This window comes from Pinus tabuliformis, chromosome 5_2, assembly GCF_031772625.1.
Source record: "Pinus tabuliformis cultivar Carrire ecotype Pingquan chromosome 5_2, CPIR1, whole genome shotgun sequence".
Taxonomy (NCBI): domain Eukaryota; kingdom Viridiplantae; phylum Streptophyta; class Pinopsida; order Pinales; family Pinaceae; genus Pinus; species Pinus tabuliformis.
The window spans coordinates 318,655,619-318,727,707 of record NC_142306.1 but is presented as its reverse complement, the minus strand read 5'-3'; positions in this window follow the sequence as shown (position 1 = coordinate 318,727,707).

The following is a 72,089-nucleotide window of genomic DNA, read 5'->3' as shown; positions in this document are numbered from 1 at the left end:
GTCTCTTCTCTACTGCGCTGAAATGGGTCTCTCTCTCTCACACATGTGAAGCCGGAAGCTGTTGAATTTGAAGCTGCAACTGCAGAAGTAAAGATTGACTTGCGTGGCCTAGAAGATCTCCTCTTGGAACTGCGTTGTAGGTTCATCTGAACCTCCTTTGAAAGCCACAACTTTTGATGGTGGAATGAAGTCAATCCGACGAACGGTTTGCAAGATATCGACTGCCCTAGTTTGAAGCCGGAAACTGCTGAAACTGAAGCTGCAACTGTAGAAGTAAAGATTGACTTGCGTGGCCTAGAAGATCTCCTCATCTGAACTGCGCTGTAGGTTCATCTGAACCTCCTCTGGAAGCCGAAACTTTTGGTGGTGGAATGAAGTCAATCCGACGGTCGGTTTGTGAGATATCGTCTGCCCTAGTTTGATAATGAAGCCGCTAATGCTGATGCTGTTGATCTAGGGTTTGCTACTGCTGATATGAATCAGATTTATTGTACTATTTCTCTCTGTTGAATTATTGAAGATAAAAGAAGATTTGATCAAAGGGTTTCCCCACACATTGTGGGGTTTGTCCCTGGCTAGCCGCCACATCTTGTGTCTCTTGTCTTGGCTTGTTTTCTGTCGATCGTTTAATGTTCTATCTGCACTTTACTTTATGTACATGTGATTGCTAATCGGTGGAATATAATAAGAAAAAGAAGTAAACTGTTATAAGCATAGAACATACCATAAATTAACATGGTATCAGAGCTGAGGTGAAGACAAAGCCCGAGCAAGAGCAAGAGCAATCATCGAAGAGAAGATTGGCAAGGCTATCCTAAAAGAACTATGGGGTCCTCAACACTCTTTCCTGCCGAAGATAAGCTCCGTGAGAAAGCTGACTATCATGGATGGAAGATGTCTATCGATCTATCCCTTGAAGATCAAGGAGTGCTGGACCATGTAAGAGGCAATATTGTTGAGCCTTCATCAAATGCATCTGCTGCTGCCTGGAACAAATGGAAAAATGGAGAAGTCAAAACAAAGAAGATCATCCGGGACTCTATCGACAAGCGCTTGGTGGCCTACATCTCTGATCTAGACACCTCCAAGGAAATCTACGACAGACTGGTGAGTTTATTTAAAGTTAATGATGCAAATCAAGTTTTGTTTCTTAGAAATAAGTTGAGGGAAATCAAGAAGGGTAAAGATGAAAGTATGCAAGCATACTTCTTAAGAATCATCGAGATCAAGAACGATCTCCTATCTATTGGGGAAACTATTACTGACAGAGAAATGGCACTCACAACTCTTGGAGGATTACCATATGAATGGTATGTGTTCAGGACTACTTTTTTGAACTATAATGTAATTCCTGGTTTCGAGGAATTAATGGCTAGATGCATTCAAGAAGAAACAAGGGAAGAAGTGCAAGAAATGCCCATGCCTAAAGGTCCTCCTGCTGCCTTTTATTCTCATGCAAAGAAAAGAAATAATTTCGGGACTAAATCAAAAGGAAAGGCTGGACCTAAGGCTAGAAGAAAATGACGATGTTACATTTGCGATAAAGCAAGTCACTATGTATGAGATCATGAGCATCATGATGAATGAGATCATGGACATAAAGGGCAACATGAGATCATGGACATATAGGATAGCATGATGATGATGCACACTAGTTTGAGCAGCATTATGATGGATAAAATCATGGACATGGGCAGCATGATGATAATCATGATTAGAGAAGCATGGTACAGTATGCAGTGGTGCAACTCGAAATCCCTCTGATGGCAATCAAAGGAATGACAAATTCAACAACAAAGGTAAGAGGAGAGCTGGGAATCAAGGAAGAGGACAAGCATTCAAGAAGGCTAGAAATTCTAGGATGTATTAAATGCACCTGACCTCAAAAGGAACCTAGTGTCCATCTTGGCAATGGAAGACAGAGGCTACAAGGTAACCTTCAGCAATGGCAAGATATGTATATGGAAAAATAATGTTAAAGATGCCTTTACTCTTGGGTTTAGTGTTGATTCATTATATCAGGTCGATGGAAGTCCGCTAGGTGTCATGTCTTGTGACACAACTCTTTAGTCCGAACTTTGGCATCGGAGGTTTGCCTACCTTCATTACAAAGCTCTACCCGATGTAAGACAAATGGTAACAGGGATGCCCGAATTCCAAGTAGAGAAAGAAGGTGTATGTTTGGGATGTGCCAAAAGAAAGCTCAAAAGGGGACCATTCCCCTCAAGCCAAAGCAAGACCTCTGATATATTACAATTGGTTTACTCAGGCATACCTGAGGTTGGCATTAAGAGGGAGACTACTACACCACATACTCCTGAGCAAAATGGTGTGGTGGGAAGGAAGAACCACACGATGATGGAAGCTGTCTGGGCCATGCTACATGATCAAAGACTTCAAAAGTTTCTATGGGCTGAAGCTGCAAACACTGCCGTATATGTACAAAATCGATGCCCTCATCAAGCATTGGGTTCCAAGACTCCTGAAGAAAAATTCACCGGTAAGAAACCTGATGTTTCTCCTTTTAAAATTTTTGGAAGCCTTGTATACTTTCATGTGCCGAAAGAGAAAATAAATAAATTGGGAGCATCTGGAAAGAAGGGAATTTTTGTGGGCTATGGTGAAAATTCTAAAGGCTATAGAATCTATGTAGCTGGTCAAAGGGAAGTCATAATTAGTCATGATGTCACCTTTGACGAAGATATGGCTCTCAGCAAGGTGATCAATCTGCTGACTTTGAGTAGCTCTCAAGAAGCCGACATCAGGGAACTGAAAGAAAAGGATGATGAATCAATGCCTGATGTAGAAGAACCCATGGATCCGATTGATCCTCATCCACATGAGCCTTCCTCTTCTAGGAAGAGGCCTTCATGGCTTAGGGGGATACTTGATGATGCTGAAGGACATGCTACACCCTGAGGAACCTTCCATCAAAGTAAGAAACTTAACAGGTATCAGGGATACCTGACCATCATGAGCACGATCATACAAAATGAGCCTTCATCATTCTCAGATGCCGTCAAGCATCAAGTATGGAAGGATGCTATGACCGAAGAATATGAGTCTATCATAAAGAATGATGTTTGGGAAGTAGTTCCCAGACCCCAGGACAAGACTGTTGTTACTTCCAAATGGCTTTACAAGATAAAGCATGCAGCAGATGGAAGCACGGAAAAGTATAAGGCTCGTTTTGTTGCTCGAGGTTTCTCCCAAAAGGAAGGTATAGACTATGATGAGATATTTGCACCTGTTGCCAAATATACGACCATCCGCTCGATCATAGCCCTTGCCGCTTCACAAGGATGGAACCTACATCAGATGGATGTCAAGACTGCGTTCTTGCATGGCTCGATCAAAGAAGAGGTCTACGTGGAGCAACCCGAAGGATTTGAGATTTATGATCGAAAATCTCATGCATGCAGGTTGAAGAAAGCTCTCTATGGGCTGAAGCAAGCACCCCTAGCATGGTATGAGAGGATCGATAACTACTTGATGAAGCTGGGATTCACTGGAGTGAAGCCGATCCTAACCTTTACTTTAAGGTTGAAGATGACAAGCCTCTCATACTGGTGTTCGATGTGGATGACCTCTTTCTAACAGGTGCATACCCTCTCATTCACAAATGTAAGAGGGAGTTGGCTTTTGAATTTGAAATGAAGGACCAAGGAATTGAAGTATGGCAGAAGCCAAGGGAAAATTTCCTATCTCAAGGAAAATATGTGGTAAAGATATTGGAAAAAAGCCTGTGACTATCTCGAGGATCTTAACCTTTAGAAGTTATATGGTAGTGATGTCGGACCAGACTTGGGAAATGCCTCTGAGTTTCAAAAACTCATTCGCATTGATGTTCTTGGTGAACCTCCGTCCGAACATATGTTTTGCAGTTAGCATTGTGAGCTCATATTTGGTTGAGCCTCACTGGATTGATGCCAAGAATCTTCTGAGATATCTTCGTGGTACAATGGGTTAAGATACACTGCCGGAGATGTAAGACTACTTGGATATACTGATGCTGATTGGGCAGGCAATGTGGTGGACCGTAAGAGCACTTCCGGGTGTTGTTTCTCCTTGGGATCTGCTTCAATATCCTGGATGAGCAGGAAACAAAAGTCGGTGGCTTTGAGCACCGCCGAAGCAAAGTATATTGCTGCTAGCATGGCTTCTTGTGAGGCAGTTTGGTTGCGAAAGCTCTTCAGTGAGTTGTTTGGATTCACATTGGATACCACTGTGATTCTCTGTAACAACTAGAGGTGGGATTCGATTATTGAGGAATCCCGTATTCGTCAATTGCTCCAGCAGATAGACATCATCTGGGATATGGTAAGTCAATGAGCAAGGAAGCTCCATCACATTAAGATGATGTACAGGTTGATACACCTTGTCAAAGCCCCGAGGAAAGATCTAATCTGTGATTTTCCCAAACGACTTGGAGTCGGCAAGAAACCCTTGTACAAGGGTCCTGCATGTTGCATACATTGAGCTCTGGGAGCTTTGAGGGCTTGCGGTTCCTACTGGAGCAACATATGACCACAGGGTGACTCACCCTCCCTTGGTGGTGCACACTGGAACAAGATGATTCGCTCTCTTGTGGGACAAGATGATTCGCTCTCTTGTGGAACAGGATGATTCGCTCTCCTGTGTAGCAGGATGATTAGTTCTCCTGTGAGGCCTGGATTGGTGTGTTCTCCATGGCAGCCTGGATTGATGTGTTCTCCATGGCGATTGTAGCAGGTTTGATGTGTTCTCCTGTGAGGCCTGGATTGATGTGTTCTCCATGGCAATTGTAGCAGGATTGATGTGTTCTCCTATGAGGACAGGATTGATTAGTTCTCCTGTCGAGGCATCCTACCCATGCAGTCTGGGACTCATGGGAAGTACCTCTCATCTGATCAATGAGCAGGGAAATGAAGTTAGGGACCATAGTAGTACCGATGGACGCATCATTGTATCTACCGTACTCCCTACGCTAGGATGACCTCCATTGATCTGGGATCAATGATACTGGTCTGGGACCAGTGGTAGGAGTTGTACCATACTATGACGCTGACTTCGGGTCGGTTGAGACTGGTCTGGGACCAGTGGTACATACTCTAAGACTGACTTTGAGTCAGTGGAGGATGATATTGGTCTGGGACCATTGGAGTTGTACTCACTATGACGCTGACTTTGGGTTGGTTGAGACTGGTCTGGGACCAGTGGTACATACTCTCAGACTGACTTTGAGTCAGTATGATACATCCTTGATCATTTCTGCTTCTTCAGAATTCGGACAAAAGCAGAGCAGAACAGAACAATGCAAGAGCAGAGCAGAACAGAGCAAAACAGTACAGATCAGTGCATGCAGATCAAGACAAAGCAGAACAGGCAGAATAGAGCAGAGTAGGGCAAGGGTCAGGCTGTACAGGGCAGTGCATTTGATGGATGAATAGTAACGACCGATAGACAGATTGCAGATGAAGTTCTCCATGGTTGAGAGGGAGTGTTAAAATTGGAAACCAAGGCAAAACTTCATGTGGGTCATCTTATTCATGGCTGATAATATTTTTATTAGATTCCTCTCATCGAGAGGTGTAGGATTGATATAAAGATCATCCGATTCCGATAAGTATTCATGGAGATATGAATTTATTTTGATTATGGAATTATTATCAAGTCGACCTACAACTCATGTAGGCTCAGAAGCCCAACTGTCACATCTTTTCACCCACCAACGTTGTGTATAAATATAAGAGGAATTTTCCCTCATTTGGACTCACTCATCTCATCACATCTCTCTATCTCTACTGTGCAGATATGAGTCTCTTCTCTACTGCGCTGAAATGGGTCTCTCTCTCTCACACATGTGAAATTGGAAGCTGTTGAATTTGAAGCTGCAACTGCAGAAGTAAAGATTGACTTGTGTGGCCTAGAATATCTCCACTTTGGAACTGCGTTGTAGGTTCATCTGAACCTCCTTTGAAAGCCACAACTTTTGGTGGTGGAATGAAGTCAATCCGACGAACGGTTTGCAAGATATCGACTGCCCTAGTTTGAAGCCGGAAACTGCTGAAACTGAAGCTGCAACTGCAGAAGTAAAGATTGACTTGCGTGGCCTAGAAGATCTCCTCATCTGAACTGCGCTGTAGGTTCATCTGAACCTTCTCTGGAAGCCGAAACTTTTGGTGGTGGAATGAAGTCAATCCGACGGTCGGTTTGTGAGATATCGTCTGCCCTAGTTTGATAATGAAGCCGCTAATGCTGATGCTGTTGATCTAGGGTTTGCTAATGTTGATATGAATCAGATTTATTGTACTATTTCTCTCTGCTGAATTATTGAAGATAAAAGAAGATTTGATCAAAGGGTTTCCCCACACATTGTGGGGTTTATCCTTGGCTAGCCGCCACATCTTGTGTCTCTTGTCTTGGCTTGTTTTCTGTCGATCGTTTAATGTTCTATCTGCACTTTACTTTATGTACATGTGATTGCTAATCGGTGGAATATAATAAGAAAAAGAAGTAAACTGTTATAAGCATAGAACATACCATAAATTAACAGTGAGACATTACAATTTGTTTGAAACAATAATCTTGCCAACTGGTACCATTGTTCACAAAAACTTTAAATCAATCATCTAATAAAAAAAATATTATGTTATTGATTATTTATTGGAGCTAAAATCACAACTTGTTTGAAACTTTATTCCAAAAATTAGTATCATTGTAAACAAAAACTTTAAACCAAAGCTCAAGTTTTCGTAATGCCCCTTTTTAGATTTAAAATTACAATATTTTTAAAATCATAACTTAAAAATTCAACACTATTAAAAAAAAAATACAGAACTACAAAAACAATAAATTAGAAAATAAATAAAAAGATATGATAAAAAACCTTAAATTAGAGGAAAAAATAAAAAACAACAATTTATAGAATTAAAAAGAAATAAATAAAGAAAGAAAGAAGAAGTTGCCCAATCTCATACCTCCTTGTTGACAGTGCTGGAAATCTGTCAACCAATGGGGTCTCTCCAATGTGAAGTCTTAATTAGATGTTACACCATTTGGAATAGGAGCCCCATCCGGAGTATCGACCCGACTGCCATATATTCTCATAGGTTTGCCTTGGTTTTAGCAGTCAACAAGAGAGAGGAATGCATGCGCGCCTTCGAAAAGCAAGTGTGCCTGGTGAGTGTTTGGTTGTAGGTGTGTCAAGGTTCTTCTATTGCGGAGGGGAAAAGAAGGTGAGCCTCTAAGAGAGGTAATAGTACCACTGTGGTAGAAACACACAAATACAAGAGATGTCCGTCTAACATCCAATAGAATAGTCCATGTTATCACCCCAAGAAACTCTCCTAGGTTGTATCTTAGAGATGCTCGGGAACATTACAAACTCAACAAAAAATGTTGGAAATAGGTGGATGAATGGAAGGAATGATGCATATTCAAGCCAGATAACCACTTCTACTATGCTTAACTCTAGACATGGGTGAACACCCCCAGACTACAAGGCTTTAGACCACCAATTACTCACAGTTTGAGGATTAAGTGAACATGGAGAATACTGACCACACCAGCAGATGCACAAGACCATGTGATGGCCGGCTGCAATCAGTAAAGAAGTCTGCAAATCTATTTCCTAATGCATAGATAGGATGACAACTCTCTGGCACTAAGTAAACAGAAACCTGCATAGCACATTCAATGATACATACTAGATTCTAACACAGAGGTGGGATGACAACCCTTCTAATGCTAAATATCAAGAGCACATGAACAAATGCATAACAGGCACAACCTAGAACATAGTAGAAATGGAAAGTGAGCAATTAACAGCAAAAGAAGCTTGTATTAGCTGAAAATGAAGACCAGACGCTGCAAGTATCTCAGTAGTTACAGTCTTCAGAAGTTGAACCTTACATCAAAACTACAACCATCAACCCTGATTACATCTGTGTTTTGGGTATATATAGAGTTTGTTTATAAAGATGTTCTGTTGTTTTAGGCGTGGAGGGGTCATAATTGACCACCAACCGTTTTAACTGTCTGATGGAGTCTTTGGTAAAATGTGCTTGCTACAATAAATGAATTTGATGTTCTCTGATGCTTTGTTGTCCTTCTCGAACATGTGGACTGTAGTATGGATGCATTTCCATAACTGCTAAGTCCATTTAACTGCTCGACGCTGGTCCTTTCTTTCTCGGCCATATGTCCTTGAATGCAGTTGTTGAAGAGTAATTGTGCCAATTACAGGTAGTTGGCCAACTTCGTCCTTTCTGTAGTATGGAATGGTTATGGACGTGGACAGTCGGGACGGACGGAGGAAGAAAATTGGCTGTTGGATCCAGTGCATGGACGATAGAGATCTCTTGGCGGGAGGAATCGAACGAAAACGGGAAGCGGACGATCGTGAACCGTTGGATCTGGACGCGGCGGATCCGACAGTGATCGGGCAGGAAAGATGTGCAGAGGTTAACCAACGGGGACGAGCGGACGGGTGGTAAGCGGTATTCCTTGCACCGCTTTCAGAGGTGGGTGGTAATCGTACAGGGGCGCGCGATCACAATTAGGGGATGACACGTGGCGGACGGGATAGGGGTAAAACCACTTTTCTCGCGAGTTAACGAGTGGGCAGCTAGCAAGAGCGGGAGGAGCTATCAATGTTGGATTGAATGGATGGATGGCGGAGAACATGCACGGGGAAAACTACACAACATAGCAAATACACTATTGGAGGCGCAAACCGGAGTTGAAACTTTATACACGGGAGCAGTGAGTCATATCGGGTCCGGCGCCTAATATCGCATCGGCGAAAGTCAAGGGGTGTTGCCTTATAGCGATTTGCAGATAGCGATGAGACCGTGGACCCGATAGAGGAATTAACCATATTTAAGACTTTATCGCATCGGCGGAAGTCAGGGGCATAGCCTTATACACTTGTGCATGCGATTTGCCGATTGCGATGAGGAATGAAAGCGCTGAGGTTATATGGTAGGGTCTTATGGAGGTTTTGTGCTTTGCAATTAAGGACTGGGCGCTAAAGGGGGGATTTGTTGGGTTTCAAAGGGTTTAAACGGGGAATGAAGAGGTTTAAGGAGGAAAAACAGAGATAGCGGGGCTATGGAGCATAAGGAAAATGAGGGAGAAGGAGGAAAATATTGTTGCGATCTGCCCTTTTTGCATAAACACATGGCCGAGCTGATATTTGGTTCTCCAAACATTGAAGTATGTAGCAAAGCTAACACTGGCTCCTTCTAGGAATGAGATCCTCCCTGTGAGTCTCAAGAACTGCAGACCAATGCCTTCATACAAAACAAGCTTAAAAATATTGCCTAGTATTCCTTTGGGCATGGAGTCAAATTAAGTCTACACTAAAACCTACAAAAGAAAATGCTTACAATTTGTTACACAAAATATTGTCACCATGACTTTCTGTAGTTAGTATGAGTCTATCATCACCCATACTGTCCTCCTTTGCAAGTCTCAAACCTCAACTCTTCATGTCAAGCTTTAAAAATGAGAGAAAGTCTTTGAAAATCTATAAACCTCTGGTTCCGCACTTTCTCTTACCATTACCTGCGGTCCCGCACCCCTTGGTCATGTTACCTGCGGACCTGCCCGCTCTGTCTCTAAAAGAGTGGGTGCGGACCCATGTGAAAGTAAAAAAGGCGCAAGTTTATTCCTAAAAACTCACTTTGGGTTAATTCTGGACGTTTCTAGAAGGAATCTTGACGTGGTTGGTTCGCTCCTAGGTGGTTCATGCATCCCATAACTAAAGGAGCTAACTCCTTGATAAGAGGAGCTTATCCCTTTGAAGGTGGACCTAGTAACTTCCCTCCTTTGCACTATAAAATGAGGCATTGGGCTAGTTGCTAGAGAGGTTGAAAGCTGAACATTTTTGAGGGTAAATGCTGTTGGAATTGAGACTCTCTAGTTAAGATTGAGAGGAGAGATTACATACTTTTTGGCTTCATTGGGAAGAGAGTGAAACTTGTCAAATTAGAGGAGATTCTTGCTGGACCCTGGGAGGAGCTTGTACAACATCAAGGCACCAAGGTTGTAAAGTTCTTCTTTGGTTAAAGTTAATATAATCAGATTCATTTTTATCAATAAATTGTCTTCTATGGTTTATTTCATGAATTCCTTGATCATCATGATAAATATGGATTATTATATTGGCTTTTCAGGTGTTATTTGATATGTGTGCCTGTTTGTGTTTGCAGATTCTTTACAAAGGAGCTCATTTGGATCAACGGAGTGTGGCTTCCACAAACTAGCACTGGACCCGAGGTAGGCCTAAAACACCTATTAACCCACAGAGCGGTACCGCACCTAGTTGTATTGGGAGCCTGCAGACCCTGTCAAAATTTTGAAAAACTTAAAATTTTCTCATTCAGTCAGCTTAGGATTTGTTTATATGTTTTAGCCTTTGCCCAGATCTGCACGTGTCTTGTCAGAAACTTTTCATAGGTTAATTCCATTGGCATTTAGGTTTTAGGTGAATTTCTAGAAGCTTTGTGTGCCTGGCTTGATTTTTGTTTGGTCTTTGTAGTAACTCAGAGCTTAAAAGCCTTAGAAACTTCAGATCACCCAGGTTTTTGTTGGTCTTCTTATGAGTTTGACCGATTTGTAAAATCTGCCTTTGTTGAGGAATACATCTTGTTTTTCTCTTTGCGAAGCTTCGAAAGAACTTGTTTTGAAAGTTTTGGATTTCATTTTTAAAAAAAGAAAACAAAAGCTGGTTGTTTTTTGATTAATTTGTGATTTTGGACAAATTAGTCCTTAGTTTGCTAATAACTAAGTAAAACATCATTGAAAAGAAATCTTGTAAGATTTTACTTCAATTAGTTTTTTAAAATTTATAGATCTCAAGATTAGATTTTCCAATAATTTTGAGTGTTTTATAAAAATAAAAAAAAAATTTGAAAAAGTTTGTTTTTGTAGTATTTGAGTGTTTGAAAAGAAAGGAAAATTTTCGTAAGCATAACTAGTTGTCTCGTTTTTGAGTTTATTGGAAAAGACAAAAAGTTCTTCTTTTCATTTAATTGTTAAGGAAATATTTGTTTTTATAAGCATTTGCATTCTCAACTCTTTCTTTAGCTAGAAGTTCATTGAAGAAAAATGATTGTTTATCATCTTAAGTGTATTTTTAGTGTTTTGGAGTCGAGTCTTCACACCATAAAGTTTCATCTCCGCACCTTTTGACTTAAGAAAAAACCAATAAAAATAACGCTTAAAGTAAAATCTATCTAGCAATCTTTTTATTTCTAGGGCTCTTTATCACCAACATAGCTTAGGCTAGTATCTTGGAGTAGGGAGTAATTAACTCTCCAAGATAGTAAAACAAACAAGTAGCTGTATCTTGTAGTAGGAGATAAATTTCAATTGTTACATCTATGCTCTGGGAAGCTCCTCTTAAAGGAGTCAAGCACGAGATCGTGTCCGAACCAGTGGGGTAATCAATCCTTCTTCATTGGGAACGAGACAAGATATACATGTATTAAAAATGGTAAACCTCGGATTAACCGTTATCGAGGAGCCTGGGGTCACTTGTTGGTAAACCTTGGATTATGTCAAGAAGCCTTCAAGGGGATTGAGCTTGCTACTCTGCCCTTGCGTGTGTATCGGATCACAAACTGTTCCCCAGGTATATTTGTTTCCGTTGGTAACCATAGTGACCATATTCTATAGGATTCTTTCCTAAGGTGACGGTGGAGGGAAGATCCCACTGTACCTGGAGCAGATGTCGGCTAGACTCACTTGGATTTTCTGGGGGGTTCTCTTCACTTGAGACGGTTTAGTGGAGAAACTTGTGCCAGTCTATTCTTAAGAAGGTTGCCGGGGTAACTGTTCCAACCACCATTTCTGTATTGAATTCTGCGACGTTGGATCTCATCACCAACTAGTGTTTTCGGTACGGAAAGTTACTGTTTGTGTGTGGTTTGACCTCCTAGATTCTTTAGGCGTATGATTCAAAATTGTTTGGTTCTTTAGACACTTTAGGTGGTTTTCATTGAGATTTTTCTTTGTTTGCGTGTGAAGTAATTAAAATATTTAATCGTGGCTGAATTACCAAGGAAGTCCCGTAGACTTCGGGGCCAACCTCTTGAGTTTTCATCAAGGCAACTTGAAGAGTTACGAGCCCTTGTAACTCCTAGTGACAGTAGAGTTGGGTCACCTGAAGAAGGAGAGTCTTCTTTAGTTGTACATCCTAATTATCAAGTGCAAGCACCAGAGTATATTATTAAACCTGTTTCATTTTTCGAAGTTACTGGTAGTTTTTCTTCTACTAGTGAATTAGCCGAGGAACCTGAAATATCTGAACCTGAAACTGAACTTGCTGCTATTCCAACATCAGGGTTTTCCTCTCCAACTTCTAGTGGTCCTGGTTCACCCAGGGTACAAAGAGTCATTACCCAAAATCTTCCTTCTGGACTTATTGCTATTGAAGAACTTGTTACTCCGGAAGAAGGTATACCTATCCCTGAAAATCAACCAGCTATAGAACTTAGGGAGCATGAATCGATCTTTTATAGTCCACCTAGGAGGGATGCTTGGTATCTTTCATTGACCAATTTTTTGGAAAACCCGGGACTAAGTTTTTCACCACCTCGCATTTCTTTTCATCCAACACCTAGGGGTTATTATCCTCCTTTGAATATGTCGAGATAGTCATCCATGTTTTCTCAATCTCCAGAAATATTTTTATATGGCGGTCCTTCTGTTCCCTCTAGGTATCAGTCACTTATTGGTACTTTTTCGGGAGCATCTCCTCAACCTGTTGAACAATGGTTATTAATTGGTAATAACGGAACTAAACCGTTGAGTGTAGAAGATATTCTTATGATGTCAAGTACCATTCCAAATCCGCAACCTCAAGGTGGCCAGTTACCGCCTGGGGGGCAACCTCAAGGTCCTCAATTATCGCCTGGGGGGCAATCTCAAGGTACCCAATTACCGTCTGGGGGGAAACCTCAAGGACAGTACATACCTAGGAAGACCTGTCACCATATTTTCTTTACATAGATGCTGAAGGGAGCGATAGTTTAAGTGACCAAATCGCTCATGCCAAAGTTTGCTCACTTCATCATTATGAGCAACAAATACTGAGGGAAGATTGGATGACCCAAAGTTGTGAAACTTATACAACCTTGTGGAATCATCAGCAAGACCAGTAGCTAGAATCTGTTTAGGATCTTTTAGATCCTTGATTACAACATCATGAGGTGAAAATTCAACAATTTTACCTTCACCTGAATGAGTTATCTGATAGACAGATAGAAGGTTGCAGGATAAGGTTGGAACACATAATACATCATTAAACTGACCATTGTCTAGATGAACAGTTCCAGTCCCTACAACATTAAGAGATCTATCATCACCAACATATATATTTTTGGTGTTACAATCATTTAAAGAAGAAAACATGGCTTGGTTTTTGGCCATGTGATAAGAGGCTCCAGAATCAATGAGCCACTCATGAGAATGAGAAGAAGAAGAAGATACATTTAATGCATAACCAGACTGAGATGATTGACAACGACATGCAGAAAGTGCCATTCCGGAAGTTGAAGTTGAAGTAGGCTCCACATGGATGTTATGTTTCTTCATTGCGGCTTCCAAGGCTTCCATCTTCTTAAAGCATTTAGATTCTAAGTGGCCATCTCGGTTACAAAAGTTACAATGTCTATCAGTCTTCTTCCATTTGTTTTTATTGGTCTTATCATTTTGCTGAAATGATCTTTCATTTTGAGGCTGAGTTGATTTAGGACCATTCTTTTGAGGATATGACTTTTTAGGATTCTTTGAATTTGGTTGCTGCTGGGCGGCTAACGCTTTCGTGGAAGAGTTTCCAAGGTGTAAGAGTTTTTCTTGTTCTCTTATTAAGGAATCACAAAAGGAGTCAAAGGAAGGGGCCTTGTAGTCTTTTCCTTGACAAATGAAAGCTTCCCTTGTAGAATGGAAAGTGGAAACAAATACAGAGTAGGCTGGTCCCAACTTAGTAAGGATGGAATAAATAAGGTTACCATCTTCTTTCTTAACTTTAACACCTTCCAAGAGATATCTAAGGGTCTTGAATTTGGACAAGAAATCTTCAATGCAAGAAAAATTATTAGGATCCAAAGTAAGCAACTCATTTTCAAGTTGATGGGCTCTAATTTCATTTTTAATCCCAAAAACTTTAGCGAGTTTTTCTAATGCTTCATGAGGAGTCTCAAGTTCTGCAATGTGGAATCTAAGATCAGGAGAAATAGACATCCCTATCAAACCACGTGCTTGATCTTGTCTATTTTCCCATTTTGCAGCCTTGTCTTCATCTTTTGGTTTCTTCTCTTGGTCTGTGGCTATTCTGAAGAGACCTTTACTTCTAAGTAAATCTTCCATGTAGGCTACCCATTGGAAGTAGTTAGTGCTGTCAAGAATGACTTGGCATGGACTTTCCATTATTTTTTTTTTAAAAACACTGAAGCTGAAGATGCTGAAAGTAAGTGTTCCAATGGATAGATCTCGAAAAAATAGGCGGTTTTAAAAAAAACGGCTCTGAAAAAGGCTTCCGGATGAAGAAGTTATGGCTTTTTGAAAAAAAATTGTTGACGTTGCCGGCAAAGTGCGCGAATGTGCGGGAATGAAAAAATCCGCCCCCACAAAATGGAGACTTGAACCCAAGACTTCTACTCTCTTAAAATAGCTTTGAACCAATTGATCTATACAAAAAATTTGAGAGAGAGAGAGAGGGGGGTGGGGGGGCCTTGGTTTGCGTGCTTGCCTTGAGAAAGCTCTTTTTCCCTACAAAACACAAAACACAAAACCCAACACGAATATGCAAAGAAAAGCGAACCTTGCGGCTCGAAGTTAGCTTTTCCGAGATCACACTAAGGTGCAGGGAAAAGAGCATACGCATGAGAAAAATCCTTCCTTTCTGTTTCTGATTTGCCCAGATCGCACAGAGTCGCAGGGCAAAGAGCATACGCAGAAATGAAAGGTATAGATCCGGTTAAAAAAAAGGCTAAATAAACCGAAACCGAAATAAGCAGAGAGAAAATAACAGTAAACTGCAAAAAACACTGTATACCTCCCGATCTGAAAAATGACGCAGCTAGGGCTACCGGAAACCTTTTCGCGTGAAACGAAAGGGGTTCCTCACTGGAACAGATGCTTCGAACGCAACAGAGCAGTCCTCTCGGCCCGAAAGCAGTCAGAAACAGCAGATCTAGGAAACGACAGCCGCATGCAGTTCTACCGGCTTCAGATTTGGATCACCACCGGACGCGGCCCTCAAATAGCTCTGATACTATGTAGGAATTTACAGGGTAAGTTCCTCAGAAAGAATACCAAAAGGACACCGCTCACAACCAGATCACAGATCAATACACCAGTATTTTTGACGTGGTTAAAACCCTCAAAGAGGGAAAGAGTCCACGGCCTGTCCCAACGTGGGTACTACAGGCAATTTATTAATCAAAGAATGAAAATTTACATAAGCTTCTCTCATGCACGGATTACCCGAACAATGACCCTCCATGCGCTTTAAATAGAACTCATGGACCAATCGGGTGTCAAGCCACGGATCAAGTGTCGGTAATACCAAGGTGAGAGTGAACCGTCGGATCACTACATATCGTGACCGTCGGATTGTAAGTTACAAAATGTACAACGGTAAAGAAAGACACTTTACCTAACTCTATACCTAACTCTATACTAGACCAAGTTGAACTTAACTATATCCTATGTGTCGGAATATCCTAACACCTCAAGGTCAACCCCAAACTCAGTATGTACCTCAAGGTCAACCCTAGTACCAATATGTACCTCAAGGTCAACCCCAGTATCAGTACGTGCCTCAAAGTTATCAACCTCAAGGTTAGTACCCAACCCAAGGTTTCCAACTACCTTCAGGTCAATCATTTGTCCAAGGAACTGGAAATGTACTTTTGAATTATCAATCCTACCTCAACCCAGTTATGGTCCCCAATATGCTCAACCTTCTATGGGTCCATACCCCGGAATGAACTTAGTGTGGGATCCATCTCAATCTCAACAAATCTTGCAACCGAATGTGCAGTTGTCATCTCAATCTGGAAAACCCTTGGTTTCTGGTTCAACCCAGCAACTTGTCCAGCCTACTATTCAAACTTCTGCACCTTCTGTAGTTTCTCAGCCTGGGCCTAGTTTGCCTCGAACTCCGCCTCAAACAACTACTGCAACATCTGTTCCATCTACCCCACCTACTTTTGGAGTATCGACAACTCCGGTTTCTACTGTTCCTGCATCAATTCCTCAAGCATCTTTACCTCAGTCTGGACCCACAATTCAAACTTTGGTTCAAATTCCTATAAGAAAACCTGGTCCAAGTACGGTTGTCACAAGTCAACCTCAATTTACTTATCAACCGTACCAGGGACAATACCAATTCGGTCCTGCTGTGCAGAACCCAGTCTATCAGTATCAACTGTACCCTGGATATACTTATCAACAACCTCAACAACCCTAGTACGGTCCGGTTAATCCTGGTTTTCCGGGAGGATATAATATCCCAAATGCAATTCCAATTCCTAGTTATCCTAGATATCCTCCTCCTGGGGCTGGTCTCATGACTCAGGGTTTCAGGGACCCTAATCATAAGTTACCGTTCAGTGAAACTTTGGACTTGCCTGAATTGTCGCGCCTTACGAACGATCCAATTAATTATCTTCCGTTTTGGCCGCCAATGCCGAATAAGTTGCCCAGTGACATTCCAAATTTTGAAGGTAAATCAGGAGAGGATCCGTTGAACCATGTGGTGACTTATCACCTCTGGTGTGCATCTAACTCCATTTCAGATGATTCAATTCGTTTACGGCTTTTTCAACGCACTCTAATTGGTCTTGCGGCCAAGTGGTACATTGAGTTACCGCGAGCCACTTTTTATAATTTTAGTCAGCTAGCTACTTCATTTTTAACTCATTTTCAGTTGCCTATCAGATATGAAAATGGCACAGAATTATTAACTTCATTAAAACAGTCAACGTCCACTTACATTTCAGATCACATTCATGAATGGAGACGTCGACGACGTTTAGTGAAAGTTTTTATCCCGGATCAAATCTTAGCAGAATGGTTTGTCAAATCTTTATTACCTAAAATCACTGAGGATGTAGCTAAGGCAGGAGTCGTTACTGAAGAGCAAGTAATTTCTCAATCTCAGTACCTTGACCTCGTTTATACGCAGTCGGGTACGTTACACGAGAAAATCCCCGATCTTCCTAAACAAAATCAAATAACTGCAGCTCCTTCAGGGTCTCATGCGGCTGATGGTGTGATTGGTACAATTAATACCAAAAGTAAGAAGAAATCTTCCAAGAATTCTTCTCATATCATAACTTTACTAGATTCCGTGACAGGAGATTATTCCGCGGAAATTTCTGCCGATATTCATGTTGTAGAGTCATCTACAGCCAAATCAAAATCCGGCGGTAAAAAGAAAGGGAAGAAGAAAAATAAAACAAATAAAAATTCGAAAGAGAAACCAGGAAAAATGGAATCTACTGATAGAAACGCAAACCTCGTTATCCTTGTCTCATTTGTGACGAAGAGCATTTTACAAGAGACTGCCCTCATCGCGCCGAGGTTGCGAAAATCGTCAAAGGTTCTCAAACGCCCGCTGTTTTGAAGGATCCTTTTCCTAGTCAAGACAATAAGATGATAGGTTCTTTCTCAAATGCCTTAGAAGAACCCATAATGATGATGTCTCATGTTAGGATTGCGACACGATCGCAATCCACTTCAACTTCAACTTCAACTCTCGGTTCCGATCCACTATAGATCGAGAAACCTAACTCAGAGTTAGTAATCAAATTGCTCGCCAAGGGTATACTTCGAAAGTCAGCTTTCAATCCACATGCGAGAGCTACTCAGAACTATAACATTGTTGAAGATTTGGCTATTTCACCTTCAGCAATGTCGGCTTTGGAGGTGCTGCAATCATGTCCAGCACAGTGTAAATTACTATTGTCAGCTATAGGAGCTGTTGATATTCAGAACTCGAACCTTATAATTTTCGATCTAGAAAATAGTACACCTCACTTACCTCATCAAATGGCTTTCCAGACTCCAGTGTTAGTAAAAAACAGACCTTGCTATAGGACTATGATTGATGAGGGAGCCTCAACGTGTATTATGTCGATCCAGTGTTGGAGATCGCTTGGTTCTCCTACACTTAATCAATCCCCGACGATTCTAAAGGATTTTTATGGCTGTGGGTTCCATTCTTTTGGCATTCTACAGGATTTACCTATAGGGGTTGAAGGCAAAACTGTTAATCTAGATGTGGAGGTGGTTGATGCCCCTCTAGATTACAACATTCTCTTGGGTCGTAGTTGGTCTTACGCTATGGCTGCTGTTGTTTCATCAATCTTTCGGCTTATAAAGTTTCATCATAATGGAAAGATCGTAACTATAGACCAGCTAACTTACTTTTCATTCGACCCAGCCTCTTCTGAAAGTATCCAGCATGTCGGCAAAACAACTATCCCTTATAAGGATGTTGGAGTAGGACTAGTTAAAGATTCTGGTTTACTAGGAACTTTTTCCTTTCCTCCTCCCAACGTATCGCCTTCTACTGCAACCATTCATATGATTTCATCAGACACTATCATTTATGATGATCCTTGGATCGTACCTTCCGTATCTGAGATAGATTCATTTGGTGATGCTATGCCTTTGAGTCCATATGAAATTGCGTATCAAGCCATATAGTTGTTTTCTGACCCTTATTCAACCGAAATTGACTTAATGAATGTGGTCCATGAAGAATCACTTTCAATATCAGACTCAGATTCAACAATGTTTCCGAACTTGTTCACACTGATGAGCAAATTCGTGAAATCTTGTCTGTTGATGATTTACCATGGGAAGATCTTTATCATAGATATTCGTGTTTACCTAAGATTGATCGTTTTGAAAATGATTTTTCATCTATTTTTACGACTGATTATGTCAAGGAACCTCAGAATTCATTGAAAAATCCTGATTCTGAGTTAAATTTGGGAAATATTTCTCGAACTATTTCTATTGACATTTCGGTCAAGCCTGGAATTGTTGAAAACATTCATATAGGTGCCTCTTGTACAGAAGATGAAATTCAAACATATAAGGCCCTATTTCAAGAATTTCGCGACGTGTTTGCCTGGTCATATGAGGAAATGCTAGGAATTGACCCAACAATTGTTGTTCATGAAATCAAAACTTACTCGGATGCTAAACCCGTCCGGCAACGTTTGCGTCAGATCCACCTGCGAAAAGCTGCTGCTATTAAAGCAGAAGTTGAGAAATTACTTAAAGCAGGTTTCATTTATCCAACTCCATTAACCTGCTCATTCACCTATTTCAATGATTTACCTGCTCATTCGTTACATCGAGCCGATCATCTCATTCATTTACGAGCGATCTTTATGAGGTGTAGGCATTATCGAATTAGGTTGAATCCACATAAGTGTGTTTTTTGTATAGAAACGGGTCGGTTACTGGGATTTGTTGTTTCGAAAGCCGACATTCGTGTCAATCCCTCGAAGGTTGAAGCTATTGTCAAATTGACTCCTCCTTCGACTCTTCTCCAACTCCAAAGTTTGCAAGGGAAAGCAAACTTTTTACGTCGATTCATTCCTAACTACACCGAGAAAACAAAGGGTTTTACCCGGTTGTTGAAACATAATACTCCATTCTTTTGTGATGAGATAGCTAACAAATCTTTTGATGCACTAAAACACGCGTTGACCCATGCACCGTTATTGCATCCTCCCAACTACAACCAGGAATACTTCTTATATCTCGCCGCCTCACATTCCACCATCGGAATGGTGTTAGTTCAGGAAGATGAATTCGATAGTGAACATGTGATTTATTACCTTAGTCGCACTTTGAATCCAACTGAGCTAAAATATTCACATGTGGAGAAATTGGCCCTGGCAGCTGTTCAAGCTGTCCAATGTTTTCGTCATTACATTTTACTACGCAAAACTATTGTAATTTCCGATTGCAACCCTATGATCTATATTTTGACCAAACAATTGCTAGGGGGCAAGTATTCCAAATGGATTGTGATCCTGCAGGAATTTGACTTGGAATTTGAAAAATCTAAGTCAAAGAAATCTTTAGTTTTTGCGGAGTTAATGTGTGACTTCCCGCGTGCTGATACTGAAACTGTGGCGGAAGAGCCCATTGCGGACGAATCCTTGTTTCTAATCAACACTCTTGATCCATGGTATGGGGATATCATAGTTTATCTCCAAACCCAATCCTTTCGGCCTGAAATTTCAAGATCTCAGCGTCGGAAAATATGATTCCAGTCCCAACAATTCAAAATTATTGGAGATACACTTTATCGTCGTGGGGCAGACTCTGTTTTCCGACGTTGTTTAACTTATGAGGAAGCTGAAAGGGTTCTAAATGACTGTCACTCTGGAGCGTGTGGGGGTCATATGTCTGGGTTTGCCACAACCCAAAAGATATTGCGCGTTGGATATTTCTGGCCGTCTTTGTTTAAAGATTGTATTAACATGGTCCGAAAATTCCACAACTGCCAAAATTTTGATTGAAAGATGCGCACTCCACCTGCTCCTCTCCACCCTATAATTAATGTCAGTCCTTTTGCGAAATGGGGTATCGATTTTATTACATGTAACCCTCACTCGGCCGGGGGGCATGCGTATATCATCCTTGCGGTAGATTATTTTACCAAGTGGGCCGAGGCGATGCCTACATTTTTGGCAGACGGAAAAATTGCTGCGATTTTCATTTTCAATCATATAATTGCTAGGTTCGGTGTTCCACAAGTGATTATCACTGATCATGGGCGTCATTTTTGAAATATTATGATGACTGAACTAACAAACCAACTTGGCCTGCGTCACGATAGTTCAACTCCATATTGTCCACAGGCTAATGGTCTGGTTGAAGCCATCAACAAAGTTCTAGTCATCATGATCCGACGAATCATTGGGATTCATAGGTCAAATTGGCATAACATGCTATTTTTAGCGCTTTGGGCGTATCGAAGCTCAGTAAAAACATCAACTGGTTTCACTCCTTTCCAACTAGTTTACGGTTTGGAAGCTGTGTTACCAATTGAATGCGAAATCCCGTCATTGCAAATGGCCATAGAATTACTTCCAACCACTTCCGAAGAGGAGAAACGTTTGTTGTACTTGGCTCAGCTAGATGAGAATCGACGTGATGCTGCACTAGCAATTGAAACTCATGCCAAATGTATTAAAGCTCAGTATGATCGAAAAGTTACGCCTCGTAATTTTTTGGAAGGAGACCTAGTCTTACTGTACGATCAAGCAAATGATAAATTAGGTGTTGGAAAATTCGTACCCATGTGGCATGGTCCTTATGTTGTTAAGCGAAAGCTGGAAAAAGGGGCCTATGAATTAGTAGACTTTGACGGGGGTCTCTTTAGGTAAGCCCAGAAATGGTTTTTATCTGAAGAGATATTATGCTTAAATCTGGGTGTGGAGTTTTTAGTTAGGTTAGTTTTCTTTCTAGCTGGTGTGTTTTAGATTAAAAAGTGTGCTTAGCTTAGAGAGTGTTTTTGTCATTATTCCTGCTTATCTTGATTTTACTCTTGATATTGTAGATGTCGACGTCTCTCTAAACATACATTGGTTTTGCTGATGGTGCTTGTCGTAATACACGGAACATTTCTTCCGCAGCTTGGGTTATCTATTCGCCCTCTGATGAGTTGGTATCTATGCATGGGGTAAGCCTCGGTCAAACAACAAACAACATTGCAGAGTATAGTGCAGTGATTGAGTTATTATCTGAATCCATCTCATTTGGGACTCAGAGTTTGATTGTGAGGTTAGATTCTGAACTCGTTGTATTGCGGCTTAATAGAGTTTATGCGATTAGAAATCCAGTGTTATTGAGATTATTTTTGAGAGTTTGTATCTTGGAACGTGAATTTGACTATATTGAATATCAACATATTCCAAGATATTTAAATACATTAGCAGATGCAATTGCTTCTTGAATGTTAAGTAGACATTTGCAATAATCAAACAAGTAAATTTAAAAACATTCCATAACATGTTTTACAAGATAGCCGGTAATAGTAATATAGCATAGCATAGAAGTGTGTCAAATATACATCGTCTTCGATCATAGGTTGAAAAACACCTTATGATCAGCAAAATGATAGTACAAAAAGCAAAAATGTCATGAGTCTACAACAGGCGATCATCCTATCACTGGTGATGATAACGATAAGAAACCACTGTACGGGCGACCCTACAAAGGAACCTCCTGAAAGGTCCTGGGACTCCAATCACATAACGCTCTAGCCTAAGAGGAATGTCATCTATGCTAGTCTCTGGAATGTCTGCTGTCAAACGCTCTAGATGGTTTTCCAATTCGGCCAAGGTCTCTATAGATTCGTCCCGTGGGGCTGGTACTGCTGCAGTTGGCTATTTCCTCTCATAGGGCCAGAGAATGCCTGGTTGCCGTGGACCTACATATGCATTTGAAACTTTTTACTATCAATTTTGGGACGATTTAAAAACAAAAAAAAATTAAATTAGAAAATGTTGAAAATGATTTTACCTGAGTCATCCCATTGCTCTCCTGGTGGAAGAGCCATGTCTGGGTCACCACGATAATCCATACCAGCATAAAGAAAATCTTGAATAGCAAAAACTTGGTTCTCCAACCAATGAAAATACTCAGGAGGAAATCGAACAACCTCTGAACCCTCCTCAGGATGACGGGCCATAACTGCAACCCAACGCATCAGTTTGGGCTCTCGGGGAAGTCCAGCTCCAACGGAAAGATGTTGTGGGACCAACATTGGGACCCTCTCTAGACCAAAGCTCACAACCAAGAAAGCATATCCCAAGTTTTTCAGTTGTCCGTTCTTTGCTCTAGTCAGTTGGACTTTTACATTAGCCAACACAGCGTCGCACCAGTTGAAGATGGTGCCCTGAAAGCAGTATACTGTCATCCGCATTTGGGATCCAGTGGCCATATGTAGTGTTGCGCTTCCACAGAGTCTGGTGACAGTAAATGCAATCACTTTGAGTTTAGGATGGGAGATGGTTTTGATATCAATCCCTTTGTCCTTGGTTTGGTCGTTACAAAACTCTAGCCGGAGGCTATCGACAGACTGGCCACCTGGCCTAGCCCCGAATAGAGTCAATTGTTCACCTCTCTTAGGCAAACCAGTCAAAAAGTAAATGTCTTCTGGCTCCATTTCGAGCTGGTGGCCACCAATAAAGAAACACTGGTCCTGTACATTCCACCTGTCTACCAGCCACTGCAAAAAGTCCACTTGGGCCCTCATGCCAGGTATGGCCCAGAATTTGAATAAACCGCATGCCTTCAATGCATCAATCGAAGGTTGATGATTAATCGTGGCGAGGTCCACATCCTCGTGCTCCCGTTCCCGCCAGTCAAGCATGGTGTATACCCTACATTCAATAAAAAGGCAGATTAGAATATTTAAATCAAAGTTTTTGGGCGGAATTTGAAAAATTTAAGTTTGAAAACCTATGCTGCGGGGACCGCACCCTCTATGTTAGAGACAGTGCGTAGGTCCGCACTCTGGCTATACAGCAGGTGTGGGCCCCTGACTTTTTTCTGCATGCGAAAAAGTCGGGGTCCGCAGGTTTCGCATGCTGCGCCTGCGGACCCCCGCGCGCGGTCTTTTAACCTAAATATTTCCTAAAAATCAAAATAAAACCCTAAAAACAAATTTCAAACGGATGAAATGCAAGAGTAAGATGATGTGGATTACCTGGAGGTGACGGTGTTCGATTCCAACGGACATATTTTCCACAATCTTCACAGGAAATTTCTTACCAAAAGCTCTCTTTTCTCACTCTGAAGTCAAACGGTAAAAATGAATTTACAAAAGCCCTTTTTATAAGATTTTTTGAATAAATGAATTTTTAATTTGTTTATTTTTCACTTTAAAGAGGTAACTTTTGAAGCATTTTTATTTATTTTAAACAGGTATGAGTAATGTTTGAGTTTTTGTGCAGGATAATAGATTTTTCAGGCAAAATTGATCATTTTTCGACAAAAAACATTAGAGTCACCTTTAAACTCTTTTCTGACTCCTAAAATATGAAAAGATTGCCGAGTTTTTCTTTTTAAGCTCGTTAAAACGGAATTAAAAAGACGGTCCACTTACAACCCTTTTTTGACCGTAAAAACATGAAAAGATTGCCAGATTTTTGTCATTTCAAATTCGATATTGGTTATAAAACGACGTGTCATTGATCGCTTTTTTTACTTTTTTCGGATCAGAGGCACTAATTATGAAAATTACTCCTTGATCTTAATGGTCAAGCGGTTCTCTCAAGTATTATTTTATACTTTTTCAGGCTTGGGAGACACAAATTTACGAAAAAGGACAACCATGGAGTTTTCTTAAGTTTTTTCAGACTCCCTAAAATTGAAAAACGTCGAGTTTCTCCTATACTGGACTCGTTAAAATTTAACAGTAAAGGATCTGTTCAATTACAAACAGGAACGAACCACTCCTTCTTAGGGTTTGAATTTAAACTAAGTTGGACTCATCCGAAGGATGAGCTTATAATCAAGCAAATGTTATCCTCCTCAAGCTTGTCAAAAATAAAGAGGTACTTGCCAGAAATGGTGGGGGAAAAGAGAGAAAAATGAACCTGTTTGTCATACTTTTTGTCTCAGAAAAACATTTAACCACTCTTGAACACGACACTTTTTGTTCACCTGGGTTGGGAAATCCTTTGCCTAACAATTAATCAAACCATATTGAAAGTCTTCCGCCGGTTTCTAGGTATTAGCTTTGGGTCAATTGTCACCAAACCATCTGCAGTGTCGTTATGTGTTCAAGAGGTCAGTGTAAATAAACCATTCATCTGCAAAATATCTGTCATCTATCTTGACCATCCCTGAGTCAGTCCTTGCAACTATATTTCTTCAAACTTGATCTATGGTTTTGTGTTGTGGGCTTGCCTACGACGGATCACTTTCTATCGACTTCAGCTCATTATCTAGAAAGATAATCTAGAAATCGTCAGTACCTTGGGATCTGCATGCCTCAATGGCAGGTTTCTCGCCTTCGACGATAGGTTGCATCATTGGCCTTCGATCAAAGGATTTTGTGACATGTTCGACATCAACACATCTATTCACATTTCATGGATTGTACTGAGTACTTTGAGAGCCATTGACATTAATGGTGGTTTCTCTCACACTTGTTAACAATGTACATCATTAACTGGTAATCAAGTGGTTTCTGCCATGTTCGACTTCGACACATTCATTCACATGGATAGAATCGTACTATTTTGGGAAGTAGAAATCAAGACCTTGGATCTAGTTTCCACCATTCAGGCTGCGAGGAATTTTGTATTCATTATACAGTGGACTATTCATAAACAGATGGCTGCACCCATACTGTGTCTACATGTGTCTATACTTGTGATGCATTGCAAGATCATTCTTATATCAAAGCAGTTTAGTTAGTTTTCTAGTCAGTTTTGATCTGAGTATAGGAATGCCTACCTCAGCGATGATATGTTCTCATATATATATTTTGTATTGAATGTTTTTACAGGTTCCAACCAGGCTTTCCACAAGATGATCCTCGAAATGATAAAGTTTTTCACTCTTCTTAGATGATAAATGAAATCCTCATCTACTACAGACTTCGCACTTTAGGGGGCAATCTGTTACACAAAATATTGTCACCATGACTTTCTGCATTCAGTATGAGTCTATCACCACCCATACTCTCCTCCTTTGCAAGTCTCAAACCTTAGCTCTTCATGTCAAGCTTTAAAAATGAGAGAAAGTCTTTGAAAATATATAAACCTCTGGTTCCGCACTTTCTCTTACCATTACCTGCGGTCCCGCACCCCTTGGTCATGTTACCTGCGGACCTGCCCGCTTTGTCTCTAAAGGAGTGGGTGCGGACCCCTGTGAAAGTCAAAAAGGCGCAAGTTTATTCTTAAAAAATCACTTTGGGTTAATTCTGGATGTTTCTAGAAGAAATCTTGACGTGGTTGGTTCGCTCCTAGGTGGTTCATGCATCCCATATCTAAAGGAGCTAACCTCTTGATAAGATGAGCTTATCCCTTTGAAGGTGGACCTAATAACTTCCCTCCTTTGCACTATAAAATGAGGCATTGGGCTAGTTGCTAGAGAGGTTGAAAGATGAACATTTTTGAGGGTAAATGCTGTTGGAATTGAGACTCCCTAGTTAAGCTTGAGAGGAGAGATTACATACTTTTTGGCTTCATTGGGAAGAGAGTGAAACTTGTCAAAATAGAGGAGATTCTTGCTGGACCCTGGGAGGAGCTTGTACATCATCAAGGCACCAAGGTTGTAAAGTTCTTCTTTGATTAAAGCTAATACAATCAGATTCATTTTTCTCAATAAATTGTCTTCTATGGTTTATTTCATGAATTCCTTGATCATCATGATAAATATGGATTATTATATTAGCTTTTCAGGTGTTATTTGATGGGTGTGCCTGTTTGTGTTTTCAGATTCTTTACAAAGGAGATCATTTGGATCAACGGAGCGTGGCTTCCACAAACTAGCACTGGACCCAAGGTAGGCCTAAAACAACTATTAACCTTTATTTATAAATCACATATTTAGAGAAAGATAGAATTTGTTTGGTTTGTTTGTAGCTAGATATCATTAGATACTAGGGAGATCGCTCTTGTCCGCAAGAACGATTCATCCGCTTGACACAATTGTTAAGGCTCAGAAACCTTAAACATAAATCCTCAAAAACTGGCCATCTACTGGGCCACCAAAATTGTTTCCCTTCCTCTCGGTCGGTTTATCAAAGCGCTGCAAAACTGGATTTATTTGATCATCTACCTCAAAAAGTTTAGGGCATTTGGCCTTATCAGGTATAGATGATTCAAATTTCATCCCCTGTCTGTGTGATCTCATCCTTGGATGTTCTTCATGGGAGCCTTTGTACACCTGCTGAATAACCATGATTGCTGTGTACTTGTCTGTATCGTTTGTGGCCTGCTCAAATGGTGAATCTATGAGTTCTTGTGGGGAGGACGCAAAGACAACATCTACTCCCGCACCTTTCTTAGAATAGTCCACATCCAAGGAGGAGTCCCAAGACTGTGCACCCTCTTCCTCTGTCATCTGGCAAGCTGCCTTTTCAATCTGTGTGGAGGCCACCTGAGCAGGCATTAGAATATCAAGACTGAGATGATTAGTATGAGCCTTGGGCTTTGGATCATGGCCTGCCTCAGAACCTAAGGGGCAACTATGAGGGATGGTCACTTGAATAGACAGAGAAGCATAAGATGATGGGGAGCTTTCTCCTCCCTTATTGATCATTGGGCTGGGGATAACCGAAGGTTGTTCAATTTGTAGATTTGCATAGTCATGGGAAGATGGGCTGGCTTCAAGCTCTTCGAGGATGGTGGGACCTGTTGCTGGCTGCTTCTGCCAATGAGCTTGTTGTTCTGCAGGTACGACAAACTCACGAGCAATGCCTTTGGATAATGCTTTCTCATAAGCAGCCCGGGTTAAGAAAGGGGCACTGCCCTTATCTTCCAAACCATGGACTTCATCCTCTTCTTTAAAACGCTCTTGCTCCATGACTATACTATAAAAAAGGGTATTCACCCTTTGGTCTTCGTTTGTATCTCTGCTTCTTTGCAGAATCTGCAAATGCTCCTCTCCTGAATGCTGCTCAAATCTTAACTTGGAAACTTCAAAGGCCAATGATTCAATCATTCTAGCCATTTCGTCGATCTTATGATCTGAGATCAATGAGAGCCCATGCCTCTTTAAGTTCCCAAACTCAGTATGATCATAGAGCAGATCTTCGTTATTCCCCCAGTGTTTTAGGAACACATCATCTAAGGCCTCAATGTCTGCTATGGACCTAGGGGCTAATTCGTTGAACCAATTTCTAGCTTCTCCCTCTAGGCTTTGGACAAAAACCCTCATCCATACACCTCTTCATAAATATCTAGGTTATCAGCATAGCTATAAAAGGCCTTAAGGTGCTCTTTAGCTGTTACTCCTTCTGTACCAGTAAACTTAGGCATATATTCTTGATAATCTCCTGCAGGCATGGCATTCAAAGGGACAGGCAAGACCAAGGGTCCATACCTAGCAGCAACGATTCTTTCTATCTTTGTGAGGGCTTGCTGGCCTGCCATGACTGGGGTATATGAAAGGATACTGGTAGACTAAGTGGTATGGATCAATGAAAAGGATGACAAAGACAGAGGAATATGATGGACAACATGGATGCTTCTTTGGACTGAGATCCGAAAGGGAAATGAATGGACAGGAGCTTTATGAATCTCTGAAGGTGACTTTCACTAGCAGAGATACATGGGATTTCTAAGGCTTACCTGGTCCTGATGCTCCTTTCTATGAAATTTTCTTCTGCTTAACGATCTTCTCAGGGTCAGGCACTGGTTCAGCTGGTGATGTCTGAGGATTTCTTCGAGCATGTCTCACAAACTGAGCCAGGACTACAATGTGGAGTCGCCAAAGGTTGGTCTTCTCTAGCGGAGTCGCCAGATAGATGATTACAACCAGAAATGTGCCCAGACCTTGTCAATCATCAAAATCTGGAACTGTGTCATCTCCCAGGGAAGCTGAGCTTCAATCTCCTCTCCCCGACAACGACGCCAATTAATGTTATCACCCCAAGAAACTATCCTAGGTTTTATCTCAGAGATGCTCATGAACATTACAAACTCAACAAAAAATGTTGGAAATAGGTGGATGAATGGAAGGAATGATGCATATTCAATCCAGATAACCACTTCTACTATGCTTAACTCCAGACATGGGTGAACACCCCCAGACTACAAGGCTTTAGACCACCAATTACTCACAGTTTGAGGATTAAGTGAACAAGGAGAATACTGACCACACCAGCAGATGCACAAGAGCATGTGATGGCCGGCTGCAACCAGTAAAGAAGTCTGCAAATCTATTTCCTAATGCACAGACAGGATGACAACTCTCTAGCACTAAGTAAACAAAAACCTGCATAGCACATTCAATTATACATACTAGATTCTAACACAGAGGTGGGATGACAGCCCCTCTAATGCTAAATATCAAGAGCACATGAACAAATGCATAACAGGCACAACCTATAACAGAGTAGAAATGAAAAGTGAGCAATTAATAACAAAAGAAGTTTGTATTAGCTGAAAATGAAGACCAGACGCTGCAAGTATCACAGTAGTTACAGTCTCCAGAAGTTGAACCTTACATCAAAACTACAACCATCAACCCTGATTACATCTGTGTTCTGGGTATATATAGAGTTTGTTTACAAATATGTTCTGCTGTTCTAGGCGTGGAGGGGTCATAATTGACCACCAACCGCTTTAACTGTCTGATGGAGTCTTTGGTAAAATGTGCTTGCTACAATAAATGAATTTGATGTTCTCTGATGCTCTGCTGTCCTTCTCGAACAGGTGGAGTGTAGTATGGATGCAATTCCATAACTGCTAAGTACGTTTAACTGCTCGAGGCTGGTCCTTTCTTTCTCGGCCATAATGTCCTTGAATGCAGTTGTTGAAGAGTAACTGTGCCGGGTACAGGTAGCTGGCCAACTTCGTCCTTTCTGGAGTATGGAATGGTTATGGACGTGGACAGTCGGGACGGACGGAGGAAGAAAATTGGTCGTTGGATCCAGTGCATGGACGACAGAGATCTCTTGGCGGGAGGAATCGGACAGAAACGGGAGGTGGACGATCATGAACCGTTGGATCTGGACGCGGCGGATCCGACGGTGATCGGGCGGGAAAGATGTGCGGAGGTTAACTGGCGGGGATGAGCGGACAGGCGGTAAGCGGTATTCCCCGCATCGCTTTCGGAGGTGGGTGGTAATCGTACAGGGGCGCGCGATCACAATCAGGTGATGACATGTGGCGGACGGGACAGGGGTAAAACCACTTTTCCCGCGAGTTAACGAGTGGGTAGCCAACGGGAGCGGGAGCAGCGATCACCGTTGGATTGAATGGATGGATGGCGGAGAACATGCATGGGGAAAACTACACAATATAGAAAATATACTATCGGAGGCGCAAACCGGAGTTGAAAATTTATACACAGGAGAAGTGAGTCATATTGGGTCCGGCGCCTAATATCGCATCAGCGAAATTCAAGGGGTGTTGCCTTATAGCGATTTGCAGATAGCGATGAGACCACGGACCTGATAGAGGAATTAACCATATTTAAGACTTTATCGCATCAACGGAAGTCAGGGGCATAGCCTTATACACTTGTGCATGCGATTTGCCGATTGTGATGAGGAATGAAAGTGCCGAAGTTATATGGTAGGGTCTTATGGAGGTTTTGCGCTTCACGATTAAGGACTGGGAGCTAAATGGGGGCTTTGCTGGGTTACAGAAGGTTTAAACGGGGAATGAAGAGGTTTAAGGAGGAAAAATAGAGATAGTGGGCTATGGAGCATAAGGAAAATGAGGGAGAAGGAGGAAAAGACTGCTGCGATCTGCCCTTTTTGCATAAACACATGGCCGAGATGATATTTGGTCCTCCAAACGCTGAAGTATGTAGCAGAGCTAATAGTCGACAAAGATGCGATGGGCATTGCAATCACAACAACACATTCTCAATATGATAAGCACTAAAATAACCAAAATAGTTCAACTACTTTAGTACAGGTGAAAACAAACATGAATCACAAACATTCACAAAATAGTTTTACAAACATTCATAATCCATGCATGAAGAACGTGCTGGCCATCAAGGTTCATATATTAAGTAAAAGTTCCAAGACACATCTATATATCGAACACCACTAGATCCAATATACAAGCATTAGAGCCACTACTTTCTCCACAAAATAAGTAGCTTGTCTCCTCTAATGCCTTGCGAGAGAAGCCAAGGTGAAAAACCCTTTTCTCATATAATGAGGGTATATATATAACAAATGGGGTGATGCTTCACCTCTGTTGTGACTCTTTGACTACCCTCATGACTGTTTGACTTCCTATGACTTTTCAACTTTACACGACTCTTCATATTTTGTACATGTCCTTTGGACTTCCACTTTACAATACATTTTCGAATAATAAATTACATAATCCACAAGAATGATGTGGCATATGATGACTCATGACATGACATGACACTACTGACATGGCAATGTCAAGCCATTCTTGCTGCTCCTTGCTATGTGTCTTCTTGGGAATTCTCTTCTGTCCACCTCCATATGGCTTAGAGGTAAGGAGTCTTCAGTGATATCAGGTCTTGAGTTATGGTTGCAAACTGGTGTCCTTTTTCTTTCTCTTGATTGATCTGTTTTCATAATCAACAACAAATATGTCTTTCAAAATGCTTCCATTCTCCATATCCTATCATGGTATGATAGAGTACCTGCATCTGCAATTCACTCATGACAAGATGACATCAATACGATAAACCTTTAGTATAAGATGCTGCATGTTGATGCATTGACTGACCCAGAACTAGGTGGCAGGCTGAGGGAGAGGCTTGGCGACTGTGCAATTGCACAACTCAGGTAGTCAGGGGTGAAGCTTGAGCCTTGAGATTGCACAATGCGTAATCCAGGTTAGATTGAGAAAGAAAATTGTGTAGTTTGGGAGCTCAGTGAGCTAGGTTGAGGGGTTGAGCACTGGTTCAACCTATTGTGCAGTTATGGAAGGAAGAAGAGGTTGGATGACTGCGTAATTGCGCAACTCAGGAGCTCAAGGACTGGGATTGAGGTCAGAAATTGCGCAATGCAAAGTTGAGGCCAGGCTGGAGGGTTGAATTACGTAGTTTGGGAGGCAAATATCTAGGCTTGAGCACTGAAACTGCGTAATGATCATTTCTGAGAGGCAGGAACTACGCATTGCATAGTGTCAAGAGGCAAGGTTGTAGCTAGAGGGATGAAACTGCACAATGCGCAGTTCAGGAGCGTCAGATGAGGCTAAGTTACTTGGACGGAAAGATTTCAGAATTTGACTAAAATGATCATTTCTGAGAGGCAGGAACTACGCATTGCATAGTGACAAGAGGCAAGGTTGTAGCTAGAGGGATGAAACTGCACAATGCGCAGTTCAGGAGCGTCAGATGAGGCTAAGTTACTTGGTCAGAAAGATTTCAGAATTTGACTAAGAGTTGATAAATGATAAGACTCGACTGTGACCATACACTTTGAATACTTGATGACACAACAACATAGATCACCCAAGACACATGAACAACATACTTCCCTCAGTGAGACAACTTTGCAACGACCGTGATGACGCTTGTGCGACAGTGCTTATGACTTTGTAAATGAGTGCGAAAAATGTTTACATGGTAATATAAACTCATTTATACAAAGGTAACTCCTTGAAACCACCAAAACAAGATCATATACATTGTGCGACACTTCACATGCGAAAAGTGATATTTTTCGTTTCTTGCAAAAGAGACCAAAACACTTAGAGAAAACACATACAATGGATTTCAATGTTTGTGACGAAAATATGCAAGGCCAAGGTATGCTCCGAAATTTGGCGTAGGCCAAAATTTTGGAGGGTTTTGTAGCAACGACAACACTTGGTGAAAAGTTGGTAGAATTCCAACTTCTCTATCTTGGTTGACTCTTCTGTGCAGGGTCTTAGTTCTTTAGGGAGTATTGATTCATCGTGCATATTACTTTGGCTTCCCCACTTACCCCATGAATAAACATGATCCCCTTTGTGCCTTCTCGTTTTGAACACAATCATAAGATTCAACAATATCACAATGTTTCGAATTGGAAAGGGTAGTGTAGTTTGCGAGCTTTAGATTTTCAGAGTATAGTTTTTCATCTTTGGTGTTGCTCCATTGCCAACAGTCTTGGAAAACACCCCGATTAAGTCACTACAGGAACACAAACATTGCTCCGCTGCTAGCGAGTCTGGATAGTATTCCGACGGAGTTTCTTGCTTCACCTCTCTGCGCATGAAGCCTTTCTCTTCTTTCGCCTTTATTTATATATTTAAACAGGACTTTGCATAGGCACTTATTAATTTTATGGGCAAAAGAGGGATCCTGAATTATTGAGAGCAAGAGAGGTTGTTCCTTCAAAGAAGCATATAGAGACCTATGATTTAGTTTTCTCATTTTAGTTTTTCCCCTTTTCCTCCTCTATTGATTGGATAAGTGTGACAACACTGAAACATACATAACCGAGTGTGGGCATAAGGTTTATGAGAATAGACACAGGTATCATGGTTAAACCAAAATTCTCCTTACGGACGGAACATATTTTACGTCAGAACTTCATCCGCCAAAAGATGTAACCAGCACAAAGAAGGAGGACCGAAGGTTAGCCAAATGTTACCATGTCACAAGACTCTTTTCAATTTTTCCACATCGCCTTTTGAGCCAGCAATCATATTCATTCAGGGTCTCAGTAAACGAAAGGAAAAACAACACACAACAAGGAAACGAAACTAGAAGACAAAACAGGAGGATACTAAACCAAAACATGATGTGAAATCAAAATCAGAAAACACAACACAAACTACAGAAAATGAATGCAGGATGAATGTGAAGGTAACTAAAATGCAACTAGACCTACTCCTAACTAGCTAGTAGGTCGGGGTCACGTGTAATGAAATTTCCAATGAAGCCACCGTAGTTTCTTTCGATCCGCATTCACAAAGATACAAGAAATTAAAACATGTACAAAATACTTTGCCACAGAAAAGATACAAGCTTGAATAACTTGCACAAAAAATAGAAGGTATTGCATATCAGCAGAGATATAGGCCATAACCACTACTTCTAGCTAGCTCACATTCTTACCTTTTTGATGATCAATATAAGTAGAAAAACCATGAAAGATTCTTGTGAATGCATCTCCTCTTAGCAAACATGAGAAAATACTGAAACTTGTTATTAGCAAGAGGGCTTGCTAAGAAAGATGCTTCTAGGCAATTATAGATTGGATCGTGAAATTCGAAACAATCCTCTTGAAGACCCCAAAATCCTTGAAAAGATGAACTTTCAATTACTAGAAGAAGAGGGTTTGGGTGAGAATCTCGTGAGAGACAACTGATTTGATCATATTCAGCCGACTTGTCAGACAATGAGGACCCGACATGACCATCAATGAAGGATGATGTGCCTCAATGGTTTGAAAAGTAATTGGAGGATGAGATGTTAAACCATGAATATCAAAGGATGGAAAACAACTGTTGTTGGACACACTGGTGGGAAAATGATAAAACAAACGACAATTAATATTATGATAAGATAGAATGTTTATGGCATGAGATTCTTGGTTCAAAGATGGATCAATTTGAAGATTTTTACGAATGTCTTGAACAAATGAATCATCTTCCTCGCATGATAGATATGATAACCCGTTCGCTTGTAACCGGTAACATACTGCACTAGCATGACAATCATCAAAATAAGTGAAAATGAATGCCAATACAACAAACACGTGAAATCAGTCAGGATACGATGAGTAAAGAAGGATTTGATTCTCCAGATAACTCGTGCATTCATTATCACTCAAGAGGATTTCAGTTGCGACGACGGGAAATATTTGAAATATAGCATTCACAAGAAAAACCAGGAGCTGACTATTAAGAAATGAATTTGATAGGCATGATTCCTTCGGTCAAAGATAATCTTTGAAATAATCAACTTTGCAATTCCATGACTCTATGAGAGAAACACATTCCAAACCTGAGTTAATTACAAGAGGCTTACATGGATATGAATCATGTGAAACAAAATCTTGAATCCAATCAGAAATCGAATCTCGAAAGTTCGAAAAATTACATCCAAAATACCAAACATTTTCCAGAAAGAAATTTACATCAAGTGAAACCATGAAAAAAGAAGGATTGTGCGAGAAAAACAAGATCTTACTAAGTTCGGGGGGATTACTAGAGTCACAAGATCCTGACATAACCATAAACAGAAGTTGAAGTGACTCGACTTCCTGATAAGTCCCAGAACTTTCAAGGATTGTAAAATCACATTTTGACAATTGAATCAGATCATGCATGGTGTGAGGATAACTGCTTCCTCTAATTTGAATGGGACCACTACTAACCGGATGGAAGCCATCTCTGTCACTGATTTGACTGGATTTTACAACTTCAACAACTAGATTACTCAGATTGAAATATTCTTCTGATCACAAATATGGAGATGTATGAATTAGAGAAATTTCATGAGCAAGCTAATTTGAAGAGTTGTCTTCATGAAAAACAAGAGATGATGAATAATGGAAAGAATACTCAACGATTCAATTATTTCCTTTCATGTCATGGATAACCTCACTACCTTGTGTCAATTGGGAAGTTAACTCATCAGATGGAGAACTTGAAAAACATGAATCGTCTTCATCGCAAGTAGATGCATTGCAAACAATGGAACACAAGGGACAACAAGATGAACAAGAATTTTTGATAAGAACATCTTCTTTTACCAAATCAAATTATAGATATAAATAAAAATATTTGCGAGAAACAAAAATATCCATTGATGCACATAGGAATTCGTGATTGCATACATTAACACAGTCATCATCATCATAATGATTGTCACCCAAGGCTATAGATTGATTTGAAGAATTGATTGCATTTGATTCACTACCGATATTAGCAGATTGAAAATCATCCATGAATGTAAGCGCTTCATCTTGACACTGGGACTTTGAAAAAGGGAAGAGAGATCAAAAGTCTCTTCACTTTCCTCCTCCTCTACCAGTGTAATGTGATTGCCTTGTATCTGATTGCAATTTGAACCAACAACTCGAAAATTAAGAGAGCATGAAAAGCTAGTTGGTGGAGCAGATTGATCAAGCATATCATGATACACAGAGTCATGACATGTAGATGATAGAGGATGACAGATGCCCCTTGAAGAAGTAACACTTTAAATGGAACCAGATTCAAGATTGATGTTAAGAGTGCCAATGTTACCTTGAGGAATGAAAGGATTAGCCTTCACCCTAGGCTCCATGAGCCATTTCGAGGTTTCTTCCATTAGATCTGAATCATGAAAAGTGGGAGGAGGATGAAGAGATGGATTAGGAATTTGATTTGCATATTTCCCAACTTTATTATCACAGAGAGGCCCCCGAATTGGTACTGGAAAAGGAGGACGACAAGTAACAAAAGGAGTAGTAGGTTCCTCCTCTAAAATTTGAGGTGTCTCATGATTTACAAGGGTTGGGGAAGTAAAAACAATAGGGGGTTAAGATTAAACATGCAAAGATATATGAACCAATTTCTTATACTTTTGTTTAAATAAATCCCAATTTGTGTCTTCCCCCGAAAATTCATAACAAAGTTGAAGGAACTGATCAGAAAAATATTTAATTGATTCATTAGGCTTCATTCTTAGTTGATTAATTGTTCAAAGAAGAGTTTGGCAGTGTCCGATAATCATACCTGTCAAATGCTTTATGAAGCTCCTTCACAAGATGGTCGAATGAATGGATAGAAGCAACAAAAAATGTGTGATACCATCTCTTAACATGACCTTCAAATGTGAGCGTGAGAAATCTAGCCATGGCATCTTTGCAACGTATTCCATTAGAAAGGAAAAGACAAAAAACTTGAAACAAATGTTCCTGAAGAGTTAATTCACTCTCGCCATAAAACTTAAGTTGGGACAGGTTATGGAAAACTTCTGCAAGGATGGTAAGATTAGGCTCTTTAGAAAAAAATCCTGGGATTATGATTTGTGGAAGAGCCATCTTGAATAAGAGATTCAAAGTAGACTCAAAGGGCACAACCTGTCATATGGACTTCCTTCTAGTGCCATTTTGTTGATAGTGATGGAAATCTGTCAACCAATGGGGTCTCCCCGATATGAAGTCCCAATTACACCGCACACCGTTTGGAATAGGGGCCCCATCCAGAGTATCGACCCATTTTCCATATATACTTATAGGTTTGCCTTGGATTTAGTTGTTAGCAAGAGAGAGGAATGCATGTGTGCCTTCGAAAAGCAAGAGTGCCTAGTGAGTGTTCAGTTGTAGGTGTGTCAAGGTTCTTCTACCGCGGAGGGGAAACAAAGGTGAGCCTCTAAGAGAGAGGTAATAATACCACTCTTGTCGAAACACACACGCACACACACACACAAGAGATGTCCGTCTAACATCCAACAAAATTGATTCGAATTTAAAAAAGAATGCAACAAATTACAGAAATAACCATAAATACAAAGATGCAACAAAAATAACACTTCATTTCATTAATATCAAATACTGAAATATACTTACAAACATAATGAAAATAAGACTAGCTCGGGCGATGGTAGCTTATTTCTAAGAAGAGATGTGGCGGCTACAAGCCTCTGAACTATGTTACAATGAGGCTCAAGGGCCTATTTATTATTGAAGGACATGAGAAAACCCTAAACAACCAACAACCTAACCCCAGGAGATGAAACACCAAGATTTTATGGGCCCCGTTGAGGTTAGTCAGGCAACCAACTTCCTGAGGTTGTAACTTGGTCATATTATCTCCGTTTGGAGTGTACGATACCTTGTTGGAAAGGTCTCTCCAAATATTATAGGTTTTACCACAAGCCCTTGTTTATGGCTCCAAGCCTACAAAGAATGTCAAAAAAATGCTGTTTAGGGGGTCAAAACTGCTCCAAAAGTTCAGGACCCGAAAAACTGCTAAAAATAACAAATGCTGAAATAAACAAGGAAACAATTGAAACAAACTCAAGGTCTAGGTGGAATAGGTGGGTGGCCACCAATATCCACCTGGATCATTCCTCCCCCCTTAGGAAGCAATGTCCCCATTGCGTGTAACGCCTCCATGAGGTGAGGAAATTTTTGTTGAACTTGGTCCCTGGTGACCCCACTTGCCTTGGTGCAGGAGTTGGCCAACTTTGAAAACCCAATATAGCTGGATCTTATGCTGGTGAGTTTTCTTGACCTGTGTGTCCATAATCTAATCAGTTGTAGCATGTTCCATGCAATCTGGATTTAACTTTGTTGGTGTGAGCTGTTCTGCAATGTTTGATGTGTCTAGTAATGGCGGGAAGTATGGTCGAAGGTGGTCCACATTGAAGACTGGGTGCAGAACAAGGAATGGGGGAATGCTGAGCTCAAAATCATTGTCTCCCACAACCTTGGTAATGGTGTAAGGACTATATCGAAGTGGTATGAGCTTCTGATGGGCTTTGGTAAGGCGTTCTTTCTGCAAATGCAACCAAACTTTGTCGCCCACTTGAAACTTGTGTGGCACCTGATGTTGATCATGTAACTACTTGTATCTGGAATTTGAATTCTCCAGGATGTCATGAACCTGATGGAGGATTTGTTCAATAAAATTGGTCGCTTTATCTACCTCAACTGATACATGTGTGGATTATTTCTGTGTAGTTGCCCAAGGAATGACAACATCAATCAGACACAACAGTTGAAATCCTAGAACCACTTGAAAGGGACTGTGACTAGTTGAGCTATGGAGAGCTCTATTATAACTCTGTTGCACATATGGAAGACTCTTATCCTAGGTTCGAGGATGCTAGGAGTTGTACATGCGGAGTATGTGTAGTATCATCATGTTGACGACCTCTGTTTGGCCATCAGTCTAGGGATGGAAGGCAGCCAACTTGGTGTCTAATAGTATCTGGAAGCTTGAACAAAATGTGCTCAGGAACCTGCGATCCTGATCTGATATAATGGTATGCGGGATCCCAAAATGTACCCATACTCGTTCAAAGAAGAGTTTGGCAGTGTCCTTTGTTGTGATACCCTTCTTGTAGGCTGCCAATATAGCCATCTTAGAAAATTTGTCCACGACCACAAATACATAGTCATTACCATGTTTGGTAGAAGGGAAGCTAGACATATAGTCCATGGAGATGGATTCCCATGGCTAGATGGGAGTAGGTAGATGAGTGTACATGCCTTGATTCTTGATGGATGGCTTGATGATGACACAGGCAGTGCGGGATCTGATATATTTCCCAACATCCAGTCGAAGTTTGGGCCATGTTGACGGTGCTGGACCTGCCAACATGTAAGGGGATCTCCTCGGTAAGAAGTCCCAATTAGACCTCAAACTGTTTGGTGTAGGAGTCCCAATAGTGGTTCGTAAAGAAATGCCTTGATCGCTATGTCGCACAGAGGCAAGTAAGATAACTTTGTCGGTAGCAAGGGTGTGACTGCTGCACTGAGTCAAGGAAGGTGTATGAGAGGTTCTAACATAGGTGGGTTGAGATGAGGGTGAATATGAGTTCCAGGTTGAAAGGGACCAATCCCAACTCGGCTAGGAACACGCAACATATAGGACATACACAACTTCCGATGGAGTATTCCACTCGAATGCGGTAGTCACAACATACAAGGTAAGATAACACATACAACACTCACGGATCAGTTCGAGCGAGTGCAATGGTTGTTATAGCAAGGTTCATGTGAAAGTTCTATCTGATGTTTGACAGAGAAGTCGACACGGACATGACATCATTAGTAGCATATACAACACATTTCCATTAATAGATTATGCATTACAACAAATTAATCAGTTCAGATGTAGGTTAAAGCAACATGCATTACAAGTGTTAAAGATCAGTTTTACAACAGATACAATACATGTGTGAAAACGTGTTGGCTCTTATTATATAAAGAAGTGTAAGTTCCAATCATACAATACATCCATGTAAACCTGCTAGCCCCAATAGTGGAACGTTACAGCCACATCTGCCTGCTCCTCCAAAGAGATGAACTAGCTCTGTGCAGTGGAGAAGCCAAGGCGCGTTACAATACTGTCCAAGCTCTTTCCAAGATAGTCTTATCAGAAGCTTGGCTAACCAAAAGCCTTTACAATGAGTTATGAGGGACTATTTATAGCAAAGGGTGGGGTGACCCTTGACATTCCCCTTTGTGACAGTTCAACTACCCTCATGACTCTTCACCTACTCTATGACTGTTACATCCAACTATTGACACTTGACTTACACTTGACATGACTCAACATTACAATGCACATGTACTCATGTGAGACAACATGGCTTGAGCAAGCCATGCAAGATATCACTGACACTCGGTCTGCTATGATGAGACCAACTCTTTGACATGCTCGTGATGGTGAAGGTGGTGAGTTGATGCCAAGCTTGGTCGCCTGTGATGGTGTGCATGGACCTCATGGTGACATCTTTCTGAAGTGAACTCTTGCCTTCGTTGCAACCGATGTATTGGTTCGGCCCCTTCATCCAACTCGTCTACTAACATGCGCATGGTCTTCTTGGGTGTGGCTGAACCAGAAACACACCGATGCATAATGTTCATGCTGATCTTCAAGTGTCTGCTGGTGGTCATGCACATCAACTTACCAAAGTACATGTTCAACTTTAGTTGGACTTGCTTCTTGTCTTTGCCCAGATGAGTGTGTTGAATGGGTTGGGTTGCATGCATGCACACAATGACGTGCATGCTGTTGAATCCCTTGCATGTGGTCACCAACACTACTCACCATGTCTGCTCCATGTTAGCTGCTGGGATGGATCTTTAACTTTTATAGGCATAGTTTCATCCATGAGTGCACGTTGTGCCCACTGCTATTCCTGATCCTGCTGCAACTCATTCGTTTATCTGTGCAGCTTCATGTTCTTCCTTGAGTTGCCGCTTCAACACATGCGACTCCTTATTTGTTCCATTCCCTATCTTCGCGCGATCTTCATGTCGTGCCGTCACCTCATAGCCCAAGTCTCCAAATTTTCTTTCATCATCAGTGGATTTTCTTGAGCTTGCAACTTTGTTCCGCCTCTGTGTTGTCAACAACCTTCCTCTTGCATTCATTGCATCCACTGCATTCATTGTGTTCGCTACATTTGTTGCATTCGCTACATTCAGTATGCTACCTTCAGTGGCTGTTCATGATGCTGCTGCTATCATATCTTGATGTCCTTGTCTACGCACTACTTGATATCTTCATGAGAAGGCAAGATCATAAACATCGGATCGATTTCATCTCCAGGTGTACTTTGGACAGTGTCTTCGACTCTACTATCTTGGAAACCATTGTACCTGCACTATTGAGACGCAGATGAACACCTACAATACTTGGAGACATGGCAACACTTATGGCAAGATATATGTCAGTGAAAAACCAAAATGAACTTGAGAACTGACTGGCAACCTATCGGTGTGACTAATCATGAAGGTTGCGCAATTTTAGCCGGGAGGTCGGGAGATCGACTGCTAAGAATGCACAAGGCACAGTTTGGGCTACTGGGAGACTGACTGACTACTAGAACTGCACAATGCATAGTCCAGTCTGGCTGCTGGCTGCTGACTGCTGGGATTATGCAATGCACAATCTCAGCTGGCAATGGCTACAGGCTTAGTGACTGCATTGCACAATTTTCTTGGCCAGTAGCACTGTCCCTCAGGATTGCGCAAAGTAGGCCTGGGGAACAACTGTTGGGAAGAAATGTGCATTTCTGGAGAGGAAGGTAGAGCCATCCCTCTCAGGATTGCGCAATGCTGCCTTGGTGAGACTCTTGGTGAGGCAGAGTCTGGGCCAAGGCTGCCCAGAGTCACTGATGGGCAATTGAAAGTGAATGTGAGTGCGAATGCATGCTGATACTGAGTGTAAGCATAAGTGAATGATCATGAATGCAAATGGTGAATGACATATTCAGAAAATGGAACAACATGCATGTGGGTGAGGCGACTCGTCGAATCGACAATCGTTCACGAAAAACACTTTCATGCATGTGACGACAGTGAGATGTTGATGAAAACTGAAACGGTGCTAGGACAAGCTAATATACATGTAACCGACAGTAGGCATTCAAATAAATCAAGAAAGCAATACTCATACAAGAGAAAACACAAAAAGCGACAGAAACGCAACACAAGGCATGGGAAGTGGGCTTACCCCAAAACAATTGAGCTGGATGTGCCAAATGCTCCTAGATGTGATGTGAGATGTCAGGGCTGCAAGGTTGATGTGAGGAATGAGCTCTGTAGTGCTCAGTTGATGAGTTTCGATAACATCGAGGTTGTGACGCACATGCCACAAATCTAGGGAAAGCAACACTTGGTGGGAGGTTTTTGAAATGATCTTTGCATGTAACCTCCAAATTCTAATCATAGATCCCTGAAACAAGGGATGCCTTTGTATGCTGCCTTGGGAGAAGCAGCCTATGCATGAAAGTCAGTTTTTCTCGGTCCCGAAGGAAACCGGTCAACTCAGCTGCACATGCAAGAGACTGCTCGACTGCTTGAAGGAAATGCACATTTCTGGCTGGGAGCTGGGCTGATTGCCCAGGAGATTTGTGCAATTTCTGGGTAGATCCGCTGACTGCTGCCTAGATTTGCACAAATTTTGGGCTAAGTAGCCCTGTTGGGGAAAATTGCGCAATTCCTACTGGGAGTGTTGACTGGAAAAATTGCACAATCTTGGAGCCCAGCAGGCTGCCAGATAGGATTGCGCAATTTCTGGAGGGAGGGATGGTTTACCTCCATAAATGCGCAATTTTCTTGGGGAATCTACTCAACCTGCAGCTGGACCAAGTCTGGGTGTACAACTTGTGAGGGGAATGGATCAAGCTGTGATCGACAGGCTGCCTTTGTGCAAGAAAGACACTGAAGCTTGTGAACTTGACGAAGCAAGGTAAGTTGCTGTGAAGGTTTGAAGGGAGGCTTTGAAACAAAGCTAAGGAAAATTTTTGGAGGGTGGTTGTAGCTGCTACAACACTTGGCGACACACTGGTAGCACTCCAGCTCTCTGAATGGATGTTGTTTGTGAGAAGCATGTCTAACACCTCCAGAAATATTGTTCAGTTCTTAGCTCCTCTTGATTTCAACACTATCTTGATTGTAAGATGTAGCATATGTCAAGCTCTTGGTCGATTGACACACATTCCAAGCCAAGGAAACATAGTTATTTCGATTGGGGTTGAGGGGGATATTGGTGCACAAGCAGTATAGTTGTTAGAGTCTTAGTTTTATCTTTGGTGTTGCTCCACTGCCAGGAGGCCTAGAGAATACCTCGATGGAGTCACATAGGAACAAAATCATGGCTCCACTTCTAATGAGCCTGGTCAGTACCCCGACAGAGTTACTTGCATCACCTCTCTACGCATGAAGCCTTTCTCTTCTTTCGCCTTATCCATTTTTCATTTTTCCAAACTTTTTTCACTTTTTTCATTTTTGTACCTTGTGCATAACACTTATTCATTTCAGAGGCGGAAGAGGGATCCCGACTTATTGAGAGAAGAAGAGGTTGTTCCAGCAGAGAAGTAGTTTATTATACCTTTGACGTGCCTGCTAAGGTTTTCCCCCTCACCTTACTCTACTTGATTGAGCTGACAAGGGTTAACCCAAAAACAACCGACTAGAGTAGGTGTCTAGTCAATTTAATGTCTTAAATTGCTCTACATAAATTATCAATCCGGGTATCGTAAACTGATGAAGTGTGGTGCACCATATGTGCTTAGTTAACCTTTCTCTTACTTCATTGTTTTATAGTTTATGTTGTTTTTGGGGTTTTGTTCTTGTTGGTTTTCTAAAGTGTTTAATGCAAATGGAAATCCTATTCTAAGGTCTTAAGAATACTTTTAAAGGACAAGTATGGATAAAGATTTCAAGACAAGGCCTATGTCCCTAATGGTAATTTCCAAAACTTAGCACTTCAAAAGAACTTAAAACATGTTATTGATGGAGTTAGTATTTAAACAAAAGTGTACATATACAACTAGTTCAATCAAAATAAAATGCAATAACCAAACAATGAGCTAATGACTATGAGACCCAGTATCCTTGCTGCTTCAGCAAAAGGACAAGATGATTCTATCATGTCATTAGTTCATTAAAAGGCTATGTGCATCACTAATCTACAATCAACTTGAAAGCAATTTATGTACAGCCAATATACATGAGAAAAATGTAAAACAACAGTAATCAAAATAACTTTGTTATGTACAGCTAATATACATGAGAAAAATGTAAAATGCAAAATTAAATGACAACTATACAAGGTAGGGGCCCTCTGCCACCTATGAAATCAAAGCAAAATTGAACACACTTGCATGAATTAAAATTGCATGAATGAAAAATCTAATCTACCTTACATTCTACAAAGCAATATTTACAAAATGAAATCTACTCTACCTTACATTCTACAAAGCAATATTTACAAAATGAAATCTACTCTACCTTGCATCCTAATATGCTCCATGAAATCTACTTCACATCTCCTTCCATGTTGAGAACATCAAAGCTTTATTCAATTTCTTCAAAAGTACAAAGTACAACAAAGTTCTCCAAAGCTTTCAAAAGCCATCAAGGAAGAACTACAAACTTAAGAACTAGGGACTAAAAAGACTAACTAATGAAGGAGAGAGATCTCCTATTTATACAAAAAGATGAGAGCCATCTCATTAATGAGAATCCATGAATCTCTCCCTCTACCTCTAGAGTCCTAATCAAAATAGGAACTGATAAGACACATGTCTTTTTAGAGTTACAATACAATTAGGAGATGTGACACATATCCTCATGATCCCATGATTCTTTCCAACCAAATTCGAATTTGGCCTTAGAGTGCCACATAAGGATCTTCTAGAAGTCTCCTTTCAACCTACACATGTCAACAACCTCAACCCATTTGTTAGGTATAAGCATATGCACATTATTTTCTAATGTTTAACCACAAATTCACTTAAAAGGCTTAGAAATAATAAAGATTGGAAAAACATAAAGGTGGCCCAATGATAATGAAAGTGGGATGAATGTGGTGACATAGTAGTGAAATGGAGGTGAAATGTAGGTGATATAATGGACATAATAGTGAAAGTGTAATGGAAATGAATGACATTTTCAAGACTCAACAGTAGGTGACACTAGTTAGTGTGCAAGCATTGTGTTTTCACCAACGTTCACTTCGAACAATATGTATTTTCCATCGACGTATCATGGATTGAAAGTAACAAGTTCTTCATACAGAGGCAGGATGATAGATAACCAAGTAGTGATAGCAACACAAGGCGTCTTGTACTTTATGCATCTTGTTGCAAAAGTCATACACAGTTTCATGCGAAACTATCTTATGAAACAAAACAAGTGAGCTAAAAAACAACAAAGCAAAGAAAGAGCAGAAGCAAAAGCGAAAGCAAACAAGCAAGTAGGCAGACAAACAAACAAACGAAGCAAGTAAGAAAACAAGCATCCAAGAAAACTAACTGGAAGAAAACACTACTCCTACTCCTAAGGTAACAGTGCATGGGTCACCTCACGTGAAGTGATACTTCCAATGTAGCCACCGATGCATTGGTTGACCCATGTTGGTGAAGGCATGGTTCGCGAGCAAGACAATTGTGTGAACTAGCAACCAATAAAGATGTAACAGTGAATACACACACACTTCGAACTTACAAGTGACCACAAAACAAAGATGAGTGAAAGTGCATGACATGCATTTTGTGGTGATGCCATGATGTTGTGCTACACTGCGTGTAGATGTTGAGTGTATGCATTCTCTTGACTGTGAGATGCAAGCAAATGTGAGAAAGGTAGACCACTTGTGTTGTGCATGTGTGCTTGTTGTGTAAGATTCCTCGAATGAATGAGCGATGGGATCATGTAGTCCGAGTGGAGGAAGTGAAATATGGGTGTTTGGTTGATCTTTAATGCAAAACAGAGAGTGATGAAGAGCCTTGAGTGTTTCAACAATTTCCTGACTGGAAGTGAAACCGACCTCAGGACATCGAGGCCTTGACATAACCATTAGCTCGGGCTGAAGTGCCTCGGCAGTTTGGGGGGGGGGTTCAACTTCGTTGATAGATAGATCATTGTAGACAAGTGTCTTAGATAGATTAACACTGATTGAATCAACATCGTGATCGAATGAGGAAGTGAATAGATCATGACAACCAAGATCAGAAAATTCAAGATGTTTGTCGACATCCCCATGATTTGATTAATCGAGCAGAGGGGTAGATGAGAAGCAAAGATGTTCACCCTCTGTGTTTTCAAGAAATATAGATGACATATTGGATGGGTTTTCTGATGAAGATGTGTCCTCTCTGCACTGTAATGACTGACTGGCATCCGAGGTGCCCTGTGAATGATCGGAAGTAGAAGCATCTGGAAATGAGTTTTCATAGGAGAAATCAGTAGTGAAAGAATCACAGGGGATGTCAAAATGAAGAGGATGAGGTGCGGTTGGAAAGGATTCATCCTTCACCGCGAGCTCTTCTTTAGATTCCTACACACAGTCATCATGGATGATGGTGCGGGTTGGCTGCATAACACCAACTTCGTCGACAACTTGATCCTTGTTCACAATGGGTGAGGAGTCTGAAACGGAAGAACATAAGACAGTAAAATCAGTAGGATAAAGAAAACGCCAGGGCGACGGTCGAGGGAACGAGTCCATGTGACAACTAGCAGGCTTGCAAGCCAAATCTGCACAATACCAAGAGAAGGTGGGGTGGGAGGATGTGACAGTTCAACCGAGGTGTGTGTATGATCTCCCACATCACTTCATGGTGGTGGAGCTGTTTGATGAGTTGAAGGTGGACAGTCACTTGTGACAACAACTGTGCCTGCCTATGATTTCACAACTCCATCACCAAAGTGTGCTGAGCTGGGTTTGGATACGTGAAGAATATACTCAAATCTTCCATCAAGAAATTCCCAATCAATATCATCTTCTGGGAATCAATATGTAAGATTACAAAATCACGTGTAAAACTGTTCAATGGATTCATCGGGTGCTTTTCGTAATTTCATAATTTCTTTGTTGAGTGCTTGATGGTTGAAGTGATTGAAAGCATGGTCTATCTTTGCGACCAGATGAGCAAGAGAATGAATGGATTATTCGGGTAGCGTGGCACGCCAGTGCATTGGGTGCCCTTGAAGTGTGTAGATGAACAACGTGCAACTCATGCATTCTTCAAGAACAAAGAATCCATGAGCTTACAACACTGACCGTGTGCCTTACCAAGGCTACATAGCCTCCACCATCAAATGTTTTATGAGACAAGTTATCCGAGAGGATTTTCGGGATGATGAAATTGTTTCCATAAGACATACATTCCGGAAGAGCAACTCGGTAGTTAGCCATGATAGATATGTAGAGATTCAAAACAGATGTGAGGACTCAGCTTGTCATCTGGCCCTCCTAGCACCAAAATGTTGACGGTGCTAGACACTCCAACATGTAAGGGGATCTCCCCGGTAAGAAGTCCCAATTAGACCTCAAACCGTTTGATGTAGGAGTCCCAACAGTGGGTCGTAAAGCGATGCCTTGACCGTGGTGTCGCACAAAGGCAAGTAAGATAACTCCGTTAGTAGAAAGGGTGTGACCGCTACAGTGAGTCAAGGAAGGTGTATGAGAGGTTCTAGCACAGGTGGGTTGAGATGACTGTGAAGATGAGTTCCGGGTTGAAACAGATCAGTCCCAACTCGGCTAGGAACACACAACACATAGGACATACACATCTTATGGCAGAGTAGTCCACTTGGATATGGTAGTCACAACATACAAGGTAAGATAACACACAACATTCACGGATCAGTCTGAGTGAGTGCAACGTTTGTTACAACAAGGTTCATGTGAAAGGTCTGTCTGATGTCCGACAGAGCATTCGACACGGACGGGACAACATTAGCAACATATACAACACATTTCCATTAATAGATTATGCATTAAAACAAATGAATCAGTTCAGACATAGAACACAAGTTAAAGAAACATGCATTAGAAGTGTTAAAGATCAGTCTTACAACAGATACAATACATGTGTTGGCTTTTATATATAAATAAGTGTAAGTTCCAATCGTACAATACATCCATGTAAACCAGCTAGCCCCAACAATGGAGTGTTACAACCACATCTGCCTGCTCCTCCAAAGAGATGAACTAGCTCTATGCAGTGGAGAAGCCAAGGCGCGTTACAATACTATCCAAAATAAGGAGTCTTATCAGAAGCTTGGCTGAACAAAATCCTATACAATGAGTTATGAGGGACTATTTATAACAAAGGGTGGGGTGACCCTTGACATTCCCCTTTGTGACAGTTCAACTACCCTCATGACTCTTCACCTACTCTATGAATGTTACATCCAACTATTGACACTTGACTTACACTTGACATGACTCAACATTACAATGCACATGTACTCATGTGAGACAACATGGCTTGAGAAAGCCATGCAAGATATCACTGACACTCGGTCCACTATGATGAGACCAAATCTTTGACATGCTCGTGATGGTGAAGGTGGTGAGATGATGCCAAGCTTGGTCGTCTATGATGGTGTGCATGCACCTCATGGTGACATCTTGCTGAAGCGAACTCTTGCCTCCATTGCAACCGGTGCATTAGTTCGGCCCCTTCATCCAACTTATCTACTAACATGGATATGATCTTCTTGGGTTCAGCTTAACCGACAACACATTGATGCATAATGTCTGTGCTAATATTCAAGTGTGTGTTGGTGGTCATGCGCATCAACTTGCCGAAGTACATGTTCAACTTTAGTTGAAATTTCTTTTTGTCTTCGCACTGGTGAGTTTGCTGAATGGGTTGGGTTGCATGCATGCACACAATGACATGCATGCTACTGAATCCATTGCATGGGATCACCAACACTTCTCACCATGTCTACTCTGTGTTAGATGCTGGGATGGATCTTTAACTTGCACGGGCACAGTTTAATAAGTGAGTGCAAGTTGTGCCCACCGCTATTCTTGATCTTGCTGCAAATCATTCGTCTACCTGTGCAGCTTCGTGTTCTTCCTTGAGTTGCTGCTTCAACACATGCAACTCCTTCTTTCTTCCATTCCCTGTCTTCGTGCAATCTTCATGTCGCACCATCACCTCATAGCTTGAGTTTTCAAAGTTTGTTTCATTATCAGTGGATCTGCTTGAGCTTGCAACTTTGTTCCGCCTCTGTGTTATCAACAACCTTCCTCTTGCATTCATTGCATCCGTTGCATTATTGTGTTCACTGCATTCATTACGTTTGCTGTATTCGGTATGCTGCTGTTCATGATGCTGCTTGCTGTGATGCTGTTGCTATCATAACTTGATGTCCTTGTCTACGCACTACTTGATATGTTCGTGAGAAGGCAAGGTCATAGACATCTGATCGATTGCATCTCTAGGTGTACTTTGGATGGTGTCTTTGACTCTGCTCTCTTGGAAACCATTGTACCTACACTACTGATAGGCAAATGAACACCTACAATACCTGGAGACCTAGAAAAATTCATGGCAAGCAATCTATCAGTCGAAAACCAAAATGAACTTGAGAAATGACTGGAAACCTACCGGTGTGACTGATCATGAAGGTTGCGCAATTTCGGCTGGGAGGTCGGGAGACCGACTGCTAAGACTGCACAAGGCATAGTATGAGCTGCTAGGAGATTGATTGACTACTAGAATTTCACAATGCACAGTCCAGTGTGGCTGCTGACTGCTGGGATTGCGTAATGCACAATCTCAGCTAGCAATGACTGCAGGCTTAGTGACTACATTGCGTAATTTTCTTGGCCATCAGTCATTGTCCCTCAAGATTGCACAAAGCAGGCCTAGGTAACAAATTCTAGGAAGAAATGCACATTTATAGAGAGGAAGACAAAGCCTTCCCTCTCAGAATTACGCAATGCTATCTTGGTGAGGCTCTTGGTGAGGTAGAGTTCGGGCCAAGGCTGCCCAGACTCGCCGACGGGCAACTGAAAGTGAATGTGAGTGTGAATGCACGCTTATATTGAGTGTAAGCATAAGTGAATTATCATGCATGAAAATGGTGAATGACAGATTCAGAAAATGGAACAACATGCATGTGGGTGAGGTGAGTTGCTGAATCGACGATTGTTTGCGAAAAATAGTTTCATGCATGCAACAACTGTGAGATGTTGACGAAAAATGAAACGGTGCTAGGACAAGCTAACATACATGTAAATGACAACATGCGTTCAAAGAAATCAAGCAAACATCATACAAGCGAAAACACAAAAAGCGACAGAAATGCAACACAAGGCATGGGAAGTGGGCTTACCCCAAAACAGCTGAGGTGAATGTGCAAACTGCTCCTAGATGTGATGTGTGATGTCAGATCTGCAAGGTTGATGTGAGGAATGAGCTATGCAACGTCCGGTTGATGAGTTTCGATAACATCGAGGTTGTGATGCACATGCCACAAATCTAGGGAAAGCGACACTTGGTGGGATGTTTCTGAAATGATTCTTGCATTTAACCTCCAACTGCTAATCATAGATCCATGAAACAAGGGATTCCTTTGCATGCTTCCCTGGGAGAAGCAGCCTATGCATCAAAGTCAGTTTTGCTCGGTCCTGGAGGGAACCAGTTAACTCAGCTGCACATGCAAGGGACTGCTCAACTTCTTAAAGGAAATGCGCATTTATGGATGGGAGCTTGGCTGACTTCCCAGGAGATTTGCGCAATTTCTGGGCAGAGCAGCTCACTGTTGCCCAGATTTGCGCAAATTCTAGTCTGAGCAGCCCTACTGGGGAAAATTGCACAATCCCTGCTGGGAGTGTTGACTAATAGAATTGGACAATCTTGGAGCCCAATAGGCTGCTGGACAGGATTGCACAATTTCTGGAGGGAAAGTTGGTTTCCCTCCAGAAATGTGCAATTTTCTTGGGGAAGCTGCTCAACCTGCAGCTGGACCAAGTCCGGGTGAACAGCCTGTGAGGGGAATGGATCAAGCTGTGATCGACAGGCTACCTTTGTGAAAGAAAGAAACTGAAGCTTGTGAACTTAACGAAGCAAGGCAAGTTGCTGTGAAGGTTGGAAGGCAGGCTCGAAAACGAAGCTAAGGCAAAATTTTGGAGGGTGGTTGTAGGTGCTACAACTAGCCAATAGAATTACTTTTGTAATAAAACCAGGGTTTACTCTACCCCAAAGTGCCCTGCGATTCAACTGTCATGCACCTCCCAAATCAGTTTGGCATGCTCGCTTGAAGAAACACAAATGTGGTCCAGGTAGCATAATAATGCATCTTGGAGGTGGGAATCAGGAATTTTCTTCCCATCTACTAGCATATGGTATGTGGAGGCGAACTCTAGGTCATTTTTTTTATAGTTGTGGCCATCCAGAGGTCTCATGACAACAAGAGTTGATAACCGTAGTTAGTGCTGCAATTGGGGGCCGGCTGAGGTAGTCTGAAACATGATTGGTGCTGCACTTTTTATATTTAATGTTCAAGTGGAATTGTTGTAGATATGTAGACCACATCTGATGGCAATCGTTTTGCAACTTCCCCTATGTCTGTATAAACTGAAGAGGTTGTGGATCGGTGTGGATAACCGTTTCCTTCCCTAGAATGTAGTGCTTCCACTGTCGCAAAACCTGCATGATGGAATACATTTATTTATCATAGGTGGGGTACTTCCGAATTTTATCGGAAAGTGTCTCACTATGATAGGCCACTGGATGCTTGTGCTGGGTGACGACTGCCCCAATAGCATAGTCTGAGGCATCTGTCTCGATTTCAAATGGCTGTTGCAGGTCTGGCAGTGTGAGTACTGGTGCAAAGCAGAGGTGGAGCTTAACCTCAACGAATGCCTTCTGTTGGCACTCAGACCAGGAAAACTTTTCTTTCTCCCCGCCCTTATTAATATGACTGAAAGGCCAAGTGATATGGGAGAATCCCAACACGAACCTCCAATAAAATTTTGCAAGGCCCAAAATGCTACGAAGCTCTGTTAGAGTGGTCAGGGCTGGCCAATACCAAATGAATTGGATCTTGGTTGGGTCCATGTGCACGCCATGCTCATCTATGATGTACCCCAATTATTGGACCTGTCTCATGCCAAAGGTGCACTTCTCCAAGTTAGCACACACTTTGTGCTGCCGAAGAGTTTGAAGGACCTGGTGAATTCCCAAATCTTGTTGAAGATGAGGATATCGTCTAGATAAACCACTGCGAATTAGTTAAGGGCCGCAAGATGTCATCCATTAGCCTCATAAAAGTAGCGGGGAAAATTTTCAACCCAAAGGGCATAACCAACCATTCAAAAAGGCCTTCCTTAGATTTAAAGGCAATATTACATACATATTTGGGATCTATTGGAACCTCGTGATAACTAGACTTCAGATCGATCTTGCTGAAATACTTGGCCCCCTTGAGTTCGTCCAGTAGGTCATCAATCTGTGGGATTGGATACCTGTTCCTAATAGTGATTTTGTTTAATGCCTAATAATCAATGCAGAGCCTCCGGGTTCTGTCCTTCTTCTGTACCAGTACAATCGGGCTCCCACAAGGCAAGGAACTTGGTTGGATGTGCCCTTTTTGCAGCAAATCCTGGATTTTCCGCTTGATCTCTTCATTTTCTAGAATGGAGCGGTGATATATCAGCTTGTTGGGCAGAGGTGCTTTGGGAGTCAGATCTATTGAATCCTTGACCTGACAATGCAAGTGTACCCCTGTGGGTAAGGATAAGATGTCTCTGCATTCTTCCACGACCGCATCCAAAAGCTTCTACTGCTTGGAGGAACCCTTCCCAAGGGGCATGGACGTGGCTACACCCTTCCATTTAATTTGAGAGCGAATTAGAAAGAAAACAAATTTCCCAGTCTGGGAGATGACCTTACTGCATTTCTTAGAAGAGATCAAAGAGATGGCGGTAGGTGGGGCTACCTTCGGTATCCTGTATGAATTAGTAACTAAAGAAATAATAACAGAGAAAGGTCTAGACTCATATACAACATGCGCTTCCATAAGTATATTTATCCTAATAATACATCACAAACTTCAAGAGGAGAAACATCACATAGTACCTCATTCGTGAAGGGCTTGATGATGTAGGGAAGGCAAAACTGCTGGCTGATGCAAAGATCTTGTCCTTGGTGAAGCCAACTGATGGTGTACGACTACAGATGTGCTATAGTCGGTAAGCCCAACCACTTCATCTCTGTTGAAATGAGATTCTTTTGGCTCTCATTGTCGACAATGAACTGCAGCAGAGAACCCTTCACCCACATCTGTGAGTGGAATATGGGCTCCCCCTCTTTTGGATCTTCACGCTTAATCTTCTAGATCTTGGTGGTGGCCATAGTGGCACTGGGGTATACGTTAATGATCTTCTTCCCTTTTTCATTCCCCTTATTGGGTTATGAATTAGAGTCAGAACATGCATTACACTCAGAAGCCTTCAGCTCAGCCACTGGTGACTACTTGGCCGGACACTCACTTATGTTGTGAGTGGAGCTCTTATGAAACTCACACTGATTTCCAGTGTCCTTCTTTGTCTTCGTGGTGTTTTTCTTTGCTTGCAGCTTCAACAGTTTATCCTGGGTTGCCCCGCCTTGGCTCTTCCCTTTTCTCTGGGGTTTGGGGTCACCTTTCCCTTGCTTTGGATTCATAGATCCAAAGTCTCGTTTTATGTTTAAGCTTCTGCTCAATCTTGATAGCGTATCGGTATGCCGTGCCGAGAGAGGAGATTTACAAGAACTCCATCTCATCTTGGATTTACCCATGTAGGAAACCATGTTACTTGAGTACCAAATGTTTCTCAGAATACTTGATACCCAAATTTGTGCAAAGGGTATGAAAAACATTGGTAAACAACGACATGTCATGGTCCCTTCCTCGTCGTAGTGTGGTCCGCTTTATGTATTTATCCTCATAGCTCCCGACTGGGTAGTACTGGTCCTTGATGGCGTCTCGGAATGAATCCCAAGTGGGTGAAGCAAAAAACAGTGAGGGCATACTTTCATCCTTATGGTCACAGTAGTTTTTCCACCAGTCTTTGACGTGGGGGGAGGATTTTAGAAGAGATAAAATAATATTTTCCCGGCTGGAAAAATCATGAACAAAAAAATATCCTTCTAGCAGATTCTACCATTTATCTACAACGTTTGCATCTATCTTACCCTCAAATATGGGAATGTCAAAGTTAGTTTGTACCTTAAAGGGTGTGGCGCTTCCAGAGTAGCTGTTGGAAGTAGATGCGTCGCCCCAAGGTAGCCGCTGAAGGATCTGGGCAAAGTTGTCCATCATCACGTTCCTTTGTTGCTTGAGGGATTCTTCAAGCAATATTTTGATAGGATCTCCTGCCCCCTTGTCTTTCTTTTCTTCTGCCATGGGAGGCCATCAGGATTTGTGAGGATGGTCTTGTAAAGGTTTGACCAGTTCAAGTCCTAACTCCTTATATCCCGAACTCGTTGGGGACATGCAAATAAAAAAAGAGAAAGAGAAGATCGCTCTGATACCACTGATCCAAATTTAAACAAGAACGCAACAAATTACAGATATAACCATAAATACAAATGTGTAGTAGAAATAACACTTCGTTTCATTAATATCAAATACTAAAATATGCTTACAAACAGAATGGAGATAAGACTAGCTTAGGCGATTGTAGCTTAACTCTGAGAAGAGATGTGGTAGCTACATGCCCATGAACTGTGTTACAATGAGGCTCAAGGGATTATTTATTATTGAAAGACATGAGAAAACCCTAAACAACCAAAACCCTAACCCCAGGAGATGAAATGCCAAGAGTTTATGGGCCCCGTTGGGGTTAGTTGGTCAACCAACTTCCTGGGGTTGTAACTTGGTCATATTATCTCCATTTGGTGTGTAAAATACCTTGTTGGAAATATCTCTATGAGTAATACATGTTTTTCCACAGGACCTTGCCTACGACTACAGGCCTGCAATAGGCCTTAAAAAATGCTGTTTAGGGGGTTAAAACTGCTAAAAATAGTAAATGCTGAAATAAATAAGGAAACAATTGAAACCGATTGGAGGTCTAGGTGGAATAGCTGGGTGGCCACCAATATCTACCTACATCATTCCTCCTCTCTTAGGAAACAATGGTCTCCATTGCATGAAGAGCCTCCATGAGGTGAGGAAATTTCTGTTGAACCGGGTCTTTGGTGAGCCACTTGCCTTGCTGCAGGAGTTGGCCAACTTTGACAACTTGATATAATTGGATCTTTTGGGTGTGAGTGTTCTTGACCCATGTGTCCATAATCCGATCATTTGTGGCCTATTCCATGCAATTTGTATTTAGCTCTGTTGGTGTGAGCTGTTCTACAATGTCTGATGTGTCCAGTAATGGTGTGAAGTGTGGTTGAAGGCGGTTCACATTGAACACTGGGTGCAGACCAAGGAATGGAGGAAAGCTGAGCTCAAAATCATTGTCTCCCACAACCTTGGTAATGTTGTAAGGACCATATTGGAGTGGTCTGAGCTTTTGATGGGCTCTGGTAAGACATTCTTTCTGCAAATGCAACCAGACTTTGTCGCCCACCTGAAACTTATGTAGCACCCGATGTTGACCATGTCGCTGCTTGTATTTGGCATTTGACTTATCCAAGATGTTGTGAACCTGTTGGCAGGTGTATTGGATGTGTTCAATAAATCTGGTTGCTTTATCTTCCTTAGACGATACATGTGTGGACTCTATCTGTGTAGTCGTCGTAGGCATGACAACATCAATCAAACACTACGGTTGAAATCCTAGACCCACTTGAAAGCGACTGTGACCAGTCGAGCTATGAAGAGCTCTATTATAACTATGCTTCACATATGGAAGACTCTCATCCCAGGTTCGAGGATGCTTGGAGGTGTACATGCAGAGTATGTGCACTATCATCTTGTTGATGACCTCCATTTGGCCATCAATCTAGGGAAAAAAGGCAGTCGACTTGGTGAGATTGGTGTCCAATAGTGTCGAGAGGCTTGACCAGAATGTGCTCAGGATTCTACTATCTTGATCTGATATAATGGTTTGTGGGATCCAAAAATGTACCCATACTCATTCAAAGAAGAGTTTGGTAGTGTCGTTTGCTGTGATGCTCTTCTTGCAGACTGCCAATATAGCCATATTAGAAAATATGTCCACGACCACAAATACATAGTCATTACCATGTTTGGTAGAAGGGAGGCTAGGCATATAGCCCATGGAGATGGATTCCCACGGATGGCTGGGAGTAGGTAGAGGAGTGTACATGCCTTGCTTCTTGATGGATGGTTTGGTGATGACATAGGCAGTGTAGGATCTGATATTTTTCCCAACATACAGTCAGAGTTTGGGCCAATAGAAGTACTTTTGTAGTACGACCACAATTTTCTCCACCCCAAAGTTTCCTGCGATCCAGCTGTAGTGCGCCTCCCAAATCAGTGTGGCATGCTTGCTTAAAGGAACACAAATGTGGCCCAGGTAGCATAATAATGCATCTTGGAGGAAAAAATAAAGCATTTGATTCCCATCTACTAGCATATGCTATGTGGAGGTGAACTCTGGGTCATTTTTGTATAGTTGTGGCCATCGAGAGGCCTCGTGACCACAAGAGTTGAGAACAATAGTCAATGCTGCAACTGGGGGCCGGATGAGGCAGTATACAACATGATTGGTGTTGCCCTTTTTGCATTTAATGTTCAAGTGGAATTGTTGCAGATATGTAGACCACTTCTGATGGCGATCATTCAACAACTTCCCCTATGTATGTATAAACTGAAGAGGTCGGTGATCTGTGTGGATGATTGTATTCTTCCCCAAAATGTAGTGCTTCCATCGTCAGCAAGCCTGCACAATGGAATACATTTCTTTATCATAGGTGGGTTACTTCCGAATTGTATCTGAAAGTGTCTCACTATGATAGGCCACTGGATGCCCGTGCTGGGTGAGGACTACACAAATATCATCACAAATATCATAGTCTAAGGCGTTTGTCTCGATTTCAAATGGCTGCTGTAGGTCTGGCAGTGTGAGTACTGTTGCAGAGTAGAGGCGACACTTCAACTCAATGAACGCCTTCTGTTGGGATTTGGACAAGGAAAAATTTGCTTTCACCCTACCCTTAATAATCTGACTCAAAGGCCAAGTGATATGATAGAATCCTAACATGAACCTCGATAAAAATTTGCAAGGCCCAAAAAGCTACGAAGCTCCGTTAGAGTGGTCAGGACTGGCTAATCCCAAATGACTTGGATCTTGGTCGGGTCCACATGCACGCCATGCTTATCTATGATGTACCCCAAGTATTGGACTTGAATCAGACAAAAGGTTCATTTATCCAAGTTGGCACACAATTTATCCAACTTGTACCTGAAAGGGTGTTGCGCTTCCAGAGTAGTTGCTGGAAGTAGATGCGTCTCCCCTTGGTAGACGCTGAAGGATCTGGGAAAAGTTGTCCATCATCACATTCCTTTGTCACTCGAGGGATTCTTCGAGCAATATTTTGATAGGATCTCCTACCCTCTCATCTTTCTTTTCTTCCGCCATGGGAGGCCGTCAGAATTTGCGAGGCTGGTCTTGCAAAGATTTGACCAGTTCAAGCCCTAACTCCTCATATTTCGACCTCATTGGGGACACGCAAAGAAAAACAGAGAAAGAGAAGACAACTATGATACCACTAATTAAAATTTAAATAAAAACACAAAATATTACAGATATAACCATAAATACAAAGATGCAACATAAATAACACTTCATTTCATTAATATCAAATACTAAAATATGCTTACAAACATAATGGAAATAAGACTAGCTCGGGCGATGGTAGCTTATCTTTGAGAAGGATGAGGCAGCTACATGCCTCTGAACTGTGTTACAATGAGGCTCAAGGGATTGCTTATTATTGAAATACATGATAAAACCCTAAACAACCAAAACCCTAACCCTAAGAGATGAAACACCAAGAGTTTATGGGCCCAGTTGGGGTTAGTTGGGCAACCAACTTCTCGGGGTCGTAACTTAGTTATGTTATATCCGTTTGGCGCGTATGATACCTTGTTGGAAAGGTCTTTCTGAGTTCTACAGGTTATGCCATGGGGCCTTTCCAAGGCCATGTGCCTACAACGGACCTCAAAAAAACGTCGTTTAGGGGGTCAAACCTGCTATGCAAATTTAGGACCTGAATAACTGCTAAAAATAGCAAATTCTGAAATAAACAAGGAAACAATTGGAACCGAATGGAGGTCTACGTGGAATAGGTGGGTGGCCATCAATATCCACCTGGATCAATAATAATCCATAAATATGCGATGGACATTGCAATCATTACAACATATTCTCAATATGATATGCACTAAAATAACCAAAATAGTCCAACTACTTTATTTCAAGTGAAAACATACATGAATCATAAAAATTCACATAATAGTATTACAAAAATTCATAATTCATGCATTAAGAATGCGTTGGCCATCATGCTTCATATATTATGTAAAAATCCTAAGACACATGTATACATCGAACACCACTAGCTGCAACAGTGGAGCATTGGAGCCACCACTTTCTCCTCAAAAGAACTAGCTTGTCTCTCTAATGCCTTTCGGGAGTAGCCAAGGTGAAAAGCCCCTTTCTCATACAATGAGGGTATATATATATAACCAATGGGGTGATGCTTCACCTCCCTTATGACTCTTTGACCACCCTCATGAGTGTTTGACTTCCTATGACTTTTCAACTTTACATGATTCTTCATATTCTGTACATGTTCTTTGGGCTTCCACTTTACAATACATTTTCGAATAATAAATTACACAATTCACAAGAATGATATGGCATATGACGACTCATGACATGACATGACACTGCTAACATGGACTTCTTGATGACATTGCAATGTCAAGCCATTCTTGCTTCTCCTTGCTATGTGTCTTCTTGGGAATGCACTTCTGTCCACATTTATATGGCTTAGAGGTAAGGAGTCTTCAGTGATATTAGGTCTTGATCTGCGGTCACAACCTAGTGTCCTTTTTCTTTCTCTTGATTGATCGACTTGCATAATCAGTTACAAAGATGTCTTTCAACATGTTTCCCTTCGCCATCTCCTTCTTCATCATCATGTTATGGTACGATAAAGTACCTGCATCTGCAATTCACTCATGACAAGATGACATCAATACGATAAAGCCCTAGGCTAAGATGTTGCATGTTGATCCATCGACTAAGCCATAATTGGGTGGCAGGCTTAGAGAGAGGCTCAATGACTATGCAATTGCATAACTTAGGTAGTCAGGGGTGAAGCTTGAGTCTAGGTTGGATTGAGAAATAAAATTGCGCAGTTTGGGAGCTCAGTGAGTCAAGCTGAGGGGTTGAGCACCGATTCAGCCTACTGTATAGCCTTGGAAGGAAAAGGAGGATGGGTGACTGTGCAATTAGGCAACTTAAAAGATCAAGGACTGGGCTTGAGGTCTAAGATTGCGCAATGCATAGTTGAGGCCAGGCTGGAGGTTGAATTACACAATTTTTGAGGCCAAGATCCGAGCTTGAGCACTGAAACTACGCAGTGCACAATCTTGGGAGGAAGGAATTGTGCATTATGCAGTGTTAAGAGGCAAGGTTGCAACAAGAGGGTCGAAATTTCACAATACGTAGTTCAGGAGGGCCGAATGAGGCTAAGTTTCTTGGTTGGAGAGCTTTCAGAATTTGACTAAGTGTGGGATCGATGAAGTTGATGTGAAAAATGATAAGACATGACTGTGATCACACACTTAGAACACTTGTCGACACAACCATATAGATCACCTAGGACACATGAACAACATGCTTCCCTCAGTGCGACAACTTTGCGACGACTCACTACAAGTGCGACACTAAATATACACTTTGTGATGATCGTGATGACACTTGTGTGACAATGCTTATGACTTTGGAATTGAGTGCGACAAATGTTTGCATGGTAAGATCAACACATGTACACAAAGGTAACCCCTTGAAACCACCAAAACAAGCTCATATACATTGTGCAACACTTAACATGAGAAAATACGACATTTTGCTTTTCTTGCAAAAGGGACCAAAACATTTAGAGAACACACATACAATGGATTTCAATGTTTCCGGAGACAATATGCAAGATCAAGGTAGGCTCCGAAATTTGGTGCAGACCAAAATTTTGGAGGGTGTTGTAGCAGCGACAACACTCCCTTACTCTATAATGAATTAGACAATGAAAAAAAAGAAGCAAAAATGATACAAAGAAAAGTAACAAAATATAAACAAATAATAAAACACATTAAAAATATATAATTTTTAAAATGTGTTTAAGAAAAAAATAAAACAAAATATAAAGTTCAAAATATTTGAAAGGGAAAAAACTATAAATGGAAAGATATCCTAAATTTAATTTTTAAATTTAATTTTTTCTTTTATCATATTATAAATATATGTCTAAATGTCTTAGTGTAGGTTTTAAGCCCATGCAATTAATTGTTGTAAATAGATTCTTAATTAAACAAGAAAGATGCAATGACAAACACACATAAACACAAAGATTTTATCCTGGAAATTCAAACTAGGGAAATCATCAATATTTTTTTGAATATATATTTTTTTGTACAATATTACAATACAATATAGATCTCGTGGCATTCGTAAATTTATAATTCATTTATCATGAATTATAATACAACTGTAGTTCCTTAACAAAAACTTCAAAACCATGGGGAAAACCATCATGTGCACAGAATTTCTAAAAGCAAAAATTTTATGTTGAAAATGGATGAAAAAAAACACCTTTTTTTTTGGGACGTTGTCCCCAAATCCCCATGCAAGGGGGATTCCACCTCTTTGTGAACAACTTGAGTAGGGAGGCTTCACCCCCCTATGACCCCCTGCTATGCTCAATGCAACACATAATGCATGATATTATTTGTGCAAAGAATAGAACGCATACCCAACATTCTCCCACTTGTTTTCTTTGTGCATAGGGGGTTACAAGAGTATATGATCAGTAATTCAGGGCAATAATTCCCATCGTTTTTCTACACCAAGATAAATTTTTAGTGCTCATAGATTTTGTTAATGAATCTGCAACATTATTCAAAGTGTCCACCTTCACCAACAACACCTTTTCTTCAACCATATTTCTCACAAAGTGCTACTAAACATCTATATGCTTTGTCTTAGAATGGTACACTGGGTTATTTGTTAGGAAGATTGCACTATGACTGTCACAATCTATTTTCACAACTTGCTAGACGAACCCAATACCTGAATATAATCTTTGCAACCATAATGCTTCCTTGGTTTCATGAGTGGCTACAATGTGTTCATCTTTTGTAGTTGAAAGTGCTACTATAGACTATCTATTTATCATCCAATTAATTTCTCCTCTAAATAGGTTAAACAAATATCCACTTGTAGATCTTTTGCAATCTATATTTCCAATTCAGTCTACATCAACAAACCCATGTATGTCCAACACTGTCTAATATCAGTCTTCCTTGGTAGCATATTCCATAGCCAATGGTGCCACACAAATACCTGAAAACCATCTTTATTGTTGTCCAATGCTCCTTCCCTGGTTTTGACATATACCTGCTCAATACTCATGTTGCATGTGCAATTTTTAGTCTAGTATATACCATTGGATACATCAAACTTCCAACCACACTGGTATATGGAACACATGATATGTCCTCTTCCTCTTCTGGTGCCTTGGGACACTATTCTAGAGATAACTTTACACCTACATGAATAGGAACCTTAATTGATTTACATGTTTGCATATTAAATCTTTGCAATATTATCTTGACATACTTCCTTTGCTTTAACCAAAGTTTCATGTTTTCTTGATCTTTTTTAATTTCCATGCCCAAAATGATATATGAAACACCAAGATCCTTCATGTCAAATTTAGAAGACCACTAAACTTTCACTTCCAAGATGATTTCTCTGTTATTTGGAATCAACAAAATATCATGCACATGTGAGACAAAATAAATAACATTATCACCAAGTAATTTGAAATACACAAAGTGATCTTCTTTGCACCTTGTGAGGTCTAGTCCCAATACATAAGTATCAAATTTTTGGTACCACATCCTCAACAATTTCTTTAACCCATATATGGAATTTTGTAGCTTACTGACCGACTCTTTCTTTCCTTTCGTAACAAAGCCTTCTGACTGCTTCATGTATATTTCTTCTTCCATATCCACATGTAGGAATGTTATCTTCACATCCTCTTATTCTACTTCAAAATTAAAAACAACAACAGAAGAAAGGAATCTCATAGAAGTTAACTTGGAAATTGGAGTACTTGGGAATAACCTTTTGCTACTAATTGAGCTTCATATTTCTCCACTCTGCATTTTGCATTCAATTTCTTCTTAAACACCCATTTTTTGCTAATGGGATTTCTTCAACTAGAATCTCCACAAGGTCCCAAGCCTTATTCTTTTCCAAGGTTTCCATTTCTTCAACCATGGATTTTTTCCATATTTTTCCATCCTTTGGATCCACTACCTACCTAACATTTCTAGGATCATCATTAGTAATAGATAAAGCAAAATTTGAAATGAAGTTAAGTGGAGTATACCTTTCTGGATGTCTTATTTCCCAAACTGATCTCCTCAATGCCAAAGATTTTGGTTCTTATTCTTCTTATTCCTGTTCTTCTATAGAGTTTGATTCATCATCCTTCAATTCAAAATCTATCTTCTCTAGTTCTTTCTCCCTTTGTAGGTATTCCTATTTGAAAACATCTTTGGATTCTATAAATACTACTTCTTGACTATACACTATCTTTTCAAGTTCTACGTTTCCAAATATTATACCCTTTCATGCCATCTTTATATCCAATAAAGATACATTTCTTCTCTTTCTTGTCTAGATTACTCCTATTCTCCTTTGGAACATGTACAAAAGCATCACAACCAAATACCTTGAGATATTTAAGAGAAGGTTTCTTACTAGTCCATACCTCATGTGGAGTCTTATCATCTATTGTTCATAAGGATGATCTATTTTTTAAGTAACATGCAATATCCAATGCCTTTGCCTATAATTCATATCATAACTCGACACAAATGAACATGCTCCTTGTTTTCTCCATCAATGTCCTATTCATCCTCTCTTCAACTCCATTCTATTTAGGTTTGTACATAGTAGTCTTCTACCTTGCTATACCACACTTCTTACAAAATTATTTGAATTTATTCCCATAAAATTCTTCACCACTATTTGTCACCAACACCTTTTTTTTTTTCTAATTCCACAATAGCCTTACAACTCTTTGAATTTGTCTAAGGATCCAAATTTCTTATTGAGTGATAAATCCATGTATTTCTCAAGAATTCATCTATAAATGAGACATAGTACACAAATTTACCCAGTGATGGGACTGACATAGATCTAAACACATCAATTTGCACCAATTGTAATATTTCCTCTAACCTTGTAGCACCAAAGGAATATCTTAATTCTTCTCACCATATAAACAATGTTTACAAAAATAAAAAATTAGAGAGAAATTAGACATATCTTCTACCATACCATTACCATGTTGTAATCGAAGACCCTTCTCTTGGATATATCCCAGTCTTTGTTAACATGTCATAGCCTTTTCTCTAGATACTATAGGATTTCATCCTTCTTCTGATTCACTCTTAGGATCAACAAAATTATCACACCCACCACTAAAAATGCTTCCAGTATCATTTACAAAGTTTCAATATAAACTCTCCTTAGTAATACCATTTCTCCTCTAACCATCCCGCAGGTATCCTTTTCAAACACTATTTTCACACCTACATTGCTCATCTTGCCTACATAAATCAAATTTCTTGACAAACCTGGAATGTGTAGAACACCATGAAGTTTTCTAATCCTTCCACCCATAATATTCAAATTTAATTTTCCTCTTCATATGGTTATGGATGTTAAGTCATCTCCTAGGAAGACTTCACTACCATCATATCTTTCATACTCATAAAGCGACTCCTTATGAGGATTGATATGAAATGATGCATTTGAGTCTACCAACCATACCTTAGGATATACACTTGTACTTAAAGAATCCAAGTACACATCCCCTCCTTCATCTGAAGAATTTTTTTCTTCTATAGAATGACCATCTTCAAATCCCTTCCATTTCTCAATAATTTTGGACCTACTTTTCCACATTTCCAGCATACCTTAAAACAATTAATGAAGATTTATATCTTCCTCTGATTTAGATCTCCCACTAATGGAATTATTTTTATTTCTACCTTGGGAGAATCTTCGTATACAAAAGGCACATGTGTTCTGAATTTCCGTGTTTTTCTGTCTCATCTTCGTTGATAACAAGGATGAAACTATTTCATTGAAACTTAAGGTGGTTACATTACTAGCTATGGCAACAACCAAACTATCCCACGAGTTCCGTAAACAACACAACAAACTGATACACTTATATTCATTTGATATATTGATGTCAATAGATAATAACTGACTTACCATAGTATTGAAAGCATTTAGATGCTCTGTTTCCAAGTACCCATCCTTCATCCTAAGGTTATACATCTTTTTTTGTAGGAAAAATTTGTTCACTAGGGACTTAGACCAATACAACACCCTTAATTTTGTTCCAAAAATCCTTTACCATAGATGCCTATGAAACATTCAATAATACTTAATCCGAGAGGCACAATTGTTTTGTGTTTTTTTCCTTTTGATCCAACTTGGTCCAATCTTTTTTTGACATCCCCATTGGTGCAAAAATCATATCCATATCAATCCACTAATCATTGTTGGCAAACAAATCTTCCATTTTGAGCTTCCACAACTCAAAAATTTTCCCATTGATTTTCTTGATCTCTATCTTTGAACTACTCACCATTTTTTTCATCACAAGAATCATTTCTTTAGATCTCCCACTGTAACATGGACACCATAGGCTCAAGCCAAACCCTTTATCCACAAAGGCATCCCCTTGAATCCAAAACTTCTCTAATACCAAATGTAGTTTTTAACTCTATATAATTGCTTTTTGTAAACAAATTATTAATTACAATAAAAAATATGCAATGGAAAACACACACATTAACACATGGATTTTATCTTGGAAATCCAAACCGGGAAAATTAGGAAGATTTATTTATTTATTTTTATTTTATTTTTTATTATTTTATTTTTATATATATATATATATTATTTTATTTATTTATTTTTATTTTTTTTCTTCAGTATATGTTCTTCTGCATAGTATTATAGTATAACATATATCATGGTGCATCCATAAAATTCTAATCCATTTACCATGGATTAGTATACAATCATATTTACTTAATTGAAACCACAAAACATGGGAAAGCACCATGCATCACAAAAATTCTCAATGCAAAAACCATGTGTCAAAAATGGATGCAAAAAACCATCCAATATTTTCAGAGATGCTTCGCCCCCGACAACCGCCCTTAGATAAGGGTGGTCATAGAGACTCCCCAGTTGCGCCCAAGACAACACACAACTCGTGGGGATAGTCATGCAAATGATATAAGACATACCCAACACTTTTTATTCTTAAGTATTAATGTGTGCACGCACACACACACATAAAACAATTGCTCTTTTGTTGATTAAGGTGATATCCCAATTTTCATCATTGATTAATGGTGGTGAAAACATTACTATGTATAGTGATACATTTTGACAAAACAATATGACGATATGGCTAAAATTGGTCATACCATTGAAAATTATAAGAATTAATGTCATTTTTTATTTTTATTTATTTTTAATCAACTTGAATTCATCAATATTTCTGTGACGTGTCTTGAAATCGTCATAATTATGATGATATTCTCCATATTGTCGTAAGAATGATGCTATTTGATAGTCACGACAATATTGAAAAAAATCCTTTTTCCCTATCTGTGTCAATGTTAGTGGAATGGTGGGTAGCTTTTTGACTATTCAACTTAGACTTGGTCAACTGTCGTCGAAATTCCAACTGTGGGTAAATTTATAAATATGTTTCTTTTAAGAGATGTTACGACATTTTCGCTATAACTAGAATGATTCTAAAGATTATAAGGTCTTCTTATCGGGCGAAAAAAATATTTATTTTTATATCAATTACATTACGAAATAGCCCACAGGGATTTGGATTGACGGTGAATGGGTGTACTGTTAAGGCACTCCTTGCGATAGGTCACCGGTTCAAATCCCCTGTGGGTGCTTAGGTAGTATATATATATATATATATATATATATATATATATATATATATATATCAATTACATTACGAAATATAATAGATCTAGTACACTACTAAATTTTATAACATAATCATTGCATAAATTTTTGTGGGGAAGAATGCCAACAAACATTAGTAGGGGAAAAAATCAAGGGGATGACGGGGGATGCTATTTCCCTTGCGATGAATGTGGACACTTACGTCCTGTAAGAGTTTTAAGAGAAATAACTAAAAGACATTGTAGGAAACATGGGAACATTGAAGGGGGGCCAAAGGAATATCATTGTATTGTGTTTGTATTATTTGTAAAATTTTATATTGTTATCATATTTATTATGCAAATTAATTTTAATTTGCATGATTGTTTCTAATTATAAAGTCAATTTGCTCCCCTAGTTAGTGCTCAAATGCCCCAAGTAATAGGAGAAATTTTGTACAAGCTCAGGAACATGGAGAAAATATTGAAGATCAAGTTAATGGTACTATGGAAGAAGATGAAAATAATAACATAGTTCAAGATGATGGGACAAATGAATTGTTTGAAGACTTTCTCACTTGACTAGTCAATGATGAAGATGAGGACAATGATGATAATATTCTTGATGAACCTTTGCTAGAAAAGGCAACGACACCACTTTATGAAGGCTCAAAAGCAAATCTTCTCTCCACTACATTATTGTTGGTGAACTTAAAGGTTTTGAATGGTTTGTCAAACACTTGTATGACACAGATCCTAAGGTATGTAATATGTTTCATCACATATTATACATAAAGGTTGATTTTTTTTTTTTTTGGTTAATTAATGTGTAAAATAAGAATGGAATATTTATGATTAATATTCTTTACACTAACTAGTGATTTTTTATGTTGTAGATTGTTAGGTGAAATTATGTTACCATCGCCAAATATTTTACCTCGCACATACCAATATTTATATGCCATTATGAAAGAAATTGGAATGGAGTATCAAGCTATAGATGCATGTCCTAATGATCATATTATATATTATGGACAACATACATTGAAAAAAAATTACCCACAATGTCAAAGAAGTAGATATCAAACCAATCAAATAACAAAAAAGGTGACTCAAAAGGTTCTTTGTCATATTTCCATAATTCAATGTTTATAGCGATTGTTCAAGTGTGGAAGCATAGCATAGTTTATGGATTGCCATGCACGAAAGAGAAGTGGAGATGGTGTTCTTTGAATGCTTGCAGATGGTTATGAATTTAGGGAAATTTAAGGAAAATGACCGCATTTTAAAGGTGAACCTCATAATGTTAGGCTTCATTGGCAATTGATGGTGTTAATCCATTTGGAGAGTTCAAGTTTTTACTCAGCGTTGCCAATTTTTGTTATCAACAATAACATTCCTCCTTGGATCTCAATAAAGAGGGAGCACATAATGTTGACAATGATTGTTCTAGGTATTTGTTTACATTAATTTTTTGAATGTAACATTTCATTTGTCTGGTTTGTTGCATAATATTATAATTGTTTACTAACTTATATACATACATATCATGGTCATAATTGTATGCAATTTCAAACAACTGCTAGATAAGTACCAAGTTAAATATATAAATGTATATATCGAGCTTCTTATCAACGAGTTACTAAAGTTATGAGTTGAATAACTATGTATGACATATGTAAACCAATAAGGCAGAGACAATTTCAATTCCATGGAATACTTGTATGGACAATTCATGATGCCCCAAGACTAACACATTTTTGTGGTATGTAATGTTCCAATATTGCACTTTAATAATATATAATTATTTGAAGATATCATGCATGTTTTTTAAATAATACCTTTGTATAATTGACATTAATCCATCTCTTAATGCAGGTCTTCAAACGAAGGGTAAATTTTCATGTCCAGTTTGTGGTCCTAAGGTGAAATCTTGTCGTTCAATTTTTTTAGGAAATGAGGTGTTTGATGAGTATAGGAACTTCCTCTCTAAGAACCATAGGTATCACACTACAGAAAAACATCTTTTCAATGGGAAAGAAGACACTTGATTAAAACCACGAAGAATGACACCTCACCTATGGAAGTTGGAATACAACATAAATATCAAGGTATGTAATTTATTTATGTATCATATATGTAATGTTTTGAATTTTGAATTTTGTATATTTTGTTTTACCATATTTGATAATTATTGTTGTGATTTCTTCTATGCTTCATCATGAAGGTCATGAAGGGATTAATATTGGGCTTCCACAAAGAATGAAAAGTTATACCACTCAATTCATGAGGTTTCCCTACTATGAGGACCTAAGAATAGTTCATTTGTTTGATACAATGAATTTCAGGAAGAACATGATAGAAACATTATGGCAAATCATAGATGGTAGGAGGGATAAAGAAAGAATTGTCAAAATTTGTAGTGACATTCTGGAAGCCATTCATGCAATGCAAAGTGCGATTCAATATTTTTTTTGGTAGGTAAGCACCCACGGGGGATTTGAACCAGTGACCTATCACAAGGAGTACCTTAACAGTGTAGCCATTCACCATCAATCCAAAGCCCCATGGGCTCAAAGTGCGATTCAATCAAATAGTGATGGAGACCGAAATAGACTTCCTTGGTTATTAACAAAGAAGTAAAGAAATGATGTAAAAGAGGTCATCTGAAGAATTAAATTTCCCATAGTGTTTTATACATAAAAAATATCTTAACAAAGAAAGGTGAATTTGGTGGGGAAAAACACATGATTGGCATACCTTCATTAAGGTAATTATTTTGTTATATATGTTTCTATATTGATATACACCTTCATAAGTTTTTTTTTGTCTACTTTGGATTAAAAAAATAATGATTCATTTTAATTGTTATAGTATGTTCTACCTCTATCTCTCCTAGACAACTTCGACAACAACACCAAACAAATTATATATGATCTTGGTAAATACATGAGGTAAGTAGCGATTTATATGCAAAGTGTTTTTCATTTTTTTGTTCCACTTAATGACATGTGTTTTACTTGTAACATAATATACTATATTTTGTTGAAACATGTTATTTTCTTATATCATCTGTAGATGGTTGTCATTGAAAGAAATCCATAAAGAAGATATAAAGTATTGGAAGAGAGAAATTCCTCGGCTAATGTGTGAAATCTAAAAGTATAAATCTCTAACATTTTTTCTTGCACACGAACATTATCTCATACACCAAGTTGAGGAGATTGAATTATGTAGACTTGTAGACAAAAGGTCAACATGGATGGTGGAGAGGCACTTGAAATCATTGAAGGCTTTGATTAGACAAAGGGCACGTCCTGAGGGTTCTATGATGGAGGGACATATGGTATATAAATCCATGGTGTATATTAGTTAGTATCTTCCTAAATTAGTAGAAAGTATGCACATGGATTTCATTTGGGATGTGAACTCCGTCAATTTTTTTGAAGGAGATCACCTATTAGGGAAAGGTAGAATAAGAAAAGTGAGAGGTAATTAAATATTTAATGTGGAGATTATTTATAATACATATAAATTTTTGTTTTTGTTTTATCATACTTATTTAATTTTTATTATTTCATCAATTATTAATATTGACCATGGTAACTAATATTTATTGGTGAATTATGATTTTTTGATAAAGTTGGTCGAGAGTGGGATGCACTACATATGTACATTGCAAACAATATTGACTGGATGAAGGTATGGATTGAAAGATGTATACAACATGATGGTAGGTTATCATGGGAAGGGGTGTCTACATTTGTTATAGAAGGTCATCATAAAGGAGATACCAATCTCATGCAGAGGGAAATTGATTTACTAAATGGTTTGAAATATAAACAAGAAAACATGCATTCTCACCATGCAATATTTTATTAAGTTATTTTATAAATTATAAATGTGAATGAAGGTGTGTTTTTCTTTTAAAAGATGCTTTCCAATTTATATAAATATTCTTATTATTTGAAAATGCATTTTGTTATGTGTATGGCATATTGCAGTTGAAACACCGGAAGGATATGTGGTGCAATGGCCATAAATTTCACATCAAAAAGTTTGATGAAAAGAGAAAAATTCTTGATTGTGGGATAACTATAGTCTTCTAGGTCACTAACCTTTCCTCTAGAAGTGAGACACATCCACAAGTATATGAAAGTTGATATTATGGGTATTTGGATGACATACTTGAGTGTGACTTTAATTCCTTCAAATTGGTTTTGTTCGATGTAAACAGAATGCGATCTTGATAGAACTATTATTCAACATGATAACAAATTTACCATGGTTAATACAACGTCATTTGAGCTAGGACTAGATCACTATGTTATTCCAAGCCAATGCAAATAAGTCTTCTACTTAGATGTTCCAGGGAGAGGGGGTTGGTCATATGTTGTTAGATATGATCTAGGAGGAGGGCCGATGGAGTATAATGTAGCAGAAGAAGATGAAATGGCATAAAAATATGATGTAGAGGAGAAATTACTTCATGTGTTAGACAAATACGCCGAAGAAGTTCAAGAAGATGTTAATCGAGATAATGTTCTAAATGAAGATGATATTAACAAGGTACTATTAGATGAAGAAATTGAAGAAGTCATATGAAATGTAGGATACAATGTTCCTGATGATGATAATAACAATTCTATGATTGGAAATGACGACATTGATGATGATGTTGATATGGCCAATCCTTTGATCAACATCAATTCTAAATAAGATGATATAGGTGTTGACTTGGATGAAGAATAATATTAATTCTGTCAAAATGTTGAAATGTACAAGGTAGATGTTTCTATGTTTTCAGTTGATTTTTCCTCTTTCATTTACATTAAATTTTTATTTTCTCAATAATTTGTAGCTATGCTTGATTCTTACTATATTGCTTTCAAATATTTTATAGTACATAAAATTGGGTATTGTGGAATTGAAAGTGATGTGAGGGGGTGAAGGGGCCATATGAGTTTCCACCTTCACGTGGTTGGCCTTTTCCATTAGAGAATATATTATTCGTGAAACCAAGAGAAGCTTATTGAGGTATGCATGCCCTGTCGAGGGTTAGGTGCTCAATTGGTTGAGTAACCATTGTCAAAGCACCTTAATTTTCTATTGAGAGGTCATAGGTTCAAGTCTCTCGATGTTTTCAAGGTTAGGTAAATGTTCAATTCACTTAAATTTTAGAAATTATTGGAAATTATGATTTAATTAATTGACCCTGCATAGAGGGGGTTGTGAATGGGGCCAATGTTGATTTTTTTTAGTTTGTGCCTGTATGCATTGAAATTTGACATGGTTATAATAGATTCATGCATTGATGGTATGGAAGGGTTCTGAGACTCAAATATGACTCACACAAATAATTCAAAAAGATTATAACATAAATGTCAAGGAGATGAAATTATTCATTATTTTTTACTCTCCTTATCATGTTATGAATTTACTACCCCCATCGAGGGTTAAAATAATTGGTTGAGTACCCATTGTCAAAGCACCTTAATTTTCTATTGAGAGGTCATGGGTTCAATTATCGCGATGCTCTTGGGGTCAGGGAAATGTTCAATTTAGTTAACATTTAGCAATCAATTGAAATATGCTTTAATTAATTGACCTTGCACATAGGGGTTTTTGAATGGGGCCAACACTAATTTTTTTTAGTTTGTGCTTGTATGCACTGAAATTGGACATGGTTATAGTAGATGCATGTGTTGACTGTATGGTAGGTTTCCGAGACTAAAATATGATTCACTCAAATAATTTGAAAAAATTATAACATAAATGTCGAGGAGATGAAATTTTTATTTTATTTTTATTGTCATTATCATGGTATGTATTTAATAGCCCTGTTAAGGGTTAGCTCAACTGGTTAAGTGCCCATCGTCAAAGTACGTTAATTTTCTATCGAGAGACAATGGGTTCAATTCTCTCGTGCTCTCTGAGTTAGGTAAAAATTAAATTTACTTAACATTTAGCAATTGGTAAAAATTATGCTTTAATTAATTGAACTTGCACAAATGGGGGTTGTGAATGGGGCCACTGTTGATTTTTTTTAGTTAGTGCTTGTATGCATTGAAGTTTGTAATGGTTAAAATATCTGCATGCATTGACAATATGTGAGGGTTTTGAGACTCAAAGATGAATCACACAAGTAATTTGACAAAATTATACCATAAATGTCAAGGAGATGAAATTATTTATTATTTTTTACTGTCCTTATCATGGTATGCATTTACTATCCCTGTCAAGGGTTAGC